The sequence below is a fragment of the Mytilus galloprovincialis genome, chromosome 3 (genome assembly GCF_965363235.1).
Source record: "Mytilus galloprovincialis chromosome 3, xbMytGall1.hap1.1, whole genome shotgun sequence".
NCBI lineage: Eukaryota > Metazoa > Mollusca > Bivalvia > Mytilida > Mytilidae > Mytilus > Mytilus galloprovincialis.
This window is the reverse complement of record NC_134840.1, coordinates 30,909,492-30,969,285: the sequence shown is the minus strand read 5'-3', so window position 1 is coordinate 30,969,285 and position 59,794 is coordinate 30,909,492. Positions and strand designations below refer to the sequence as shown.

The following is a 59,794-nucleotide window of genomic DNA, read 5'->3' as shown; positions in this document are numbered from 1 at the left end:
TCTCTTTTGTCGTATATAAAAAAAAATGTTGTTCTCAACCGACTCCGACTCCCATTGTCAAGTTATAGATGAAAGTCAATATTGAACACTCCATTATAGGATTTTGTAATAATAAGATTACCGGTTTTTGCACAAATGGCGATTTTCTTAAAAATCTATGAATTGTATCATGCTCTAAGACAACCAATCGTGAAAACTTAAGGACTCTTGATTCGTCTGTGCAGTACTAGCAACAAAGTATGAATGTCATATTAAAATGTCATTGGCTTCAAATCCAGATGAAGGAAAATCTAGCAATGCGCTTCGTACGCACCAAAGAAAAAGTAGTATTTTCATATATAATTCTTCGTTGACTTGAAGCCCAGTCAATAATGGTTTGTTAATGATGTGTTTTACATTTTTCGTTGATTTTATTGAAAGAAATTATTAAGAAACTACATTTCCGACTCATTCAAGCAAATCCAAGTTTAGACAGAAGGACATGAGTTATATTTGATTGTCAAATATTACCAATTAGCTAAGGATAGACTTTCAAATGTTAGTTAAACTGACCGTACGTTAATAACGGAAATGCGTGTCTAATTAAAAGAGGGGACGTATTAACTTTATATAATATTTGAATTCATACAACAGATATAGTCCTGTGGTTCCATTCATTTGCATACCTTTCGTTATTCTTTCTGCAGCACAACATTAATTTCAATCGTCAATGTTATAGATAAACTCATCATAGATACCAGGATTGAAATTTTATATTTGCGCCAGACCCTCGTTTGTCTACAAAAGACTCATCAGGGTTCTCGAATTGAAAAAAAGTCAAAAGACCAAATAAAGTACGAGGTTGAAAAGCATTGCGGATCAAAAAAGATTTTGCTAAAAACGGCTAAGGTTATCTATTCTCTCTAAATATTCCTTATCAACTTCACAAATTATAAACGATGGTCTTGAAGTGTATCTTTTCTTAGTACTGACGTTGTTTATCATCTTAAAGGGAAATCACACTATTTATACTACTAATGATAATTCATTGAAATTTTGCATGTAGATAGATCATGCTTATTACGAAATTTTAGACTAAAAAAATGGGGTCACCAATGTTGTTTTCGAGATATGACGTCATTAAAACTTCAAGAATTGCGTTTAACCAAAATATAGATATAGCCCTCTAAGTTTCTAAATGCAAAGTTATTAAAAAAGATGTTTAACAGTGATACTAAAAACAGTCAAATATAACTAGTACATTAAAAACAGATATGTGTCTCAATTTTCTTTTTTTAAGGCCTTTTAATATTTCCCGCCATTTTTAATTCCTATTTATTCTAGCTTTTTCTCAAAATAAAAAAAAATCTGCTAATGTTTTTCTTTCAAACTTCTGCATAAGTTGCAGCTTCAGGAAAGATTTTAAAAGCATACATAAAAAGGGGGGTCACCGATGTTTTAAAACCGCTAAAAAGGAAATAATCATGTTATCGAATTTTGGCGGGAAATATAACTGTTCTTTTAACGTTATAGAACGACGTTGCTGGTACAGCAGCATTTTGTTCAACACTTTCATTGAGTTGAATCAATTTTTTTCACTACAAACTTTAATATCATGTTTGAACATTTTTTAAAGGGATTTTGATTATTCATTAATATTTTTATTAATCTATCGAATTGTTAAACATAGTTTATTACATGTGTAAAGAAATTGTCAAAGATGAAATCATCTCATTTTTTTAATTTCATTTGTTGTATGAGGAAAATGGATAATTGACTCATGCCATATATAATAGAAATTATTTTCGGCTTGCAGTGTATCCGCTGAAAAGTAGCGCGTTCCTTTTTGTCTGCAGGTAGAACAATTTCACTGCCTTGTTCATTCGGACCGGGAAGATAAAACATGAAATGCCATGTAGAAATGTTGCATGTGTGATGACGATCGAACTCAGTTAACTTTGGTTGCTATAGTTCGAATAAGTTATGCAGCGTTGTGTTAGTACGGAAATTTTAACTAATTGTAAGATCCTTTCGAAAAATGCGGTTTGACATTAAGTTTTTTTCAACATGCTGAGTTTGTGGCATTTTTTTTTACATTTTAGGTAAAACGTATTTTTGATTTCATTTTGTTTATACGTTACATTCGATTATATTTAGAATGTGAAAATTAACATGCATAAATAGTTTGTGAATTAGGCAATTAACAATTATAAAAAGAGACATCTAGATATTTGCTATGATCCTCTATGATGAAATGTTATGACATGTCTGATTTTATCATGGGTAATGCAGCGGATGTCACTGAAGGAATTGAAAACACTGTTACATGCACATGATATGTGTTTATCCCCGGATTTTGATGGGTTCGTGTTCTTGACATTTCTTTCATTGTTAACGGATAATTGTTCTCTTTCTCACTGTACCCGTACTGCCAATTCTTCAACAACTTATGAAATTACACCCTCTGAAGGATTTTCTTACTTTTCGAGATAACCTGTGTTCTCATGATCACCTATTCAATTATTGTCAAAACGCGTATCTTGTGCAGAACAATTAGTATCTTGAATGTTTTTCTAATGTTTGTGACAAATTCAAAAGTTGGATGATTGATTAACACGAAACAAAAAAGGTTAGACAAAAAATATAAATCACCAGGCTGATGCAATTAGTTCATGATATCGTGATGTACATAGACGTTACGCCCAGTGTTCGGTTTAGTAATGGTAACGTTAATCGACGTAATTTTCATTTATTTCAACCGACTTCTGTACAAAACTTTAAAGTTTTGCACTATTTTTAATACAGATGGCTTTTTGATGTTTGACTTCTAATTTAAAAATATTATAGACATGACTGATTATATATTTTTGACAAATAATCTTTCCATTCTCGATTTTATTTATTTCCTCATAATCTTAACTTATTGAAATAATTTTAGGGTCTTTCTATCCGTACTTCCAACATCCCAAATATGTGTCTTTCGAGAAGATTATAATGAAAAATAATTCTCGTTCGGATCAATGACAGCAACAGCTACTATATGTATCATCTTTTTGCTTGATCTATAATTTCAATTTCATCCTCAGCTTTTGGAAAGAAAAAAGTCAGTTTGAAATTGCTCATTTCATTAAGATTAAAAAGTGATCTACAGTCCTTGAAATAGGATGAGTATTTTTCACATGCGTCAGTTTGTCGGATGCGTGGACATAACTATTAGTGTATATATGCAACAAACATTCCTAGCAGAAACATATCTTTTACTATAGGTCCCAAAGTCGAAAGGCTCAGTATTATAGAAAACTTATCATTTATCAAAAATTCGACGCCTTTGACGGAAGTAAAATGTCTTGTTGATTTATTAAATTTTTAGAAAAAAATTTTGAAAACTCTCTCCAAAATATATATCATTAAACAGAACGTGTCAAATGCTTAAGACACAAAAATGCGAAACTTTTAGTCTATGAAAAATTAAGAAAAAAATATATATATATAATACGTTGCATTGACGTTCCTTGCAAAAAACGTTCAATTTGGACGTGGTAACATTTTGGGGAGACATAGACAACTTGATGGAAATTGATGAAAAATTTAGCGTTTCCTTAACATTGAAGGCTTAAACAAATCTTTTAAAAAATTACATTTCAGTAGTAACATTTGTTTTTATAGTTCATTTGTTTGTCACAAATTTAAAATACCCTAAATTAGCATGGTAATGCAAAATCTTAAAAAATGGCTCTATGGTAACATTTAAGGAAAATACTGGAAAAAAAATAAAATGAGAAAAGCTATGTTAGAAATAAATATGTGTTCGTAAAATTCAATAAATTACATTTGCATGTAGAGGTGGCGAACCTTTTCTATGACTTATGTGAAAATATTGTAATATCGAAGTGCTTGCTTTCATTTTTGTATACTCGAATTTTCAAATCTTACAGCTTTATGGAATTTCGAAAATAGCCACTAGAATGCGAACTGACATGATATTTATCGTAACCGTTTCACACCATGAATATGATCATATTATATCCCACCTGTTTGAATTTCATCGTAATTCATTCAGTAGTTTTTGATTTTTTTTCGTTCATATTTGTATGTTTAGTTATTGTTGTTACGTCTTACACGGCAAAAACGGCATTATGAACACGGGACTTATCGCTTAATTATGTAATAATACATAAAATTAAATTTATTAAAATCAGGTTTTATTTAAAATCGATTAAAATGATGAACCAAGACAAGTAATTATTTGATAATACGTAGAAATGATTTGTTTTTGTCCTACTCATGCATCAAGAAATGGTCAAATGAAAGATAGACCGAATACCGTGCGTAACGTCATAGTTACCGTCTCAAAAGACTGTTTTAAAAATTTCTATAGAGAAATGTTAACCTTTTGACGTATTTGTGACATACTTTGAACTTAATGTATGGTTATATAGCTTTTTCAAAGTATTTGCAAATAATTGCCTTTTAAAAATTTGCTTAGAGTCTTCCTGGGTAAAAATAAATGCAAATGTCCGTTTTTTGACATACCCCTGGTTCATCGACGTTCTACTCAGACAATGGTGACGTTTTACAAAGTTGTACCAATTGTTGATGTGTACTTCAATTAAAAACTACCTCACAATGTTACATGGAACAACGACTACAATAAAGACTTAGGCTTAAACTCCACAGGCAATGTTGACTCAGCTCCCTTTTTTGGTAATATAGCTCTTCATCTGTTTTTGGTTCTTGAATGTTCATGCTGGAGGTAAATAAAAAAAGGGCTTCGGACACATACAATTTATAACGTGTTTTCATTTTTCAGCATTTGGTCGATACCTCTACTGGTGGACTATCAGTTCCTTAGGGTATGATCAGCCCAGGAGTCAGTACCTCGTTACTGATATGATATATTACTAATCTTTCTAAAATATTTTTTTGTAATATTTTCCGTAAATAAATTTTTAAATTTTTAGAAACTAAGATTTCAACTTTCTTAGGCAAAGTTGATCTTAGATGGATATTGTTCTTTTTAAAGGTCTTTTTGGGGTAATAGAGCTCTTCATCTGTTTCGGTTCTTAAATCCATGGCCCCTATTTGATCACCCAAAAAAAAATCGTCTAAAAATGTGTTAGTCTTGCCCTGTTTGTCGATATAAGAAGAATCTTTTAGTATTTTTTCCAAACTTAGTGGAACTTGTTAAAAAAAATCTATTTAATTTGAAAAAGGTTTTGAATGATTTGGTACAAATGATTTGTCATATTTATCGCTTTTTGCTATAAAATGAAAACAAATAAATGTTCATGACCTTTTACTTTGTTTAGTTTCCTAAATATTTCAGTGCCAGATATCCTTCAGAAAGGGGTGTGGAGCTTCATCAATGGAATGACACGAACATGCATAATATGTTGTACCATAGATATAACCTTCCCCTTCTCTCTTTACAGTCTAGTTGAGCTTCATATTTAGGTATCAAAGTATGGTACAACATCAAAATTGCAGATACTATACCATGGTTTTCCCTCGACACACTTTTTAAGAAAATTATTTCATTAAATTAAACAAATGAAATTTATATTTCAGTTATAGCTAACATATCAAATTGTCATTACACAATTTATCAATATATCATTCCAAATATATTTTTCCCAATTATTAAAAGATAGAAAAAATTTATTTATGTATATTTTATGGAATCGGTAAAATTTTAAACAGGAATGGAAAAAAGTGTGCGTGTTGTATGACATCAGTTCTTTGTGCTTCCTACGAACATTTCCAGCTTAGTTTTTGGTGTTGTTCAATGTCCACTTTTCCAATATCATTTACCAACCCGGTATCTTTAACCATAAACTGTCGGAACTCCGTTTAACTTGTCGATTTTGTGATGAAGTTAGGGAAAGCTTTTATTATAATATAACACCTATCTAAAACAATACAAATTAGGAGATAACTGTTTTGTATTTAAAGCTCGGACGGCATCAATTGGGGATTTGATGGTCGCAAATTAAGTTTACTGGCGATGCGTTAGCGGAGACAGTAAACGGGTATTTGCGACCATCAAATCCCAAATTGATGCCGTCGGAGCTTAAAATACAATATTGTTATCTCCATTATAATGAAACTGACAGAAAACAACGTCAAAACATGTATTTAAAATCTGTCATATGCCGTCTGCGCTTGCGCGTCCGTGCCATGTAAGAAAGTGACGTTATCCAATCAAAATGAACGTTACAAACGTTGTTGCATTAGAATTATTGTTAGATAACTGTAAACGTAGTGAACTTAATTTAACAAATCAACGAAACATAAACCAGAAAGCAGATAAAAGTACGAATATGGTCAACAATAGACAACTGTGTTTCTCTGATCAGATAATAAAATTATGAAAACCTTGAATTGTCCCTTAAATTTTTTTTTTTTTTTTTACATTTTCTTGTAAATACAATTTCTGCACTACACTTATTGGAGTGTATTTTTTTTATTTTGTGGAGGACACATTTTTGATTGGAATCGTTCAAATTAACAAATATCCACCATTTATCACGACAGAGTTGACGGTATTTAAAAACAATGTGTAAGTTTTAATTGTTGTGTATTGCATACTTTGTTAAAGCACTACTAGAAAGGTATTTATATCTAAATATTGAACCGTTTCACATTTTAATCACTTCTATGCCTTAATTGTTTTAAATCTTTTAATTAAATGCGAACGATACCTGTCGAGTACAGTATACATATTAACTCTTGTTTTCATCCTGTATTGGTAAGATAAAGGTAACTTCAAAGAGAATACCAATAAGGTTCTGGACACACGATCAGATTGGATGAAACACAGGTACCAATCAATACACCTTTCCTGGAAACTAATCATTTGATTACTACTTACTACACAAATCTGGTTTAGTTCTTTGTTGGATGCTAACTCACCTGATTTGAACTATGCAGTATCTAATTTTGCTGTGGATTTTACAACTTTATATTGGTAAGAAACTTTCAAGTTGTTTTTTTTTTATTATATATTTCAGATATCATGAAGAGTAACATAATTATTTTTTGTCTTTGTACAATGTTTACTAATCAGTAATTTTTATTCACTTATAAAGTTTAAGCGATTTGAAATTTTTTCGTCTGAAATCATAAACAATAATAAAAATATCCCTGTTTAACCACAATACAGCACCCTCCACAGATTTTAAAACTAGTTATTTCTTTTTAAAGTCATTCAGATATCTCATAAATTGAAATTTACTAAAAAATGGAAAATAAAATATTTAAAAAAAAGTTTCCCGTTTGAAATAAGAAAATTGATAATATCTAATGGTATGATATTACTTTATTTCATTATTATTTGAAGGTACATAGTTATTGTGAAGTATTTGTGTAGATTTTTTTTTAGATTTAATTAAAAGTCATCAGATACTAAATAGTTAAAGAGCAATATAAATAATATGACCACTTCCATAAGCGGGTGGACACATATCAAACGTCGGTGTTACAATTACTGAATTCTTCCAGTAGGTGATTTTGATAGCCCAGATCTGTTTATTGTCTCGGATATAGAAAGTTTACCGGTAGATGACATGAATAGGCCATGAGGTACTTATACATTTCAAGAGAATAGTTAGAAATATGGTTGTTCCAGTTTTTCTTTTTGCTTTTATTTAATATGTGGTTTACTTATTTTATCATGAATCTTGAACGGTTGCTTTTGAACAGTGTTTAAAACAGGGGCGTAGCTAGAAAGAATTTTTCGGTTTTCGGTCATAGGACGGTTAAAAGAGGAGCTATATGTAGATAAAAATTTATGAATGTAAAACTATTAGTAAATCTTCTGAATATAGTAATACTTAAACAACACATATTTGTGATACAGAATTTACTCAAAATTGTCTAAAATCTGCTCTTCGGGTCTGGGCAGAAACAAACTTCTCTATTACTTTGTCAACATTCACACTGAAATCCCGATGAATATGCAGTAATGCTATGTAACTTTCGTTGTTAATTGTTGATTGTACATTTGTTTTCAATTACATACGTAGTACCGTGACTGATAGATCTCAGGGTCATCATGGCATGGTAGCACTCGCGAGATGTTATAAACCAGCGTACGTGTTCGGCATCGAGCGACCTCCCAATTGAATTCGTCAAAATTACATGCTAGGTCAGTTTCGTATGTTTCAGACAATATTGAGATTTGTTTGTTTGTGATATTTCCTAGAACACGATGAGCTAAGCAGATACGGCACAAAGAAGCGATTTTCTGATAACTTGACGCGACTCCACTCTCCAGTTGCCTTATCATATGGTCTATGAACGCAAAAAATAATGAGACTTTCCAATACTGTTTTGGCGTGGTTGCAGGGTGATTGGCTCCGGTAGTCTGTCAACCACATCGCCTCGGCATATTTTCAACGATATCGAAGGGATCTGATAATTCTAATGCCGATTGGTACATCTCATTCCAAACTGATGAACTGTACACTGTAAAATGTGCTACAAAACTACATATCTTAGACTGAGTATTACAAATTCAAAAGTAAATATCTTGTAAAAGATACAAGAAACCTTCCGATTTTGTCATAATCTCCCAAAATTTTTTTTATTTTGAAACCAAATGTCGTTATTTAATGATATTTCATCAATTAAAAAAGTGACAACATAGGTGTTTCCTTTAACATTCAATTTATAAATTTTTATTTTGACATTTCTTTTTTTGCATGCCGAATCAATGTGCACGCAACTTCGGAGCTACGATCTGTTTCTGAATGAACAGCTTCATCAACACTTGTAACTAGGTTGTCAAACTAATATCCGGGATAGACGGAAAAGACACCAACAGTCTCCGATTCCGATTGACCAACTCATCTCTCTCTCTTTTTTTTTTTTTTTTTTTTTTTTTTTTGTGAAAACGACGTGGATGCACGTGCTGTCGTGCCTCCGGGTAGCTACGCCCCTGTTTAAAAATATGCACCGAATGTAATGACTACAGTATGTACTAGTTTTGTTGTTTCGTCTGATTAAAACGCTTTCTAATTTTACAAAATTTGGCCAGAACCTCTTTCATGATCAGTTGACAGTTTTCAACAATATATCTCTACCGATATTTACTTATTGGCGAAATAGAATCAGATTACACTCTGACGGCTATGTTGAACAGCCAATCCACGACAGTAAGACACAATAGCAATGCTGCTTGCTACAACTTTTGTTATTAGTGATCATCAGACGAAGGTAGACATATTTTTTTTTCATTTTTTTTCATCAAGAGCTTCCAAAACAATATTTTAGAACAACATGACATTAGCAAATTAGAGTTATATTTGTTTATGATTAGAACTATTTTGAAATGTTGTTCTTTCTTGTTTGCCATTAAGACCCCACAAAAGTATAGGCAAATTCATCTAAGATCAACTTTGCATGTGGAAATTTTGACCTTTGTTTGTTAAGGATTTCTAAATGTATCAACGGGAAGTCCATTATCGTTACCTACTAACGAAGATCATACGGGCTTACCAATACAATGTTTGTGTTGTTGCTGCAGTAACATGACGGAATAAGGTAACACTACCCATTTTAAAAAGAGTTTTTCTTTCAGAATAACGTTGAGTGTATTTTATCATTTAAAAGAATAATATACCAATAATATACAATACAGTGCGAATTACGTATGATCATTTCTTAAACATTATGCTGTTGAGCAATGATCTTGCTAAGAAGTCATTGTGATACGACGACAAAACAATATTAAGGTAACTCGGGTGTCTTCCTCCATCTTGAATATTTTGATGTAGCAGTTAACAATTGGTGTAGACCTTTAATGCAATTTAAAATAAATATAAACCTCACCTATAATTTCCAGCATTATTTAAGAAAAAAATAAGTAGAGAGAAAGCTATTGTTTTTCTTTCTCTCCCAATGTAATGACTTTAAAAAGTATACGTTTACTTTGAACAGTATATTGGGAAGGGCATATTAAATCTTAAACGAGAAAAATATTATGCAAATGAACGAGGTGTGTCATATGTTTTTTCATTACGCTATCAATGATAAAAAATAATTTGAATTGCAGATATACTCTTATTAAGTTTGTCAAACATCATGCATCAGTATGATCAAACCTTTTCTCATACAAGTTTTCGTACATAAAGATAAATAGTAGTTTTTCATATTATTTTTCGTTTTTAAAACACAAAATGCAGTAAACAGAATCCAAACATTTTCACAAATAGTGAAACGACTCTCCCCCGATCAATACGTTTGTTCGACAAGAAGTGTCTGGAGAATTTTAATTTCATACATTGAAAACAAAAGTATTTGATGGATGTATTGTCTCTGTTTACTTATATTGACGCCACATTGCTCAATATTTGTTTGGTTTACAAACAATGATTAATGTTGGTTAACATTGACTTTGATTTATTGCAGTTTTAAGTAGCAATTATTATTTGTTTGACCTTTATGAAATATACGCATTTGATGGTATTTCCCCCCTCATGAGCCATATAATTCCAATAAATAGAGTTTTCACAGAAAAAAAAACCAGGATAAACTTTGGATAAAAACAAAACCATTCAAATAAAAGAATTTAAAACAAACATTTTTTTTCTATTTTAAAAGAATGAAATAAGCAATGTTAATCCTGGTATCCATAATGAGTTTATTCTATTATAACCAAATTTCCCTTTGGTATCTTTCGTCCCTCTTTTACATACAGTGATGAGACAAACAATAACAAACCCCAAGGGTGAAATTCTTGAGATAAATATTTTTGTTCTTCGCCCTTAGTTTTCAATTTGTCATCTTTGTCATGAAAGATTAAATATGCCCTGAATGCACATGGTATATTTACATTAGATGTCATCAAGGGATTAACACTATGGTCGCCACAATGTACTGTTTTCTTAGTTATTCTTGAAACAACACTGTACTGTAATATGTTTAGATACATTTATAAGAAAACTCACACGAAACCCTGATTTGTATTTGAATTGCAACTTTATCAGACAAAGTAAACCTGAGGATTTTTCTGTTCCAAATAAGTTAACTTCCTAGTCTGATGTTACAAAACTCATCCCATGATAAAAGGTGATGGAAACATAAGCGGTAATTAAATATCAAAACTTGACGAGCTAATCCTCGAAATACCATGCAAATATATGCTACGTTGCAAATGATTTACTTATAAACAAAATGATTATCAGTGACCCTGTATGAAAGGGAAACCATAACGTAAACTGATTAAACTAAATAATAGCTTACCTTAGCTTAAATAGAACATTTCGCACATTCTTTATTTTTCAAATTTTGGTAGAGGCACTAGGTAGTAAGAGCCTAGAAAAGACACTAAATTACTTTTCTCTTTTTTTTTGGGGGGGGGGGGTTCGTGTAACTCAATCTTTATTCCTCTGTGTACTGTATTGTTACTGGTTTTTTTTCTTCTGATAGTTTTTCGTTTGGCCATGAGGTAATCTGTTTTGTATTGGACTTACGAACACATTTTAATTTTGTATTTTAATGTATTCAATCTGGACACATCAATTAATGTATTTTTTGCATATTTTTCCTTAAATGATTTTTTTGTTTCTGTTACAACATGTTCATCAGCGTATTTAACTTTATTAGTTATTACCATCTTTGATGAATTAGAATACTCAAAATTTTCAATGAACACTTGTCATATTGAATCACATTGGATCTTACTTTGGAATTTTTAAATGCATATTACATACAACGACGGTTTATAGAAGTTGAAATCTCATAAATTCCTTTGGAATGTATAAATCAAAAAGTTAAGATAAAAAACAATTGAAATCGCACGAGGTCCAAACCGTCCTTACCTCAATAAAAAGTAAAATCACAAAAATACTGAACTCAGAGGAAAATCAATTCGGAAAGTCCATAATCACATGGCAAAATCAAATAACGAAACGCATCAAAAACGAATGTGTAGCTGTCAAAATCTAAAAGAATGCCTTGTAAAAAAATGTAGTATATACCTAATATACTAACAATACTAAGAAGACAGTTATGATTGGGAATGAGGTCATACAGTGCCCATTAGTTGTTTTTATTTTAGTTTATTGGTCTCAGGTTTATATCTGACTCATTGACAATTACAATAGATCCATTTTTTCATAAGCAGATGTAATATGGTCACTTAGCACAACAATAAAAATCTTTCATCAGGACAGAGTAATGACTTTGTCTATCTTATTGCCTTTGTTCGCCTTTTCCTTTTTACACATGGACCATTGTTACACTGACTCTTAGGAAAATGTCTATTACAATGTCTAGAACAATTATGTAGATATCATATCATATCAAATACGTATAAATAGGAAATGACGATTAATAGTATGAATAATGCAAAATAAGCAACGAAGAATATTTCTTGAAATCATGTTTCTTTGAAAAGAACTTCTTTGTATAGTTGATTGCTAACGGAAAGGATATTAGAAACTAACTACATAATTCAAATTAATCGCATTTAAAACAGAACATACAATTTTACCTTTTAAACTTTTTCAAAACACTTAGGATCATTTACCCCATCACATAGACGGTATAGGGCGTATTTGGCACACCTTTTCAGAAATATTTGATTTCAATGTTATCTGACTTCGTGTTTTATTTTGACAATACACACGTCTTGTATGTTTGGTGAGGTTTTTTTTTATCAAACAAAACTACAATTCAAAACATGACTTGCTTTTCCGCATATCTACAAAATGTTTAAATAATATTTTGTTAATTGAAACTGCAAGCAACATTTTTTCTTTGTTTTGAAGCTACTAGGAATGAAAAAAGTCATGAGGATAAGAGTGGATAAAATAATCACTTGCACGCCCGGTTTAGATTTGGTGCTGTAAAACAAATATACTAGATTTAGGGAGATCAGAGCACCGACATATTTTTAAACCCACCACATTCTCTATGTGCCAGTCCCAATCCGGGAGCATTTCATTCAGTGGTTGTCGTTTGTAAATCAGGCAGTGTTTAATGTTGTCGTTTGAATTGTTTGACAACTGTCATTTCGGGGCATTTTACAGCTTGATATGCTGTTTGTGTTATGCTCATTGTTAAATGGCAGGCGGTGACATATAAGTGATAGATTCTATGTCATTTTGTCGCTGGAGGGGAGTTGTCTCATATGCAATCATACCACGTCTAATTTTATATAGGAATGTCATTTCACACGACGGGTGATACATGTAGAGCAAGATCTGATTACCCTTCTGAAGCACATGAGATCACCCATCAACCCCCAACTTCTTCTTTGGTGGGGTTCGTCTTGCTTAGCCTTTAGTTGTGTATGTTGTGTCTTCTGTACTATTATTTGTCTGTTTGTTTTTTATTTTTATCCATGGCGTTGTCAGTTTATTTTCAATCTATGAGTTTGACTGTCCTTCTGGTATATTTCGTCCCTCTTTCATCTGATATTGAAAACATCTTATCTCAACGTAATAAATGTATCATCAATATAAAAATCAAGTAGATATGATGATCACTACAAATAAACGTAGTTTTTATTGATAATAACGACTTGAATGAGATATATTATTGGATATCAACAATCATAAGCTGTTTATATTCATACTTCTAAATTATGAATTTCTGGATACCTTTTGGTTATTTGAGTTGTTGATGGTCGACTCATTTACCAATATCTGCTTATCTTTTTTTATACATGAAAATTAAAATCAAATGATGACAATTTTTTACCTCATTTTTTCTTTTCATTGCTGGCTAAATTCTGGCACACAAAAATTAACGACGTTTCACTAATAGTAGTATCAGATGGTATCTGTATTTGTAATTTTATAAACAACCAATATTGTATATAGCAGTAATTATTCGTCAGTCACACGACTTTGAAATATATGTTACTGCTCCCCATTCATTGGATATCAGATTAATGCAATAATAATTTCTTTAAAATATGTTTGAGTAAGAAATCATATTTCTCTAGAGCTTATAATTGCATAAGTAATTTTCAAAGAACATGCAATTTGTTTGATTAATGAATTATTTCAAAGTATTCCATTGTTGATGTAAAATATCTACTGATATGGTGGGATTATTGATTGCCAAAGAAAACAAAATATCAAAGAAAGAACAAATTATGAGACCGTTAAAACACAGCACAGGCGTGGAGAAATATACCAAAGGGAAATTCAAACCCATAAGTAGAAAATAAACTGACAATATCATGGCTAAATAAAAGCAACAGTACTGTAGTTTATCACTGTTTAATAGTCATGAATCGATAAAGCGTAACCAAATCCGGTCACAATCCAAAACCGAGAGAAACTACTAGTATAATAAAAACACACCAACTACTAGTATAATAGAAACACACCAACTACTAGTATAATAGAAACACACCAACTACTAGTATAATAAAAACACACCAACTACTAGTATAATAAAAACACACCACCTACTAGTATAACAGAAAAACAACGGAATAATAGAAACCCTGAGCTGCAACAAAAACAAACGCCAACATACATAGAAAGTAGAAAAGTAACAGACAAAGATACATACAACAATACACAAAACAGAACATAGAAAACTGAAAACACGAACCCCATTCAGTATGAAAGAAAAATGTACTCACCTCTACATATTAAGAATAAAATGCATTTCCTTATAACTGTTTTATGGTTTATGCAAATATATATCATTAATACAAAACGTACTTTCCTTGTTAAAATTTGGAGTTAATATTCAAATTTCGAATTCAGAATTTATTTGTACATAACGATTTATCTTGTAGTTTTCACACATGAATTTCTTCGCTAGATAACTAAATCTTGGGACATTTATTTTATAGAACAACATCGGATATGTTTTAGTGATTAACGGTGTTGTAGATATAGTTCATTATAGATTTATGTTCAAATAAAGTTAACATTCAGTAATCATTCGAAGGACAAATGTATTGGATATCGAAGTAAAATAAGTGTTATAACATACAGCTTTATATTGCATGGGTTGTCAAATTCGCCACAAGACGGATACCTCTAACTTAATAAACTCATCATAGATACCAGGATTGAAATTTGTATTTGCGACTGACGCGCGTTTCGACTTCAAAATACAGAATCATCTGTGACGCACGAACAAAAAAAGTTGAAAACGGCCAAATGAAGTACGAAGTAGAAGAAGGTTGACAAAACAATAAATTCCAAAGTCCTAAAAAAAAATGTCAAATAAAACTAAAGTAATCACTATACTAAAAAATCGCAAAAATTTAATGTTAAAAGTAAAATCACAAAAATACTGAATTTCGAGGAAAATTCTAAACGGAAAGTCCCTAATTAAATGGCAAAATAAAATGCTCAAACAGATCCAATGAATGTAAAACAACTGTCATATTCCTGACTTAGTACAGGCATTTTCTTAAGGTATAAATGCTTACTTATGAAGTAATTAGAAATTAACTGTTGACCAAATGCAAAATTAAAAAATGATTAAAGTCAAAAACAATAAATTGTATAGAGATTTTAAACGAAAATCATGAATATCACTTTTTCAAAAAAAAACTTTTGTAAATTTATATCAGTTATTTATTGAATAGATCTGTGCACATGATATGAAATTAAAATGACATGCTTATCAAATATGAATATTTGATAGTTGTCGACCAACTCTTTATGCTTTTAAATGACATCTCGATCGGGATTTCGTGTTTTTAAGCCCAGGATTTCGGGATCGGAACCCCTCCTATCCCCCTCATTGAATACCTTTTTCAAATTATTGATGGCTACGTTTTCTTCTTTGTCCTTTTTTAAAATTTGTATTTCGTCAATTTCAATATACACGTTTTTCCTCTTTGTATCAATTGATAAAGTATTATATAAAAAAAAAACTAAGTATAAATAAAACGACGGTTTTTTTTCATGATTGAAAAAACTGATGACGACATCGTGACCTTGGTATATGTGAATATTAAACAAAGGACAAAGATGGATTCATGACAAATTTGTGTTATGGTGATGGTGATGTGTTTGTAGATCTTACTTTACTAAACATTCTTGCTGCTTACAATTATCACTATCTATAATGAACTTAACCCAGTAGTATCAGTGGAAAATGTTAGTGAAAATCTAAAATTTTATGAAAATTGTTAAATATTGACTATGAAGGATAATAACTCCTTAGGGGGTCAATTGACCATTTTGGTCATGTTGAATTTTTTTGGGTCACTTTGCTATACATTATTGCTGTTTACAGTTTATCTTTATCTATAATAATATTCAAGATAATAACCAAAAACAGCAAAATTTCCTTAAAATTACCAATTCAGGGACAGCAACCTAACAACCGGTTATCCGACTCATCTGAAAATTCCAGGGCAGATAGATCTTGACCTGATCAACAATTTTACTCCCTGTCAGATTTGCTTTAAATGCTTTGGTTTTTGAGTTATAAGCCAAAAACTGCATTTTACCCCTATGTTCTATTTTAGCCATGGTGACCATCTTGGTTGGTTGGTTGAGTTATTGGACACTTTTTTAAAACTAGATACCCCAATAATGATTGTGGCTAAGTTTGGTTAAAGTTGGCCAAATAGTTTCAGAGGAGAAGATTTTTCTAAAAGATTACTATGATTTACGAAAAATGGTTAAAAATTGACACTAAAGGGCAATAACTCCTAAAGAGGTCAACTGACCATTTTGGTCATGCTGACCTATTTGTAAATCTTACTTTGCTGAGCATTATTGCTGTTTATAGTTTATCTCTATCTATAATAATATTGAAGATAATACCAAAAACAGCAAAATTTTCTTAAAATTACCAGTTCAGGGGCAGCAACCAAACAACCAGTTATCCAATTCATCTGAAAATTCCAGGGCAGATAGATCTTGACCTGATCAACAATTTACCCCACATCAGATTTGCTCTAAATGTTTTGGTTTTTGAGTTATAAGCCAAAAACTGCATCTTACCCCTATGTTCTATTTTAGCCATGGTGGCCATCTTGGTTGGTTGGTTGAGTTACCGGACACTTTTTTAAAACTAGATAACCCCAATAATGATTGTGGCTAAGTTTGGTAAAAGTTGGCCAAATAGTTTCAGAGGAGAAGAATTTCTAAAAGATTACTATGATTTACGAAAAATGGTTAAAATTGACACTAAAGGGCAATAACTCCTAAAGGGGTCAACTGACCATTTTGGTCATGTTAACTTATTTGCAAATCTTACTTTGCTGAACATTATTGCTGTTTACAGTTTATCTCTATCTATAATAATATTGAAGATAATAGCCAAAAACAGCAAAATTTTCTTAAAATTACCAATTCAGGCAGCAACCTAACAACAGGTTGTCCGATTCATCTGAAAATTGCAGGGCAGATAGATCTTGACCTGATAAACAATTTTACCCCACATCAGATTGCTCTAAATGTTTTGGTTTTTGAGTTATAAGCCGAAAACTGCATTTTACTCCTATATTCTATTTTTAGCCATGGCGGCCATCTTGGTTGGTTGGCCGAGTCACCGGACACATTCTTTAAACTCGATACCCCAATGATGATTGTGGCCAAGTTTGGTTAAATTTGGCCCAGAAGTTTCAAAGGAGATTTTTGAGTGATGAGAAAAGCTCAATGATCAATTTTTTTCAATATTTCCTTACATGATTGTTTATTCTTATGATCAATAAAACAATATCGGGATTTTATTAAGAAGACTATATTTACATCATAAAAATACAGCTCATAGCATGAGAGCTAGTATTCATATCCTTTCATTGTACATTTAGTTTTTAAAGATTGCTGGGAGAATGCACATAAGCATTTCCCCTCATTAAAAAATCAATAACGGGATTTTAACTGATACGGACACAGATAAAGGTTACTAGTATTGAATATGATATTCATAAACAAATTCATAATACTGTTTAGAAAACTATGATTTAAAATATAAACACTAACAAAGATATGCTCTTGCTATTTCTTAAACAATACAGTGTTCCCTTTTTACACTAAATAACACTCACCACTGATTAGGTAGATACCGAGGGCAACACGAAGGATGCAACTAGTAGAGAGGGATATGATTACCCTTCCGTGGCACATGACATCAAACCAGTTAGTGCTAAGGGTTCATGTTGCTCAGAGTTTAAGTTTTCGATGTTTAGTTGTCAGCAGACATTTCTGTCTTTTCGCTGTCCTCCGTTATTTTGCTATTGCGTTGTCATTTTATCTTGACGAATGAGATTTTTCTCTTTTTATCCAATGCATAAATTTTATTTAATTAGAAAGGTAGATCATCACTTCAAAATAACATTGTCATTTTAACTCATCTTTACGATTTTATTCATTATCTCAAGATATCTGTATCTTTCCAAAATTGGAGTGGTCAATCTATTATGTTTGAATGTTTGAGAGAAAGGAATGGTAGAAATTTCTATGAATTAAATTTTACTGACATCATCACGAGATTGATGACCATTACGGAATATCCGTTTCAAAGAAAAAATCGGATATGTTCCCTATGTCGTAACTACAATCCCCTTCCTTTTCCACGAATGTGACCTACAAATTAGATTATTTACTGGGTTTGTAATAACATGATCAACATGACGGGTTCCACATGTGAAGCAGGGTCTGCTTACACTTCCGAAGCACCTGAGATCAAATCCAGTTTTTGGTGGGATTCGTTGTTTCTTGTGTACTATTGTTTGGCAGTCTTTTTATTTTTTAGCCATGGCGTTGTCTTTTTTTTTTTTCGATCTTTGAGTTTGAATGTCCCTTAAGTGAATTTGCACCTTTTCTATGCTCTTCTCATCTCATATTTGTTTCCCATAAACTTAGCATACAGCTAGCAGATTTAAAGTGTAACTTCAAAATAAGTAGTTTGAAATCGATGAAATGTCTTTAAAGAAAGTAGAAGAAAATACGTATCACGTGTATACAACATATTGACAATTACATTTATTGATACTATTAATTGTCTAATATATATATGTCAAATCGTCATTGCAACCGATTTCATTGACTTACTGATCTGTTTGAACAAAACTTTACGACAAAAGAGATGATTTCAGCTTCCAAATTGTGTGAATTTTCATTTTTAAACCTAGAGTTCCAAATGATGAAGTTGAAATCATCACTTAGTAAATTTTACGGACGCCATCACGAGTTGGTTGACCGTTATGGAATATCCGTTTCACAGATGATATCGGATATGTTCCTAATGTCGTAACAACAATCCCGTTCCCTTTTCACGAATGTGACCTACCGAATCAGACTATTTACCCTTATTTGTGACATTTTTACCTCTTGTTTTTGTTGTTTTGTTCACACATCGTTGTCAGTATAATGGAATTTGATGCGACTGTCATAGAAGTGAGCTAGCTTTAAAACCAGGTTCAATCCACCATTTTCTACATAAGAAAATGCCTGTACCAAGTCAGGAATATGACATTTGTTATCCATTCGTTTGATTTGTTTGAACTTTTGATTTTTCCATTTGATTGGGGACTTTCCTTTTTGAATTTTCCTTGGAGTTCAATATTTTTGTGATTTTACTTTTTACTAACATTATTATCATTATCTTCGTTTTTCTGTTTTTTTCTGTCAGAAAAAAATAGTAACAAGTTAAAAGCCAATTGTTAAGGTCTTTCCACTAGTTAATATCTATTTTGATATTGAAATATTAAAAATCAGTCTAAAATGTCAGTTCATATGGCTTTATGATGTATAGATATGAATTTGAAGCAAAGGTCAAAATCTAGAACGTCATATTGACCTATGACCTTGACCTCAATTTCAAGGTCACAAACTGAGGAGCTCAAATCAAAAGACCCTAGGTCTTTAATATGTATGGTTAATAAGTTATATCACTTTACACATAATTCTAGATATGATAGGGGCAAAAACTCCCATTCATTGTCTACACACCCTTTCAACTAAAATTATTAAGTTACGACATGTCGCAACTAACAATTTAGTCAAAATAATTTGTCGATATCTTATACGGTTTCTGGAAATGAGTGGAAATAAGCCTAATTCAAAAATTAGAATATGACCTTGACCTTTGACCTTGACCTAATTTTCATTTTTTTGGACCAAGGACCTCAAATCAAAAGATCCTAGGTCTCTATCACTTATGGTGTTCCAGATTAAAATACATTTCAAAATTTCAAATACAAAAGGGGAAATAACTCTCATATGGAGCGCTTATATTGCTTCGGTCGAAATTGGACAAATCATGCAAAGGATATAACGAGCAATTTTATAAAATAAATTTGTTCTAATCTTTTACGGTTGCGAATGAGTCGTGGACACAAGGAAAACAGTGTTTGAGGAGATAACTCCTACAAAGAAAAGTATTCGGTTACACAGGGTAAATTTCAAAAGCGCATAAACTGTTCGATATCATATACCAAATATCTAAGCGACATATTGCGAAACAAATATTTATCGCAAGAACAAAATTAGGCGGAAGAAAAAAAAATAATCAGAAGAAAAACCTAAATATAAATTTTTCTGATGTCTAAACACTACGAAATTCGCTGTTTTTATTCGAAAATAATGTTTTTCAAATATCCAATTTGCTTTAATAAGAACAAAATGTTTAAAAAAAAAAGCTACCTAATTGGTGTTTCTTTATGAACACGATGTAAACTTAAACATTAAATTGATTTTTATCACTAAAAGCCACTGAAATAAGGATAAAACTTTGTTGATGAAGCATGCAGGTATCGATATTTAACATACTCTAAACAATTTACTAACTTGCTATAGCATCCCCTTTAGATAGAATCAGACATTTGTTATTATTTTCTGAATTTCAATGGTATGGGTAGTATTCTGACCTAACAAATCTATAGAATTGTTACGGTTTAATTACATAATAATAGCATCCTAATAGATTATTAATTATTTAATATTCTCTGAAATTTCAGTTTTATTTAAAGGTTATGTACAATAACTATTATGTTAGTATATTTGAATTGTTAGATATAGCTTATGTGTTTCATTTATTGATCATATTTTGGTTAAGTAATTCAACTTGTTCCTAATTTATTTATATTTAGTTTTCCTAGCATATAAAACTAAATTGTCAGTAGTAATTTACATTGAAACATTATTAAAATTACCTAAAATTTTGCAAGCGTTATTTTTTACAATGTAGTAGATAAATGAAAGTGTTATAAACGGGTCAGAAGCTGTCTAATTCATGTTCACCGATTTGACTCAATTTCTTATATTTGATGTATAACATACAAAACATATCCAAATTAGAATAAGTCTAAAAATAAACAGTTGAGAAAGCAAGTACTCGATAATATATATCAGAATTTTATGTTTTGTGTTTTTTTTTTTATTCTAGACACCATCTTATAAACTATCAAGATGATCTCGTAATACTGCCGATTTTCACATAACCCGATATAAACATAGACATAAATATAAATAGATTGTGACCTCGTGAAACTGTATTTTTATAGGTCTGTTTGATTTCATGTTGTAGATTAAGCCTCAGTCACACCTTACCGGATAGCGCGACCAGACGCCTAACGGATGGAAATAGATGACAAAATTGTTATCCTTTGGGAGTCCGTTGATGTACTGACCAAATAAAACGGACGCGTAACGAATGCAAAACGGACACACACCGGATATGCAACGTACGAGAAACGGAAACGTAACGGACAGAACGGATGTCGAACGTACATCCAACGGGCGAGTACCACATAAAACGGACACCTAACGGAATCGTACCGGATAAAACGGATGAACAAGATATATATATACGGAAAAATTAAAGGCGACAATGATAGCCATGATAATACATGTAAATCGCATAAATATTCAAATGTTTCTGTGTAACTGAATTTGGTTTGTTCTTCAAAATGCCGCCAAAGGGAAGTATATAAAAAAGAAGATGTCTGGCCTTGATAAGATCTGCGTGATTGTGAAGACGTGCCCTTACTCTAAGATCGATTATGAATAATAAGAATTCATAAACCTTTAAGAAATCTGACATACCAATAATTGGGATTTCTGACACGAAACTTTCAATAGGCAGTTATCCGTTTCAGATCCGTTCATCATCCGTTTTATCCGTTAAACGTCCGGTAGAAGTCCGTTTCACATTCGTTCAACATCCGTTTTATCCGTTAAACGTCCGGTAGAAGTCTGTTGGTGGATTTATCTGCCAGACCTCCAACGGATGTATAACGGACACGTAACGGATACAAAACGGAAACGAAAAGGACGAGTACCGTACAAAACGGACGCCTACCGGACGTTCAACGGACATTTTATCCGTTGGACGTCCGTTCAAAGTTTGAATATGCTCAAAATTTTCAAACGGACAGAACGCACGTCGACGGATAAAACGTACGCTAAACGTACATGAAACGGATATGGACGGACGTCTAACGGATAAAAACGGACGTCTAACAGACATGAACGGATTGAACAAAGTTATCCATTAGTCGTCCCTTCGAGCTATCCGGTAAGGTGTGACCGAGGCTTAAAAAAAAAAGAGCAAACGTTTTTACCTGTATTAGAATGATTTTTTGTGGATCGAATCAGTCAATGAAATGGTTAACCATTTTTCACTTTCAATATTGACATTATTTTCCTATAATGACTGAACACAATTTATGCATGCGTAACCAATCTCTATCTAATAGGTTAAATTGAAAAACACTTTGAATACGGTTTAATTGAGGTCGCTTATTCGCTTGCAAGTGAAAAACTCATCTGCAATTTTTCTTTGCTAGTTTTGACAACATTGTGTCAAATTGGCTTCTAAAACGAAATATTATTTTACTATTTCAATTTTTTTAATGATTTAACCAAACGAAATCATATTCTAATTATTATTCATATATCGTTCTAGTACCCCTTTAAAAATCTGTAAATATTTGTAATTGATGAAATATTTATTTTGGGGGGTTCAATATATCTAAACCAGTATTAGGTTTAAGGACAAGAATATGTCCAACATTAAGCATTTATTTTATATCGCATTGAGAAAATAATGAATAAGGAGATGTGGTATGATTGAGATATACTAATAAAAAGATGTGGACAGCTATCTATATTACACCAAACATTTACATCAGGTACAAACATCTACAGTTCTCGCTCATCAATTCAGACCAAGGTATATTTAAAACATTGAAAGAGCAACTTACTGATCTCGTTTACTGTTCAAATAAAATTACATCTGAAACGTTTTATTGGGCTACTGTTAATTACTCAATAATTTAAATGTCAAATTTCCGTTAGATTTCCGTTGGCATCATTGTTTTGAGATAGATACCACTGTACCACTTACACAAATTATTAATTAACTAATAATCAATACTTGAAAATAGGTTCTGAAATGTGTAGCATTGAATGGAGAAGAAGAACTCAATGCAAGCTCAATTATATTTGCCTGTTGATAGAACAAATTGAAAATGTCTTCTTTTTATTTGTAAAGTTAATGAATTTAATGAAAGTAACATTTGAATATTGAATTCCCCTTTTGCATTGTACAAGATGTATTCCAAGTTGCTTTATATGTTTACTTTTATACTTCTACTTTGTCTGCAGTTATGACGTACTCATCATTGAAATACCATCTCGAATGTCAAAAATGTCATTTGTTCATTTTCGATTGGTTTATTGAACTTGTAAATAACTTGATCATCTGTTTCAGAAAACTTTTAGGTTAATTTAAAAGTCAAACTGTCATATGGACAAATAGTCAAAGAGCTAAAAGAGTCTTTTGAGCTTCAAAATGTGATAAAATCTACCAAAATGATTAACAGAATATGCATTTAAAATTTAAAATTTAAAATTTGCTGGTTTTTTTTGTCACAAATTTTGAAAGCAAAACTTTTTTGATGATTTATAATATTCATTAACCTATTCAGGAGACCACCACAATGTTTTGACAAATAATCTGTTACTTTCGAACAATCACCCATTTATTTTTAAATAGTGATTTACAGTCTACTTACTTGGAATTATAAAACCATTTTAAATTAAGTTTGGAAAGCTTCATCCTGTCCCGCTCGTTGAAATTGCACATGCACAACTGACTTTTCTAAACTTCTATTTATAAAAGTTCTTTAAACGTTTTACTTAAAAATCTGTACGACTCTATGATGGGTTCCAGATATATGACAAATTAAAAACCTTTATCGAATATAATGTCAAAAACGCCACAAATCATAAATCTATGACAGATTTTTGTTTTCTCTAAATCTCAGGCAGATTTTTGTTTTCTCTAAATCTCAGGCAGATTTTTGTTTTCTCCAAATCTATGGCACATTTTTTGTTTTCTCCAAATCTATGGCACATTGTTTGTTTTCTCCAAATCTATGGCAGATTCGAAATCAAATAATGTTACGTAAAGAAAGTGTAAACTATACAGTAACAATTAAATAACGCCATATAAGTTTTCATCTGTTTTACTGATGGGGCTTAATTGTACATTGAGTAAATAGATTGTAATATGACTTGAGCATGTTTTGTTTTTCTTTCATAAAGAAAGGCAATAGATGTATATCGATGTTCAAAGACATAAATAGATTGAGATAAAACACATTCTGGTTATGAATTAAGACATAGGGAAACGCGTCAACTATCAGAGAAAAACAAAACACAACAGAAAAACTGAAGTGCAACAAAATCAAACGACAATGCAACATTTTTATAAACGAACTATTAAATAACAACTGCCATATTCCTGACTTGCTAACATAATATACAGTATATTTTAACAGCGAGTAACTTTACTACCGTAGCAAATGATATTTCTTGAGATTTGGTTGGAAACTAAAAAACACTCTGTCATAGATTTCTAATTACAATCTTCAACATTACCTGTACTGGTAGATAACATATGATTTCTTAAAAAAACCATTAATATTGTTTAAGGGATGTTTTTGGTTAGATATGTACTAACTGGTCCTCCATTTGCAGATAATCTGCCATAGATTTGGAGACTAAATAATCCGCAATAGATTAGGATCTAACATATTTGCCATATATTTAGATTCTAAACAATCCTCAATACATTTAGGATGGCATGACCTCATGTTTCTGAAGTAAAAAAACCCGAAGTTTGTGTGAAAATTAGAATTTTATATTTCAATTTTTGGCATCTGAAAAAGCATTTTTTTAACCAAAAAACAAAGTAAATTTTTCACATCCAAAAAAGATTTTTTTATAACCAAATAACACAAAACTTATTGAATTTTTTAACTGAAGGCACAATGTACTAAGATGAGATGATTGTGATTTGTGTTGTTTAGTATACATATATCACACTGGATTTAAATAACCCTTCTTTTCCTGAATTTTGATTTGTTACCATGAGGGGTTGGATAGGCCCATATTCCCCTTGTGAACAAGAACGATCATAAGAACGGTATCTGCCCGCCTCGGGTGATATGGCAATGATATCCATCCATTCGTCCCTTCATACGAAACACATCAATAAACACAACCAATTTACCTGCATACTATGAAGAATGATTTCTTGTCAGAGTCTCTTGAAATTACGTTTAGTATTTTAAAGATGACACCTTGATTCCGTTTTACAGAAGGCGCCCTTATTTACCCTTCTGGAGCACCTAAGATCACCCCCAGTTTTTGGTGGGGTTTTTGTTGCTCAGTCGTTAGTTTTCTAGGTTGTTTTTTGTGTACTATTATTTTTCTGTTTGCCTTTTTCATTTTAAGCCATGACGTTGTCAGGTTTATTTCGATTTATGTGTTTGACTGTTCCTCTGGTATCTTTCGCCTCTCTTTTATGTGGATTGTTGTCATTTTGTGAAGGTGACCTTATTTAACCATCATGTATTTGTCTTTTTTCGAAATTGTAAATATAATAGCTAAAAAAAAATCCTTTAATATGAGCCGTTTGGGAAAAAGTTCTCACACATAATACTACTGTTTGTGATCGTGTGTAGTTATAATACTGTCATTGTTACGACAGTAACTTTGACAATTTACTGAAAGATACAGGAAGATGTGGTATGAGTTCTAATGAGACAACTCTCTATCTAAGTAACAAATTATAAAAGTAAACCATTATAGGTCAAGGTACGGCCTTCAATACGGAGCCTTGACTCACACCAAACAGTAAGCTAAAACGGGATCCAAAAATTATAAGTGTAAAACCATTCAAACGGGAAAACCAACTTAGGTTTTCCCGTTAGAATGGTTTTGCACTAGTAATTTTTGGGGGCCGTACCTTGACTTATAATGGTTTACTTTTATAAATTGTTGCTTGGATGGAGAGTTGTCTCAGTGGCACTCATACCACATCTTCCTATATCTATTTAGAATGATTTGTCCGTTTTTGTCATATAATTTAAAATTTTTAGGTTCTTTTAAATCCTTGGCTTTCAGATATTCGCCTTTGAACGTTCCTGGTGAAGGAAAATCCAGAAAAGCGTTTTGAACGCTTGAAATCTATAAAGTCTTGTCCATTTTTGTATTTGGTCTAACCGAATAAATACGTGCAGTGATATACTGTTGTTGTGATCTCTTTAAAATACCAGCGTTTAAGGTAGATGGGGTGTCTAAATTTTAATCCATAGAATTTTTCAATAATTTGCCAAAATGTAGTTTATATCATGCTTTTTAAAAAATAATAATAAAAAAGAATGGGTCACCGGGCTTATTTTCACGCTACACGGTGTCAAAAATTGACAAAATTTGGATAGATTATGCATGGTAAACCCAATTTTCTGCAATAAAGCGTAATCTACACCATAGAATTTTGAGATAACATATGAGAAGATGGCTTTAATAGTATGCTTTCAGTTAAGAAAAAGAAACAATTGGGTCACTGGACCCGTTTTCTTGCTACATTATAAAATAGGTAAATTCCAAACACATTCTTTTGTAAAAGTACCTTAATCTGAATTTTCTGTCCTTGCATTTGAGTTGCCTTTCCTTATGTGGCAAAGTTGGAAAAAAAATGATCAAACAAAAGTTTTCTGTTTTTTGTACAATACAACCATAAATATGATAAAGCATGTCATTTTCTATATCGAAGTGGAAGTTCTTACACATGAATTACATACTTCTCTAAAAATTTGCACATTCTATTAAAGAAATAGACCTTGTTTTCCGGTATTTCCAAATCCAAGATCGAGGAAGACACCATATCTACCTTAAAAGTGAATTTGAAGTAAACAATCTGCATCTTGAATCATGTACGTGATGTCAAAAAAAGGCAACGATAGTATTCGCTGTTCAAAAGTCATAAATCATTTGAGTGAAAAAAAATCCGTGTAACAAACAAAAAAAATCCGTAAAAAAGACGAATTGGTATGCTTGTCACTTAAACTGGTTTTGATCTGATTAACTATAGGTCGCAGTACCGTTTCAAACAATATGACAAACACATACCGTCAACTTATCTTTAAAATGCCCTTTATGGCACTGTGTAATACAATTCAAACGGGGAAAACCAAAAGGCCTGATTTATGTACCAAAATGATACAAATATATGATATGCAGCTACTAATAACGAATACCGAATAACAGGCTACCAAATCCAATGAAATACAGGATATTTGTTAAATAAATTCCCATTGTTGTTATCTTCAGAAACATAACAAACGATCAATAATGTATGTATGAAAAGCTGCAATTAGTAACACTAATGATTTTAATTACCAATTATAGTTAAGTATGAAAATTGGTCCTCTAAGAGCTGTAAAAAACGGATTAAAGACAACAACTCATTATAACAAATAATTATTGCCACAGCGAAAGAAGTTTGAAAAAAACTATGATATAAATAACGTGAGCCCAATCCGTGTTTCCAGAATAACCTTAATACGTTATCACTGTGATTGTTGTCTTATATCAACAATATCAATAATATTTAACCAAAAATATCATCATTCAGGATATGCTTTCTGTAGTTTATCAAGAACAATTGGGAAATTTTACGAGATCCTCCAAATTGTTTATGTTGTCATTTCCTAATTTTTAAAGCGGCAGGAATTTCATTAATTCTATATTACATGTATATCAATATTTTATTTAAATGCTAGTATTTTTTATGAATTGGATATCCCTAGGATTTATAGTTAGGAAATATTGTGTTATCATACAAATAAGGAAATTGGTTAAGTAAAACGAGATTTTGTGCATGTTTACAAAAGTTTTATATTTTATTGGGTTGTTACGTTCGTTCCTTCTTATGGAGTGTCCAGTACAAAGATTGTTCGATATCAACGTGTGATTTCAATTAACGTAATATTTTAGTTACTAGAGATAATAAATATGTAAAGCTTTTTAACAATTATCAGTTTAAATTGTGTTGTGATTTCAATACTTTGAATTTAACAAGCCTATGCTAATACGTATAATAAGGTTTATCCATACATTAACATCCTAATGGCCTAAATGTGGTTGATCATGAACATTTAACCAGCAATCATTAACATCCTAATGGCCTAAATGTGGTTGATCATGAACATTTAACCAGCAATCATTAACATCCTAATGGCCTATATGTGGTTGATCATGAACATTTAACTAGCAATCATTAACATCCTAATGGCCTAAATGTGGATGATCATGAACATTTAACCACCAATCATTAACATCCTAATGGCCTAAATGTGGTTGATCATGAACATTTAACCACCAATCATTAACATTTTTACATATGGGATACTTCGTTGTTAACGCTTTGTAAGAAAGACTCGAATAGTTGAATTAATGGGTATGATACAAAACATTTCCCTTATCTCGCCTACTCATTTGACTTCGCAAATCATAGAACACATTTATCTCTTCTACTTAAATATTGGCATATCCCAGGGTCAGAAAATTTTATCAGACAAAGTATGTTTGATTTAATTGGCAAATGACAATATTGTTGTTAAATTCCATTTCAAAGATGTCCCTTTGTTGAAAATACTGAAGCTATCGTAGTATTGCTTTAATTTAACCTTATAACCATAGTTCATTGACATGAAAAAGCCTTAGAAAAAAAATTGGAAGTAGCAAAGCATGACCAATTCCGTTTCTAATAAAATCTACATATATTTGCATTGACAAGTGTTAGAGGTTAAAATCATGCAGGGTTAATGTTGGTTCTAATATTTAAAATAGTTGGTATGAAATAGATATTTTGCATTCATCAGACAAATTTATGACCAACGATAGATATATGTTTGTTTTGACCTTGATTTCTTTTTCATATACGTTGATCCGCGAATCAATCTGGTAAGGTTTCAAACATGGAAGGAAACTTAAATGAACTCACATTGTACCCTGCTTCCTTTAATATGTTGTACACAGTTTGGAATATCTATCCTCTCGTCTTAGCCATTTGTGTATACTTGTTTGTTGCGATAACAACTAAGCATTATCCGCTGTAGTAACATATTCGAAAGACATTTGTTATCAGTCTTATTCAAACTTAAATATACAACACTCTTACAAATTCATTATATGTGAGTAGCAATACATTTAGTATTTCATTTAACAGTTATTTGATAACAGGCATGCTATTCGAAATTGCATGAAGTTTGACTAGCAACTTAGAAATACATAGTAGCCAAGGCTAAAGATTCGCTATGTTTTATATATAACGTCTTTATTGGTTATTTCATTTAGTGTGTTTATAACTATAACACACAGAGTGTCGACCGAGTTCCATGATGTACATTACCCCCAATTAAAGTACATATTTCAATTGAAGATGGCAGGGACTATTAAAAAGTACCATTACTATTTAATTCTCTCAATGATTTTTTTTTATAGCAGTCACGTTTTAGTGTTTTATAGAATCACTTAAAATGGAATGTCACCTGCAGATCTAAACGAAGCATAGAATCATTTGATAGTATTTATTCACTCTTTTTAATATTCTTGCAATGCAATATTTTCAAATTAAGTAAATACTATATTCTGCTTTAAAAAATAAAAATTGAGAAATTAGTCTATCATGTACCATTTGATTGCCTCGAATGCTTTTCTGGATTACATCAGAAACGATGAATCCCAATTTTATTAATAGTCGTGTATTTATCATGTACTATAAAAGTTAGCACACAGTATTGCGATAGTCGTTCCCAACAATGCATTTATATTTGAAATTATTTGCAGTTATTGATTATTTTGTTCTGTTTATATCAACATCATGATGGCTTTTGTCTCGATATTACGGAATATGCAGGGCATGCAGAGGATAGTACAATTACAAACTAATTTCAAATGAATGATGCAACGTTAATGTCATAAGAATAAAAAGAAATATTAGGTACACGTTAATTAGACGGACAGCAAGCATAACACGTTCACAAATAATTAAGGTAAACCTCCGTAACCAAACAATTTGGGGTTCTATCACTTCAATGTAACCAGATAAGGGGAGGATTGAACGTCCAAGAACATGTTAAATCCCGCCATATTCTGTAAGTGTTTTCCATTATCATAGTTTTATTCATGACTTTTATAAAATGTCACAACCAAATGTACGGCAACTTCAGTAAAATTTAAGCGGGCAAATAAGCTGATAATACACACCTTAAGTCAACATGTAATGTTAATCGTAAGTTAGAATAAATCAGAGGTTATATTCAGTACCGTTCAAATTACGTTACGTATGCTTTTATATGTTTTGGATCGTTTCAAAATGTCTTATTCATAACTAAATTTGATAATTTAAATTCCCACAAATCAGCTATGCAAGGATATGTGATGCAATACATTATTTTACTCTACGTTCGATTTTAATCATATCATGTCAAGTATAAAAAGATGAAGGAAATTAAAGAAATTAAATAAATGAATTAATAATATAATCCTTTCATGCAAAAAACTTGTGTTGAGATAAATCAGATCAATATACTTTAAGCATTTACATAATTTATTGTTTTATGAAGCTAAAAGTACGTGACAACTATTTCATTTACTTTCTTGTTGTTATATCAATTTAAACTCAAATTGTTGTAATTTATACCAAGGGATGAATTGATGATCCTGCCGAAGGTCTATTGTTCTTTCCAGGTACTCCAACTTCCTCCACCAATTTTAACTTGCCATCACGATATAGGCTTTAGAGCTGAAAGAGAAGTTACATATTAACAATAAACAATCAATCATTAATGTGAGGGTCACGTAGTATATTAGTGTTTTAAAAGTAACTACTATGGTTTCTCATTGACTTTACAAGTTTTAGACATTAGACAGGTTTTTATATCAAGCTCATTGTAAAATATTGCTTCCCTATAATATGATTCTAAATATGTATAAAATTTTGAATGAGTTTCGCAGGTCTTTAGAAGATTCTAAAATTCTAGCCAAAACAATTAACTTTCACACTGGTCAGAATAGTCAAAGTGATTCTGACTTTTTTTTATTATACAGATATTAAAAGATAAAATGTATCTCTCTTGTTAATATAACCGTATAAAGTCTCAATATTTCACATTCAGTAAGTTGCCATAATTATTTTATCTGTATTTTGCTTTTGATCTGAGGTCATTTTTATTCTTATTCTAAAATGATGTAATTTTAGTTGGCACAATCTTAACTATGATGCTGTTATTTGGTCTACCAATCATATATTCGTTTATTTTAACTTACTGAATATGACTTATCATCGAATTTTTATCAGTCAAAAGCAACACGAAGAGCGCCATAAGTAAAATAAGAACTACTACCTATCTAAAAGTTCATCCCCTGATTTCGGTTAGGTTTCTGTGTAGTGTTTTGAACATTGTTTATCTTTTCCTCTGATTTGAACTGAGAAGTACTTCAAATTTCTTTCCTGCTTTTATACGTTAATGATTGTGATTGTGAAGGGAAGTTTAATGTGTGTAATCAAAGTAACAATCCGAATTTGATTCGTATCAGTATTTCATTAAAATCAGGAGAAAATTGTCATAATGGATTTTTTTATTTAAGTCGAAAGTTATATCCACATCGATGTTTTCTTGGTAGTTTTTTTTTTTATTATTACAAAAGTCGTCAGTATAACTAGGAAATAAATTAAATATATTTGTATTACCATTCAAACATATAATAATAATATAAGGTTGTTCGTAAACATGGTTTATTGGTGAAGACAGAACCCATCAAAAAGTCCAATTTCAATTAATTCATCTAAGTTATCGCTTTCTTATTGACTTCTAAAAATGCAATTGATGTCGCCATACAGTTAGATAAATATAACTTTAACTTTAACTTTTTATATAAATTTAACTTTAACAGTCTTTTTCCTCCTCTAGTCAAAATATATTTTCAGAGATGCTGATACTCTCTAGTAGTTGCTATAAGATTAATCCTTTACACCGCAGAGATAACCATATAATAACTTTAATCGACAAATAATCTTCAAAATTAGTCTCCAACTAGGAATTTAATGGTAGATTCTTTTGTAATTTATTTTTTGATACACTTAACAGTGTAATTGGTGAAATAATGTAAAACTACCCGTATCCCTCAAGTAAAGATCATTGAAAATGTTATTACTTAAAAGATTAAATGGGAATAAACATTGTTATTCTTATTAATTACAAAATAAATTTTAATTTCCATATTGATTGTCAGCATGTTGCAGTAATTTATTTTAGATATATAAAAAGTAAAATCACAAAAATACTGAACTCAGAGGAAAATCAATTCGGAAAGTCCATAATCACATGGCAAAATCAAATAACAAAACGCATCAAAAATGAATGGACAAGAACTGTCATATTCCTGACTTGGTACAGGCATTTTCAAATGTAGAAAATGGTGGATTGAACCTGGTTTTATAGCTAGCTAAACCTCTCACTTGTATGACAGTCGCATCAAATTCCATTATATTGTAACCGAAGCGTGAACAAAACAAACAGACACAATAGGTAATCAAAGAGCTGATAGCTCTGAGGTGGAAGAAGGTGAATAAAAGGTAACTTGAATTACCATAAAAGCAGCCCTACTTACCCAGGCTGCTTTGTTCCATTATCGTTAAAATGTATTTTTTTTGTACATGGATTTCCCATCCGTACAATCATTTTCTATGTTCAGTTGACTATGAAAATTAGGTAAAATCTTTAATTTGGCAGTAAAATTAAGAAGATCATATCAAGAGGAACACATGTGTACTAAGTTTCAAGTTGATTGGATTTCAACTTCATCAAAAACTACCTCGACCATAAACTTTATAACCAGAAGCAGGACGGACGGACAGACTAGAAAACATATTGCCCATAAATGGAGCATAAAAATAGTAAGACTTGTTACATACCCGCCAACTTTTGAAAGTTCCCATATGGGTTTTTACTGCACAACAACAATTTTTAAGGTTACAATTTTTAGCGACGTATTTTGCAAGATCTGGATTGTCTAGAAAAAGTGTCATATTTGTATGATGAACTTACATGCCTTTTCCTTAAGTCTGTTTGCATGATTCTAGTTATATATTAAATCGGTAGAAAAAATATACATGAAGCTAGCAGACCAGGGTTTATTTTCCAGATTAAGAATATTAGATGCTTGTTGAAATTTCCAATTTTGAATGGAAAGATGGACCTTTAACAGGTTGGGAACAACACTCCAAATGAGGGTAACCTAATTGGAAGATCATCACAACCCACTGTAAAAAAAGAGCACAAAAAAAGTCATTTATATTCATATTATTTGATGAAACTTTTCCCCAAGAACTATGCATCTATTAAGTACTGAATGGTCAAAACATCATGTTTTTTTATCGACATAAATTTTGTCGTAAATGTAACCAAATGATGTAGAAATTGTGTTTTTTCTTCAAATTTCCATCAAATTTTAATGTTTATTAAGTTCCCTTATTGCCTCTCTATTTGAATAAAATAAAATAATAAGAAGAATCTGTTTCTTGTTTTGTTTTGTTTTTGACAAATGATTGTTCACTGCTTGCAAATGAATCATTATATTTATATATCTTATCTGTATATATTTTTGTTCATGTAGGTAGGCCTTTTGTGGAAGGTCTAGAGTGACTTTTTCTATTATTATCTCCCCCTTTTTGTGTTTGCGGCGTTCCTTTCTTACTCTACCAGTTGTCGATGTACCCTCGGCATTAATAGAGGAAGCGGGACCTTTAGGCGATGATGTGGCTGTTGGTAGTGGAGGAGCTTCATCTTTCTTCGAGATTGGCTCAGCCGGTGTGTCCATTGCCGAATCTGTCTCTATTGGTTGAGCGGTATTGCCTAGCTCATCAGATTTTGAGGAGTCATTTTCTAACATTTGAGCTGGAGTTCCAATCTCTGCAGTTGACTCAGACTTTTTTGCCAAAAATGCCCTCAGCCTGCGGTTATTCCTTTCAGAACGGGACTTTGATGACTTCTTTTTAGGTGGTAATCTGGACCTCTCTCTTTCCGCCATCTTTCCTGGTGTCCATTTTACTATAAGTTTGTAACGTCCATTCCGAGCTGATAAAACCCAGTCGGCGGCTTGGTGTTCTAACAAATGCAAAATGGTAAAGATATCACCAGATAATACGGGCTGTTGTTGGTGTGTTTCACTGCCATCATCAGACATTATGAGAGTTTCCAGGACATAATGTAAACACGTCTGTCCAGGTGAAAAACTACTCACTCACTTTTGATAGATGTATACTCTCTGAAATGTAATCAGTGAATCATTGACATGTTTAACTAAATGTGGTGATTAGTCAAATAGTCCTTTTATTAGTCTAGTTGCACATATTGTATGTTGCCTTCTAATCAATAAACAAATTTATGATATAAACTTCAATTTAATCCTTGAAAGGAGGTCTAGATTGCTAAAATAATTTATAAATTTTAATTTTTTTATTTGTCCAAAATCATTTAAATTCATTTAATCAACATCCTTTTATGATTATTTGATTAAAATATTAATCATTTATAGTCTTTTTACAATTTACATTTTTAAAAGCAAAATAACTGAAAACAGGATAAAACAAAGGGAAGTAACAAAAAAGTATTTCAATATTCCCAATACACATCGTTTTGATAACACAACGGCAGTTAGTCGGAGGTAAACATCGTTGATTTCCAGTATGTTTGACACCCAAGCTGTCAAGTGAAGCCATATAATTATACATCTTCTTTGATGTTCAGGTCAAATTTAACACAGGTGTCAATTACACCCGTACAGTAGTAAGAAATGATCAAATATGGCGTCTGAAAATTTTCATTCATGAAATATTTCATACACTGGAGTTTTTTCTTCTAAACGGGAGGACGGGAGGAGAACCCTGAAAACGGGAGTTTTGTACTCCCGTCGGGAGGTTCACATGTATGTTACGAAGGGCATCTAATTCACATGACAAAGGAAAACCATGAATAAAGACAACACTTTATATATCCTTTTTATTTATATAAAAACAAAATCTTCTTGTCTGCAGGATTACAAATTCGTAACTTCAAGGGCGAACTTGTAAACAGGGCGAGTTGTCCCGATACCAAATTCACGCATGCGTAATACAAATATCTACAGTTAAAACATCCTGTTAAAAGTAAACAAATAACGTTCATGTGGATGAGATGAAATCTAATAATTTACATAAATAAAAGGGTCGTATTTACGATAGTGATTGTTTTACAATCATAATTTACAAATTAAATGATTCAGATACCTAATCATGTGTAAAAATCGGTGTCAGGAATCTTAAGTTGTTTTGAAATTGTAATACACGAAATGAATGCGGCATACGGAGACTCAATGCCAAGGGTCAGCCCCTTAAGTCTTCAGAAGACTTGACGTCTTCTTCCACTAAAAATGTCAAAAATAGGGGTACAGCAGTCAACATTGTGTTATCATCTTAATCACTATAAAAACAACAAATGTAACGAAGAAGCACAAAAAGGCATACATCAAATTAACATCCTCATTTTGATTATATTATACGATTTTATTTGTCTATGTAAAATGCACCCATCAAGGAAGGAGGGTTTTGAGTACTGGTGAAAATTGCGCGTTTGAAATTCGCACAGGTAGACATGAAATAATTTTGTCGTTCAAAGTATGACGGGATGCATAAATACAGTCACGCAAAATAGATATAACAAAAACTGGCTTAACAGTTAAAGTAATAATAATTAATAAAATAATAGTGCGGTTCAAAGTATGACGGGATACATAAGTACAGAGGCACGTCAAATGTATATCACAAAAACAGTGGGTTAACAGTAAAAGTAATATTAATAAATAAAATAATTTTGTCATTCAAGGTATGACAAGATACATAGGTACAGAGTCACATCATGAAATAATTTTGTCGTTCAAAGTATGATGGGATACATCAGCACAGAGTTACGTCAAAAGGATATCTAAAAAAACAGACTTTATATTACAGATAAAAATGCTTTGTCATCTATCTCATCATCTCATTGATTTTATGATAGAACTGCTCTCGACGTATTATTTGCCATAAATGTCTTCCTCATTCATTTTTCAAACATAAAGATGAAAAGAAAATATTAGAACCATTAATGTTCTTGCTTGATAAGAAAAACGATCTATTTTGTGATAACTTATATCTTATATAAAAGGGTTATATAAACTCGATGGGACAAAAGAGACCTCTCCACGACAAACGTATTTCGTTTCACTAATTAATCTCAATAAATTGATTAATGTTGTAAGAATCGAACACATGCCAAAATCAATTAAGAACATTTTTTTTTAAACAAAGACCACATTATATTAATATATATATATATATCCTTAAACTAGGATATTACCAAACGCAACTGATCACTTTCACTTGCCTTTAACAACCAAGCGAGTGGCAGCTAAACACCTTTCATAGCGTTTGAGTTCATCTTTGTAATGAGTGGAGCAAGTAGTTCTGCTCAATACATTGTAGCATGCATGCATTATTGTTACTCTTGATTTTTTTTCCATTTTAAACATAGTGTTATCGAAATCTCTTTAATTCTAAGTATTTTTATTGCAATGAATTTTCACTCTATTTCGTTCATTCGTTTTCTGCAAATTAATCAAAATAGTTGGAATGCATAATCAAAAATGAATAACAAGGGGATTAAAACTGCAAGTTGTGAAAAGTTGTGCCAAATTCGACTTAACCAATCTATGTCTGGTCTGTTTTGAATAATTGAACATTTTAGGAATAGAAAATTTATCGTTATAGCGATGACATTTCATGACGAAACAAAACGTGCTGAGTACTGCTCTTGTTATTCCATCGTGAACGAAACGTCTTCAGGCAATGGCAACGACGCATTGATTGTAAAACTTATCATAGATACGAGGTTTTTGATTTGGTACGCCAGTTGTTTTTGGTTTACATGCGACTCAGCATTTGTGCATGAATCAAACGGATAGGAGACTAAATCAAATAAGAAATTAATGTGCATTTAAAAATAAAACCAAAAGGTGTGCCAAATCCGGCTATGACAAAATGTATGCCTAGAGGTAATAATTTTAAAAGTAAAGGGTTTCACCATCTCCTATTTCATAAACAGATAATACACAGACAAGTAGCATAGAAATAATAATACATGTCGAATAAAATTTTCTGACAATTGGGCCATAAAAGCTGATATTATACAGAAACACATGATTCTACCATCAATAATTTTGTTATATACGAAAATAAGTTGGAGGTTTTATGTTACAGCTGATATATTTTTTTTATTATTAATCGGAAATACTGATAAATTCTAATCAAGGAATTTTAGAGTTCTTTTTATGATGCAATAATTACCTCTCCAACGCTCAATTATGATATGTTCTTCATATCTATTGCATTTAATTTACATTTTTTACTTGATTAGCTGAAAATCTGAGAAATTTGATCATCATTCTCATTTAATAATTTATTAGTTTAGAATTATTTTAAATATTCTTTTTTTTTGTCTCCATGGGAATAGACAAGTAGTAGCACAGTTCACAAATTTCTAAATATACTAGTCAACGAAAGAAACGATACACAAGTTCGAACTCTAATGTATCATAAAATATAAAAACTAGGAAATACTTAAATTATCCAATGAAAATCAAACATTTACAAAGCAAAAACATATGAATAAAAGAGTCTGACCGAATTAGAATGCTATTGAACACAGGTGTAACATTTATTTTGCAGAACATGATTACAAAAGTCGGCACTTAATTTCACTTAAGATGAGAATTAAGTACTCAAATATCTGCAAAGGCATTCGAAATTGTAAATAGACCATGTGTAAACCTTAAAGCTTACGTATATCGATGTTTTAATGTTTAGGTAAAAATACGATTTTTGAAAAAAACGAAAAAATCCCCAAAATTTTCCCTGCGTTTAAGCTTAAATCAATCATTTGATAAAGAAATTACACTTTTTAAAAATAAGACCAATAGGACAATTGTTTACCTCGGGACAGTTAATTCAATTTCATTATGTATGGGAAATACATTGCCTTGTATCGTTTCTTTTGTTGAATAGTATATAAAAGATAATATGGAATATACGTGAATCATACAGACACAAAACATGTCTTTTATCCTATTGACTATTACAGGAAAAATGTCACCCAATATTCAATAGCATATACAAAAACACATTCACCGGAAATAGGCAGAGTTTATATTCCACTTTTTTCCAGGTTCACAAGCTTAAGCAGATAGGTCACCTTAAGTTCCAAAATTGTTTCATAGAAACATCATACACACAAAAATGGAGTTTTGAAACATCCAAGTTAAATGTTTATGACTCGGATACATTTTGCTGCCATGAAATGGAAGGATAATTTCATACAAAAGTAAAATTCAATCAAAATTTTTTTTCCTCATATTTAAAATGACACAGGATGGGACGTTTAATAGTTTATAGTACTACACATAGATCTGGAGCCTATTCCACAGCGATGATATGTTGTGCTTTTGATGTTTCGAAAAGTGGGGCTAGAGTTAACCTAATAAGAGTTTAGTGTGAAATAATGTTTAACCATCTGTTTTCGAGTAATGCCTGTTTGTACCAAGAATTGATGAAGCTACTCGATATTTGAAATCGTTTAACTTTCTGTTTCAATAACTCTGGGTTTTTTTTCAGTCAGTTTTACTTATCTCTAAAGGAGTAAATGAATTGTCGTATCCATAATTTTTGATCAGCATAGCGCAAAAGCTTCAGTATATTGTTTTAGAATCCCTAGTCAATATGATATTACTAATTCATAGATTATTTCTTACATTTCAACCTAATCAAATTATTTAATTATTCAGCTGTAATAAATGAATCATGAAATTGACGTGAAAACTTATTATATATTTCTCCCTGTCTATAAATATTTTAACTTTTGTGGACTTCCTTTTCTTTACTCGACCTAGGATTTCAGTATTTTAGTTAAAACATTATTTATCCTAATTTTTCCCGCAAAATTGAATATTTATTAAACTTTTCTTTTTTCATTATCGTTTTTGTCCCCGAGGGTATCACCAGCCCAGTAGTCAGCACTTCGGTGATGACATGCATATCAATAGACAACTTTCGAGTTCGATGCATTTTCGTGGAAAACTCTGGTTTTAGAGAACATCATTCGTGCGTTTAGGGGCATCGTCACTTCCGTTCCAATGTTGAGCGAGTGGTTAGACAACTATAAATGCTTTATTGCACGAATTATTCGGCCAATTAAATTCTCATTATTGACAATCAGCCACTTTGCAATCAGCACTGCCGTCATTAGGGGATTTCTAGTTTATCCTGCACAATGACGATCACTAAGACGCTTGATGAACGGTAATAGTGCAGGGATACAGGCGATCCCCTCTATCTGGTAAATGACGTCACAAAGGCGTGCATAATTGACGAGTTTTTTCCGGTGACGGATGAACTCGAAAGTGGTCTATTATATGGTCATTTTTATAAATTTCCTGTTACAAAACTTTGAATTTTCTGAAAAAACTAAGGATTTTCTTATCCCAGAAATGGATTACCTTAGCCGTATTTGGCACATCTTTTTGGAATTTTTGATCCTCAATGCTCTTCAATTTTGTACTTGTTTGTGTTATAACTATTTTGATTTGAGCGTCACTGATGATTCTTATGTAGACGAAAGCGCGTCTGGCGTATTTAATTATAATCCTGGTACCTTTGATATATATTGTCAAGTTTCACAAGCACTATCTTATAAATTATAGGAAATAGTAGTTTACTAGTTTTCAAATTACAGGGATTTAAATAGGATATACAAATAGTTGAGAAAATCGCATGAGTCTATACGGAATGACACATTTTTTTCCCAACAGGATAGGGGTCTCATGCTATACATGTTTTACTCGACATATGAATCCACAATAGGCACACATGTCGCAGTAGTATAGAGTATACAATCAGTAAATATACAGATCAGACGACCTTCTTTCCGATAATTCTGGCGGAGCAGTATTTGTGTCCGGTGCGAATTTTGTAAATCAAGTATGTGTAATGTGAAAAAAACATGCACGTAACAGATCAATTGAGATATAAGTGTGCAAATACCATAATATGGTGCAGGGGTATGCTATTCCTGTGTAATTGGAAATTGGCTATTATTAAGATGAAATCATTATGTTGGTTGGTTTTAAGTTCATCTATGTCATCATAAAGAAAAAAAGATCCAGATAAGAATATATTCACGGTTATATCATGAATTTCACCTTTACGTGATATATGAAATGTTGGCTCTAACTTTATATGAGTTATCCTCCAGTATAACTTAACGTATTTATACAGGTTGTGTTTAACTCTACTGTTATGTATTTGTGTATGAGTCAATAACATAAAAATATTTAACTTTTTTTTTCAAAATGAAAAATTTGTGACAAAAAAGAGACACGCTAAGGTGTTTTTTTCACTAATAAGTGACAACACATGAAAAGGAACAGCTTCTCGGATTAAATAATAAGCTATGATTTAAGGGAACAGTAATACCACTGTCAGATGATTGATCATTATATAACATTTACTAAAAACGACTATCTAATAGCTATGTATTGAGCTTAATCTTAATCCCACGTTAGTTAATTGATTGATTTATTTGTTAACAGTTCGATTTATTTATTTTCATTTATATTCATTAATTGATTGATATTCACACAGCAATTTTTTTGTTGTATTTCTGAATGTGATAAAATCTAAAAATGGGTAACGATCGATGTCCATATTGCAGAGATGTATTGTATATCATCTGACAAAAAATAATGTTTAAAAGAATGGATTTAACTTAAAACGGTATCACGCAAAGTCGTGTATGATTTCCATAATCTCTTTCGGAAGAATATGTTTTGTGTAAAGATATGTAAATGAAGGCCTAATATATCCTTCCTGAAGTCAATCAAAAGAATCGAATATGCCATGACATCCATATATAAACAACACAACAAATCTTTATAGTTTCAAAATTGTTTATAACAATATCATCCAAAAGTTTTTGAATAAGTTCACATAGAACACATCACTAAAAGAAGATTTGATATTTCATTTGAATTTCAATAGCAATTTGAATAACTATATTTTTTTTTTACAAAAAATGAAAAATGATTTGATCTTATTTTTACCATGCGTATTGAATTATGGCATTTATTATTTTTTTCTCACATCAGAGGGGTAAAAGCTGCACTCAATACTAGCTTAGGACTGCCAATGTGGAGTATTACAAATACATTGCCACCACTTTGTTTTTCTTAATTTTATTCATTGCTCGATACAGATAACAGAATATGGAATTATTGTATATTTACAAAACAAAAGAAAGGTGAGCAATACCAAAGGTATATTCAAACTCCTAAGTCGATAATAAACGTACAATGTCATTACAAAAAAACGAGGATAGACATATAACAGTTCACAAAACTAAAGACTGAGCATTACCAAAACTGGGGATGATCTCAGGAGCTCTGGAATGATACCTACAAATACATGGTTTACATACAACATTTTGGCAAAACGCATATTCTGATTTAACGGATTTTTTTGTGATATAAATCATGAGATCTCATAAACATCTTTAACCCCGTCGCATTTTTGCGCTTATCCCAAGTCAGGACCCTCTGGCCTTTGATAGTCTTGTATTTTTTTAAATTTTAGTGTGTGTGTACAATTTGGAGTTTAGTATGGCGTTCATTATCACTGAACTAGTATACATATTTGTTTATGGGCCAGCTGAAGGACGCCACCGGGTGCGAGAATTTCTCGCTGCATTAAAGACATGTTGGTGACCTTCTGCTATTGTCTTCTCTATGGTCGGGTTGTTGTCTCTTTGACACATTCCCCATTTCCATTCTCAATTTGATCATTAAAGTGAGGGGTTGAATACCGTATTTTAACTTCAATCAATAATGTTCTTTTTGTTTGTTGTGTTACTAGTTGAATATATATTACCATGCAATCAAAGACTTCTTCCAATTGTATATTACACTTGTAATGGTTTGCCCTTTTAAAGTTATAGATACTGTATATTAACCAGAACAAATATAAAGATCATTGAAACGATTTTATCTCTGAATGGTCTTGAAAAGTTGTATTTAAATCGATAGGTTAAATCGGTTAAGTTTAACCATGGAAGTATTATATTGAATATAATACTTCCATGGTTTGACATAGAAAATTGCAGAATTGTTGACATCTTTTCAATAACCATTGATTTGTATTCATCACTTAAACGATTCTCCGAAGAAGCCTTTTGTGGCTAGCACATCCTTCTATACATATAGGATTTTTGCAGATAGCCATAAAGTAATTTTCGTGGGTATGAGTTTCATGTTTATTTTTAAAAGACTTAATCCCAACTGTAAATAGAATAACAAAAGAAAAAACTTCGAGGAAAATTCAAAACGGGAAATCCCTAATTGAATCCAAAATCGATAGCTCAATTACATCAAACAAATGGACAACGACTGTCAAGTCCTGACTCGGTACTTTCATCCCAGCTGTAGATAAAATGTATGTCATCCGAACAATAGTAAGACCATGTTGACAGTGTTTATCAAGAGATAACATTAAGATTTGATCAAATAAAAACAAGAAGATGTAGTATGATTGCCAATGAGACAACTCTCCACAAGAGACCAAAATGACACAGATAAAACAGTCAAATAATTCTTATCAAAAACTATAATGAACATCCCGACAAGTTGAAGTCAGTAAAACAAGACAGACATATAACAAACATTGTCCGAGAAAAACAGTTATGACGTAGTGAATTTATTTTAAACAGAGAACAGCAAAAATATTTTAACAAAAAAATAACACCTGCTCTATCCAAAAAATATTTTTACAGTGTAGTGTATTAATTATTGGTCACATTATATCAAAATTATAGAAAAGTGAAAAAAAAAACAACTGTCATTTGGTTGATGCATAAATATGTTATGATCATCACTCTTGTTACAACTTTGTTTTACAGCTAGTCAATGAGTTATACCTATTTACCAATTCAAAAGCTAAAATTTTAATGTATTTATTTCATTGTGATCATTTAAATAAAGGATACAAGTCTTGTTAAGAATGGATAAAAAGATTTTTTTTAGTTTCGATGAGTTTTAAGTTTAGTGCAGAGAAACCATATACCAGCTGAATGGTTGTTAATTTCCAGTATTCATGAGTTTTTAGAATCCCAACCACTAGCAATCAAAACAAAAAATCGATGTTTGATGATTTGGACGTACTTTTGTTGAACTTTGATTTTGTAAACATGTTCGTAATGTCATGTTGACAAGCAATGTATGTTTATTCCATCAAACTCGACTTAATGAAAACAAATATAACTAAATAAGCCTATCAGTAACAGATAAAATATTTCAATAGATGACAGGCTGCAGGAACAATTACTCAATCAATATCTCAATTAAAAACCTACTAAAATCTTAGACAATTTTCATCTTCAATGACTACATCAATACATCTGATGTTAATAATTGATGACAATTGCTACTAGTGTTAATCAAAACTTGTTAGACTGTATATCCATTCCGTTCGTTTTGACACATGAAGGAGTTGCAAGCGTTTAGTCCTACTTTAGTTATCTCTTATTTTCTATGTCTTTGTTACATTGGTATGCTGTTCAACTTTATACTTGTTTTGGCTTTCAAACTTTTGTTTCTGACGTCACTGGTGACTCTTGTGTGGACAAAATGCACTTCTGGCGTATTAAAATTTTTTTTAAACTTGTTGCCTTTTGTTAGCTATTATTTGTGTGTTTCTTTGTCAATTGTGTTCTCCTATTTAATCAATTGTAGTCCTGTAATGTTGTGTTGTCATTTTAATGTTATATTTCACATGGCCATAAAAGAGGGAGGTTTGGCATGCCACAACAGAAGTATACCGCTGTTCAAAACTCATAAATCTATGGACAAAAAACAAAATCGGGGTAACAAACTAAAACTGAGGGAAACGCATTAAATATTAGAGGAGAACAACGACACAACATTAAAAACCAGGTTCAACCTACCATTTTTTCCTTTAAAAATGCCCTGTACCAAGTCAGGAATATGGCCATTGTTATATTATAGTTCGTTTCTGTGTGTGTTACATTTTAACGTTGTGTTTCCGTGGGGTCGTTTGTTTTCTCTTATTTTTGAGTGTGAATTCACATTACTATAAGACGTGTCACGGTACTTATCTATTCCAAATTCATGTATTTGGTTTTGATGTTATATTTGTTATATTTGTTATTCTCAAAGGATTTTTTCTAATGCTTAGTCTGGTTCTGTGTTTGTGTGTGTGTGTGTGTGTGTGTGTGTGTGTTACATTTCAATGTTGTGTCGTTGTTCTCTTATATTTAATGCGTTTAGTTCGTTACCCCGATTTTGTTTTTTGTCCATGGATTTTTGAGTTTTGAACAGCGGTATACTACAGTTGCCTTTATTTATTGCTTTCTTAACAAAAGTGTCTGTTGAAACGGTCCTGCAGAAATATTAAATTTATACACCTCTATTAAGCTGGAACAATTAGACCAACCCATTATAAAACCAAGATGACTTTAAATTTAGCTCGTCTGTCTTAAATATGTTGAAATATATCTGATAATTTGTTCATAGATAAAACATGTAACTTCCATTTGAGGCATCATACGATTCTGGCAGTTTCCCCAATAACCTTAATTTGTATATGTGTAAATGTGTTTTAGGGGACATAAGCTGTCCAATACATCGATTTAAATCAATTCTAATATTTGAACTATTATAAACTGAAACGGATATACAAGTTACAAAAAGTCTGAAATAAACATTCTGATATGACTTTATTCTTTGCCATGTTCTAATTCTAATAAAACATCGGCTGCACGTGATTGACGTCACAATTGAAATTGTAACTTTAGGTGAATTTAGAACAACGCTGATGATGAAAATGAACATTTGCGCTGGTGTTGCTCGTTATGAAATTTAAATAAATTATTCTAAAAGTAAATTTAAATATATTAATTCATTTCTTATCGTGAAACTGCTGATTTTCTTCAAAGTTTTTTTTCTCCGTCAAAGCAAAATGGCTGCCTTTCGAGCGTGTATTATAGGTCCGCTTCAAGTTACAAAAGTTCACTTTTCCTATTAGAATCGAAATTATTCTGTAATGCCGTACTATTTTCTCATTTTATGGGTAGGCATTATATCTGTCAATAGTTAACACCTCGCTAACTTTCAGTTTTAAGATATTGACAAATATAATGCCAAATAAAGGCAACAGTAGTATACCGCTGTTCAAAACTCATAAATCCATGGACAAAAAACAAAATCAGGGTAACAAACTAAAACCGAGGGAAACGCATTAAATATAACAGGAGAACAACGACATAACACCGAAACGTAACACACACAGAAACGGACCAAGCATCAGACAAAACACCACGAGAATAACAAATATAACATGAAAACCAAATACATGAATTTGGGATAGACAAGTACCGTGCCACGTCTTATCTCAATTTCTCAAAAATAAGAGAAAACACAAACGACTCAACGTTAAAATGCAACACACACAGAAACGAACAATAATATAACAATGGCCATCTTCATGACTTGGTACAGGACACTTTTAAAGGGGAATAAAAGTGGTGGGTTGAACCTGGTTTTGTGGCATGCCAAACCTCGCACTTTAATGGCAAAGTTAAATATAACATTGAAATGACAACATAATATTACAGGACTACAATACAAATTAATAGAACATATTAGACAAAGAAAAACATGATTAATAGATAACAAAAAGCATCAGGTTTAAAATTCAATACGCCAAAAACGCGCTTGTTCACACAAGACTTACAAGTGACGCCCAGATATAAAAGATCGAAAGTGAAAAAAGTACAAAGTTGTACAACACTGAAAATCAAAAGTTGAAAAGGTTTCGCCAAATACGGCATTGTTTTTATGCCCGGGATAAGAACATTCTTATTATATAGAACAATTCATGCTATTGCAAACAGTAAATTTTATCAAATGAATATGAAAGAGATATACATAAAGAAACTGAAGTATTAACTAATTACAGAAAACTAAACCCGAATACATAACGCCCAGATAGAAAAGATCGAAAGTGAAAAAGGTACAAAGTTGTACAGCACTGAAGATAAAAAGTTGAAAAGGTTTTGCCAAATACGGCATTGTTTTTATGCCCGGGATAAGAACATCCTTATTATATAGAACAATTCATGCTATTGCAAACAGTAAATTTTAACAAATGAATATGAAAGAGATATACATAATGAAACTGAAGTATTAACTAATTACAGAAAACTAAACCCGAATACATAATGCTATTAAAGTTTAACATAGAATAGACACACCCGAATCAGTCCAGGCGTCAACGTAATTAAAAAAAATGTGACGTCACATACGATGGCGAAAAGGCACAAACGTTATGCCACATTTGAATTTATGAAATTTAGAAACAGCATGACGTCACATATGAAAAACTATCAAAGTGAGATAGAATTATGATTGATTTAAGATTATATTAGAACTAAATACTGATAATTCATTTAAACAAATGTCAAATGTCAACCTATGTCAAAATGAGCATGGAGCATGGCATGAAAGAATCATTTCTTAAGTTGACAAAGAATGGACTTGATAATACGTATCTGCATTTTGTGTGTATTTTACACAACACCTAATTACCCACCAAGAAGACCTCTAAAAACTGCCGAGTACCATATAACCCGATATAAACATAAATATATGTATAGATAGTGAGCACTTGCAATTGGCTTATACAGAACTGTTTGATTTTACGTAACAGGTTAAATAAATTTGTTAATCATCGGTTCTTCTTGTATAAGAAATATTTTTTTGGTTGGGTCGTTGTAGTCTACAAAATGTTTCAACCTTGTTTCACATATTAACAAACTATTGAACACGTATTTCCTAGGTGTAATCAATTTCCATCTTAGGGGTTAAATTGAAGTGGATGAATATGGATTCTCATAATGTTAAAGTTTTGACTTGCAATTCAATAATGCATCAGCGATATTTTGGGCTCTTTTTTTTATAAACAAATTCATCTTAAGTGACTGCTTATAAATAAACTCATCATAAAACAGAATGATTTCTTTTCCTAATTACTTGAAACAAATCAGATAATATTTTTAAGAAGAAAACGTGGCTATATTGAAGCTTATGCCCCTTTTAACGAAATTTGAACATCGTTTAACTGTTGCCTAAATGTTTTAATTGTTCATTGCTTTACCTCACAATGATTATCATCTTATTTCCAGTTGAATAATAGTTTTGTATAAAATGTGCCACTTTTCATGACAGTGGTTCCTCTTTCCAAATAGATCAAATTGTAGAAATGTTATCATTGTAGTTTTTCTTAGCCGCATACAAATTTGTATATGAACAATGAATGGGAAAACGATTTAGTTATCTGTGAGTAATTGTCATGTGAAAAATTCAAAAATGTTAGTAGTAAAATTATTGTTTTACATTTTTATTTTATAGGCAATGGGTCTATTTTCGTTTGTCTAAGTGTTTAAATATTTCTGCTTTCTTTCCAGATATTTACAGTAGCAATCCTGTGGTAATCGATTCCTTTAACATGCAACAAGTTTTAACAAACAGTTCTTCAGATTTTCTCCAGATTAAAGACTCAACATTGAAGAAGATTGAAAACAACAATAATCTACGACTTGTAATTAATAAGTACAAGCATATCGAATTCACCCGGAAACGTTTCAACAATGATAAAATTTCACACCCGAAAGAATCAAATGGTCCACCATTTGACCAAGTAGCTAAACAACATATCGGTATGACTGAGAAATACTTCCAAACTAAGAGATCAGGAAGGCATAAACGTTCCACAGAAAACCAGGGATTTCTAGACGACCCAAACAATATTGCCATGTTTATTGTATTTCCTTGTATGGTTTTTATATACGGTGGATGTGCGGTCATATATTGCTGTTATAAGTGTAAACATTATGTACGTGAAAATCAACCCTTCCGAAAACTAAAAGAACGAATCCAGAACAGGAGTAATAAACGGAACGCAACAGATAATGCGATGGATACAATGGAAAGTCAAACGCCAAACGCGTCGGATGCTCAAACAACTACTGCTGCAAACACGCCCAAGCAGGAACACAGTATAAGAGTGTTTCAAAAAAATGAAAGTAGATCAGTAAATCAAGACAGTAGTTTGATAGCACAGAGTAGTATAGATTCAAAAGTAACCTTTGTTGACGTTGAATATGACGATGAAATTCAATCTGCGATGTCAACACCACTACCTCTTCGTGATGAAACTGTTGAAAATGTCGAGACAACTCCTACGTCAGAATCACGTGTAGCTACAGATAATAGCACACATTCATATCCATCGCTTTGTACTGTGTCGACAAGAGTAAGCACCGTTAATGAAAGAGAAACACCTTCACAAATATCTGTATCGTCGAGAAACGAGTCAACTGACAATAAACAAATTGTGTATACGTCATCAGAATCTGGTCATTCGGTTTATACGTCTTTTCCCAAAGTTTGCCTGGTAGATATGGGCTGTCAAACAGATGATACAACTCCAACAGAAAATAAATCGAGAAATATCTTAGTTAAATCCAAATTTGGAAAACACTTAAACAAAAAGAAACAAAATATTAGGATTAAATCGTCGAGACCCGGACAGATCCATTATGTTGAACGATATGCATCGTTGAATCCTTACAGAGATCAGGTTGAAGCAGATGCTGTTTTTCTCTCCAGAAATCACAACAAAAAGAAAAATTTATTTGACGCAGTTGAAGACGCTGTAAGACAAGAACATAAGGGAGAAAATCGGAAATACAGCATAACCTCAATTGACTAGCACTAAACATTTATGTTTTATCCTTCAGTTGTTATTATTGACGTTATGACTTGACATCCACGTTTTCATGGAGTGTCTTTACAAACTATAATCATGATTTCAAAAGAACGCGGAAGTTAAGTGGTTTCTGTTAAAAATATGAAAATAGTTCTTAAATTAATTTGGAGAACGTGTCTGATTACGTACAAAAATTTGCTGATAATTTGTACTTTTCCCAACGAGTTTGATTAATGCACAACGAACAAGTTAAGATTACTTTATCATAGACATGACATTGTGTCATGCATTTGTTTATTTTTGATAAATCCATGTCATCCTTAAATGTAATTAACTCCAATACAGTTTAGATTTTGCTAGCTGGGAAACTGTTTTCTTGCCAAAATTGAGACAAATGTGATATAAAACAACCTAGTACAGTGTTCTAGCAATGAAACTGAAATTCAATAATTCTTTTCTTTCTATTTTCTGTGTTTATTTTGATCGGACGGGGGTTTGTTTGTACGTCTAGCTGGTTTTTTTCTGTTTTGGGAATTAGTTTACTGTCTTATGGACATGCAAACTACATCTAATGCACTTTTTTCATATACAGTTTGTTTTTATTTGTCCAATTTGATATACATAGCGATTATATCATCAATTTTATAGCCAGAAAAATCAATCCATTCAAGTCAATAATTTTGACGTTTCATGGTATCTAATCTTTCAAATATTTACTTTAATTGCTTAACACCAATATAGAAAAATATGTTAACACTTAATAATCTGTTTCATATAATAGGATGCTTTAGATGTATTATTGGACTTCAATAATTGATGTTTGAGAATTTCATGGATTTATCAATTTAAAATTATCATCTTGTTATCAATAAGCTTGATATTAATATGAAACATGACCTAGGTTTTAAGTTATTTACCATTGCCGTCTAACAAATGTTTGACTCCTTATTTATATATTTAACTGATAAAATTTGTTAATCATCAATTTCTAATTTTGCAAATATATCTTTACTTTAAAATAGTTGTATTGTCTTTTCCGTTGCTTCTAATATCCTTTAGATTATCACATCTTTTGCCGACATTTATTGCTGTTTTAGTGATAAGCACCTTATTAAGAAACAGTACATGGGGATAAAATATCCTGTCGTCATTTTGAGAGAAACATTGAACACTAATAAATACTATGACCACAGTTATACCAATATTCAAATACTTTGAATTATAACAAAGATTTCAGTGCTTTTTAATTGCTATGTTTGGCTGGTTTTAACAGACGACCTCGTTACCAAAACCAGGAAAGTCGAACAAAGAAACACAATAACAGCCTCATACTGCCCCAAACAACAAAATTTAAATTTGTAAAGAATTTAACTCTATATACAGGCGACACCAGGTGCTTTGATGTCAAAAACTAGACGGTCGCACTTGAATGTTCTGGAAGGTTAAAGTAGGTGGCAATTATTTAGTAACACAAACTTGTTATCAATGTTTGTAATTAGTTGAAAAAGAGAAAGGCGTGGTAATCAGAAATAATGATATTCTTCAAAGATAATAAAAAAAAAATGGCTTTCGGTTATTCGATCTTTTCTAGTCTGCTTATTGCATATGTTTGTAGTATCTTTAATTCCACGCTCAATCAGATATATGTATTTATTAACACCCCATATGAAGAAAATCCATAAAAATGAATATACTATAGATTGGTATATTTCCGTCGGTGCTTATTTTCGTCGATCGACGGAGTTCAGCTTACACCCTATAACCAAATTCCATCATTGATGAACAATTCATTTTGATGATTTATCTTCACGCATGAACTCCACTTAAACCGGCACCCCACGAATAATTATGTATTTACAGTAAATAGAAATGTGAATCTATAAGAAACATGATTTTTGTAACGCAATATATTTTGTTTCGAGGTAAGCTATACACGAGAGAACAAAATCATTGTTGCTTTCTTACATCAGGAGGTTAAACGGTCAGGGTGATTAATTATAAATCTAGAGGCTCTAAAGAGCCTGTGTCGCTCACCTTGGTCAATGGGAATATCTAACGAAGCACTTTCCAACATTGTAGACGAGAATAGACCATGACAAAAATCTCTGTTTTGTTGATCTTGTATTACTGATCTTTTAGTCTGCTGAGTTTCTTTGACTTATTAATATATCTTGCCTTGCTGATCATTTATGTGATATAGAATGTTTTTTAAGTATATTTTATATAAAATACGTTTCTCTCTAAATATCATAGTTTTAATGATACACGGCAATAATGAAAAACGAATATCGTAAAATTTGTCATTTATTGGGGCAATATTTCCTCTAAGAATTTGTCTTACAATTTTGACGTATATATGGACAATTGGCAGAGCTCATCATTCTGAACATATTTTTTTCCTTTCAGATTTTCTTTATTTCCGGACACTGCATCTCTGTGTTATGTCAATTTTATTATTTGTTTGGTCAAACAATTGTATGATACGTCGTACCTAAACTTTGTTGTGTGCAATAGGCATTACATTATGCATTAACTACTATAAATTATGTGAATACCTCCAATCGTTATGATCAACCTTTGCATTCTTTCATATTTTTTCTATGTTGTGTCTTTTCTTCCTTTACGTAAGTCAGTTAATATTGCGTCCTGTCTCAAATATGATTGTTATGCTAAATGTTCTAAACGTTTTGTTTTGATACGTCTTTGTTCTATGAAAACATCATGATATTATAGTCTAACGGCTTTATGTTGTCTTTATACATATGTATCTCCAGTGAAAAACATAATACATCATGGTATAGTTCATATACTTTTACCGAACAATTAATACTCTCTGTTAGCATTCATAACGTCATGTGCACATGCCTTTTACAATATGTTCAAACACCTAATACATTACGTGCAAACAATTTTAATGTTATGTTCAAACAGTTTATACGTCTTATACGTCTCGTTTACGTAATATATAATACCTGTTTCATTATGTGCAAACACCTATTACGTTATGTGCATATACATATGCATATGACATATGTATAATGTATAAAGACAACATAAAGCCGTTAGACTATAATATCATGATGTTTTCATAGAACAAAGACGTATCAAAAGAAAAAGTTAAGAACATTCAGCATAACAATCATATTTGAGACAGGACGCATTTATTAACTGACTTACGTAAAGGAAGAATAGACACAACATAGAAAAAAACATGAAAGAATACAAAGGTGGTTGATCATAAAGTTTTGAGGTATTCACATAATATATAGTAGTTACAGCAGAATGTAATGCCTATTGCACACAACAAAGTTTAGCAATGACATATCATACAATTGCTTGATCAAACAAATAATAAATGTGACATAACGCAGAGATGCAGTGTCCGGAAATAAAGGCACCTGCACATAACATAAAGAAGAAATGACAGGACGTAAAGGCAAAGAGACAAAACACATTAAATATTTCCACTGTAAGATAGTTCCGGCGTTCCATATAGATACCTTAATGATGAGTATGTCCATGTTTGGTTAAATTTGACTCATTATTTTCAGAGGAAAAGATTTTCTATAAAAGATTACAAAAAAATTATAAAAATTGTCCAAAAAAAGACTACGATGGACAATAACTCTTTTTGGGGTCAATTGACCATTTTGGTCATGTTTGACTGATTTGTAGATCTTACTTTGTTGGAACAATTTTTCTGTTTACCGTTTATTTCTATCTATTATATTATTCAAGTCAATAAACAAAAACTGCAAAAATTCCTTAAAATGACAAATTAAGGGGCAGCAACCCAACAACGAATTGTCTGATGCGTCTGAAAATTTCAGGGCAGATAGATCTTGTTCTGATGAACATGTTTACCCCGTCAGATTTGCTCTATATACTCCAAGTAAAATTCAAAACGGAAAGTCTGTAATCAAATGAAAAATCAAAATCTTACAACATCACATCAAACAAATGGATTACAAAAGAGGGACGAAAGATACCAAAGGGACAGTCAAACTCATAAATCTAAAACAAACTGACAACGCCATGGCTAAAAATGAAAAGACAAACAAACAACAGCACACACGACACAACATAGAAAACTAAATAATAAACAACACAAACCCAACCAAAAAACTAGGGGTGATCTCAGGTGCTCCGGAAGGGTTAGTAGATCCTGCTCCACATGTGGCACCCGTCGTGTTGCTTATGTGATATCAAATCCGGTAAATAGTCTAATTCGGTAGGTCACATTCATGAAAGGGAAGGGGATTGTAGTTACGACGTAAGGAACATATCCGATATCATTTGTGAAACGGTTATTCCATAACGGTCAACCAACTCGTGATGGCGTCCGTAAAATTTACGAAGGGATGATTTCAACTTCACCATTTGGAACTCTTGGTTTAATAGCTTCCTTGTGAGAAGCAACCCTCTATCAAGAAAATCATGATAGGAAATGCAAGCACGGGAATATCGTATCAATTGGGAGATATATATCCCGTATGCAGGTGCTGCTGGAATGTTGCTACTTAGAAATGGAAAGTTCACAATTGGAAAGCTGAAATCATCTCTTTTGTCGTAAAGTTTTGTTTTCAACCGACCCTCATTGTCAATTTCTAGATGTAAGTCAAGATATGAGGCCGACTTAACTGTATTTGTAGTATCCTTTATCTCTAGCTCGATTGGATATATGCGTTCCACATAGTCACCAAATTTTGTATTATTTAGTGAAAGAACATCATCTATATAGCGAAAAGTAGAGTTAAAGGATATTGCTAACTTCTTATCTTTCTTCCTAAGAAGTTCCTGCATGAAGTCAGCCTCATAATAATAAAGAAACAAGTCGGCAAGTAGAGGAGCACAGTTTGTTCCCATTGGAATGCCGACAGTCTGTTGAAAAACACGTCCTCCGAACGTAACAAATATGTTGTCAATCAAGAAATCAAGCATCTTGATAATATCAGTTTCAGAGAATTTTTTGTTCGAATCAGAGTGATCCTTTACAAAGTAGGATTTATCCCTCCCTAAGACAAGATACTTGTATCTACGTTGGCCATTCTTTTTTACGAAGCAAAGCAATACCAACTCTTTCAATTTGTCTTTTAGTTCGGAATGTGGAATACTGGTGTAAAGAGTAGAAAAGTCAAATGTTTTAATACTGTTACAAGATAAAAGAGAGTTAGATGGTATGTACTCTAAAAGATCTTTGGAATTTTTAAGTATCCACATCTGATTCACGCCCCCTCTAGAATAGGCAGTTTCACAATAACTTTGAAGCCCGTCTTTGATTGCTGATAAAATAGATGTCATATTCCTGACTTGTTTGGTTTTATAAATATTTTGATCTGAGCGTCACTGATAAGTCTTATATAGACGAAACGCGCGTTTGGCTTATTAAATTATAATCATGTTACCTTTGAAACTATTGGTACAAGCATTTTCATATGTAGAAAAATTGTGGATTGAACCCGGTTAAATAGTTAACTAAACTTCTCATTTGTATGGCAGTCGCATTTAATTTCATTATATTGACAACGATATAACAAACAGACATACTAGGTATAAAATGTTAAAAATGTGGGTACAACAGTCATCATTGTGTTATAATCTTAAATACCATAAGAAAAAAACAAATATGTAACAATAAAACACAAAAAGGCATATAGACAAAGCACATAAGCAAAGTAAAATTTAAAAAGTTAAATTACTTCTCCTGAGTAAATACTATTACTATGCATCTTTTATTATACAGTTATACTTTAACTTTAAAGTTGAATAAAATGGTAATGATTATTTTTCTAATTTCCGATTGTCTTATAAATTATTCCTATTTAATTGATACGTTTATGCCTCCGGGATGATTATTTAATTAATGTATCGCATCCGATTTATTAACTCCACCTAAAAAATTCCAGAAAAAATCTCTTTCAATTAATTCATCAATACTAGTATTTGAATAAGTACAGTTATATCATTAAGGTTTATCAATTTGGTCTTATCTGATCTCGAGACGCACATAAGTAATGCCATTAAACGGTGCCCGTCATCAGTGTGTCGTCGTCCGTTACCAATGGTGATTAAAATATTTTTGTTTTTTCTGGTATTATACATTAAATGATGATATCAAAATCAATTTACTCAAGATTTTTCTACGATTGCCTTTAGATATGATTTCGATGGTTATTGTATTACAGGAGACACAAAATGATCTTGCTGATTATGGAAGTTCAGGAGATTAAAACAAAATATCGCCAATATTCAGAAGACTTTGGACTTATATGACGACAAGGTGCCCAAACTTCTTGGATAAAATTCAAATAACAATTTAAAAATTCTAAAATGTATCTTATTGCATACCGTTTACAGAAAGTCATGTTACATTTTAATATGCAATATTCTTTCTACAAGAACGCTGGATCGTTATGAGAAAAGATGCTGAACACAATAAAGGAATCATATGTACGTTTATTTTATTTGGAGCCAACGTTTTTAATTCCCTTATTCAAAATATTTCTAAAGTGATTCTCTTCTCCCTAGACCAAGAGGTGTTGCGGTCTATAGTTGTCAGAGTTAGTGGCTTGAGATCTGTCAAATGTTGATTAAGATGAAGGCCTCATGCATTTATAGTCTGTTTACCAAATTTACACTGTAGAAGATACACAGCATTTGTAGTCTTTAAAGGTCTAGATATTCAGTAGGTGCTTGCAAGTCGTCAGACATCGTTTTTTTCCACAACCATTGCAAGAGCCTACTGAAAGAAACAAGATTTAGAGGACAGATAATTTCTTCACAGCAAGTCTGTAAGGCTTTAATTAGTTTAAACATATTTTATTGTTCCAAAAAAAAAAAGACAAATGGATTGGACACAAGTTTTCCAACTTAGTAACGTCTTCTCCATTTTCCAATATATACATAAATATACACATAAATGAACATTACATAAATCTAACTTTAACCAATTATTATTTTAGCATGAAGATATAAAAATAAATTAATTACATATAAATTTTAAGAATCGAATCAATGGATATTTACCACTTAATATAACCAATCGAATGCGCCTATTTTCAGAAGAAATAAATACAAACACACCGAATTGTGTAAATTAAATATGTTAGTGTACATGACAAGTGACTTTAGTCATGTGTGTGAATTTGTTTAAATGTAAATTACACACTCATAGTTTATAGTTACGGATTAACAGTAAAACGGAATAAATCTACACGTAATTGTAAGTATCAATTTTGTTTTTTACTTAAATCCATGGAAACGTTTCAGAATACAAAAGACAGTCATAGAGATCATTCGAATATCGTACCCATAAGAGCATACATACATTGATCATGTTCTAGTAAGATCTGTCACAGAATAAGGTCGTCAAAGTTGAGAAAAACGCTTGGTACTTTTTATATACTTATGTACAGATAGAAAAACACTATCATTTTCTTCAGAACTCAAAGACTCATCACCAGAGAGCAATAAGTCAATTGTAATATTGACAGCAAAAAGATTGATTTCATTTATCATTAAAAGCCTTTGTGATGAAAAATTGTTACAATATGATAAATAATGTTTAGCATCTTCATTGATGCAGCCACATAAACAATTGGCATCTTGTACTAAGTTTACATTAAACAAATCAGATTGAAGAGTGCTACAATGGTTTCGCAACCTTGCATGTAATACAGATAGTAAGCGGTCTCCAGAGCAAAAATGCCTCGGAGGTTTTTTATTCTTATAGTATAACATGTGCAATTTGCTTTTAAATAATGAAAATGTAGGACTCTGTCTAATAATAATAATATCTAAAGTGTTCCACAATGTTATGGATGCTGGGAAATAAGAATGTTGATAAACCGACAAACGATTCACTGGAATAGTGATATTGTGTCTGTTTCGTAAATTGTAATTACTAATATCAGACACAAATTCTGGAACCAAGTCATGTAAATAATCTGGAGCCTGATTGTTAATAATTTTATAAAACATGGCTAACTTTTTTACCTCCCGCCTTACGCTTAATTTTTCCCATCCCGTCTCCCTGTAAATAGCGTTTCGGCTAACTTGGTAATCCAGTAACTATGCGAGCAGGCTCGATTTGAATATTTTCTATCCGATCAGAATTTGTGTTCCCACAATTATCCCAAACTTCTGCAGTCAGCATTCTACTTCGTCAGAATTATCTCCCCATTACGCCAGTTCATTTTCACAATCGTACAAATGGAAGCCATTGTAGGGATGACGCGCTACCAATTTTGCGAATGGAAACCTATAAATTTATCCACATTGCACCATTACGATCCTTATATGTCAGTTGTATTTTAAAACACAAATGTATCAACTAGCTAATGAGCATCAGTTAATGATCTTGTCTGCATTGATTCAACTTAAAACTATTGTCTGATCGGTTGTCAGGTGGAATTTTCGAAAATTCATAAACATTTAAAAAAATTCTAATTTAAAATTTCGTGGAAGGGCAGAATAGATTTTTTTAGTGTATAAAGACTATAAACCCTAGTTTTCACACACAAAAAATTATATTTTTTCAAAGATATGCATTTTCATCATCCAACTTGAAAGACTGTCGTCAAGTACTTTCAGTAAAAAAATAGCTATTCGAACACATCTTCTCTGTTTTTGTGACTCATTAGATAGGTATTTAACTTGACCCATATATTTCATCTTTTAGTACTGTTATTTTTTTGTGTTATAAAGTCAATCTGTAGCTTTGATATATAAAAATAATAGAATCTGAAGCGAGACGATGTATGAAATAATCTTACTTTGTACAATATCAAGACAAAATATTCAACTCAAACACGCCCTAACATAAAAAAAGTGCACTCGATTTTCTCTTTTCGATACAATCGTTACCCATTTTTGGGAATTATTTCTTGAGTCACATAATGGAAGGGCAGACACAAAAATTTTTGAACTAATAGATTGATATGTTTTCCGTCCCTGGTAATTTTTTTCAAAAAATCGGAGGTTATGCATTTTCTTCATCCAACTTGAAAGATACCCATGTTGTCGACTTGAAATCTAATTGTTCTGCTTAACTATGTACTAGATAAATTGAAAACTTATGCAATTGGTGTTTTTAAAATGAAACACCTCGTAATTGAGAAAAAAATTGTAATTTTGTTTGTTTCTTTTAACTTTTAAAATTTTTGTCACTATAGTAAACAATACAGTACATATTTATCGCTTCTCTAACAAAGAGCTTAGATTCTTTTGTTCTATTTCAATCGGGTTTCCGACTTTTCTGATGAATTCTCAAGTATCGGACGAATAAAAATCATATAAATTTTTTCCAAATATTCCCTTTTTAATCGATATTTTAGTTTGCGTAAAACATTAAGCTGCTTCGTAGTTTTCTCAATCAATTTATCAACATGCTTATTCCATTTACAATCATTACTAAATATGAAACCTAGATGTTTGTGCGCACTAACTGGTTTCAATGTAGTACCACCAAAATCAAAAGTAATATCACTGTATATATTTTTCAAACTGAATATCATTATACCCCCGCTTTAAAAAAGGGGGGTATACTGTTTTACCTCTGTCTGTCAGTCCGTCCGTCCGTCCGTCCATCAGTCCGTCAGTCCGTCAGTCCGTCAGTCCGTCAGTCAGTCCGTCCCATGAAACTTTCGTCACATTTTTCTCAGGAACTACACATCCACCCTTTCTGTAATTTGGTATCAACATTTATATATGTCAGCCATACCGTGTGATGCGTTTTCATATTCATCACTTGACAACTTCCTGTTTACCGAACACTTGTCTGATTTTACACATGATAACCAAGTTGAAAATTTTCGTCACATTTTTCTCAGGAACTACAATACAAGGATTTCTGAAATTTGGTTTCAGGATTTATATAAGTCAGCTATACCGTGTGATGCGTTTTCAGATTCATCACTCGACAACTTCCTGTTTACCGAACACTTGTATGATTTTACACATGATAGCCAAGTTGAAAATTTTCGTCACATTTTTCTCAGGAACTACAATACAATGATTTCTGAAATTTGGTTTCAGGATTTATATAAGTCAGCTATACCGTGTGATGCGTTTTCAGATTCATCACTCAACAACTTCCTGTTTACCGAACACTTGTATGATTTTACACATGATAGCCAAGTTGAAAATTTTCGTCACATTTTTCTCAGGAACTACAATACAATGATTTCTGAAATTTGGTTTCAGGATTTATATAAGTCAGGTATACCGTGTGATGTGTTTTCAGATTCATCACTCGACAACTTCCTGTTTACCGAACACTTCCATATTTTTACACTATTAATATTATCCACTTGCGGCGGGGGTATCATCAGTGAGCAGTAGCTCGCAGTTTCACTTGTTATATCAGTTTTATTGGGATTAAACTTCACTAGCCATTTTTCTGACCACTTACTTAGATAATCAAGATCTCTACTAATGGAATTTTTCAAAGTGGATTCATCAGGTGCAGTATGACCTATTGAAATATCATCTGCAAAATGCCTTCCGAATCCAGACATTCCATCAGCTATATCATTTATGTATATTAAAAACAACAAGGGTCCTAATACCGACCCCTGAGGCCCACCAGCGTTAAGTTTTCCAATGTTTG

General features: G+C 31.7%; 1 protein-coding gene across 1 annotated transcript; it reads left to right on the top strand.

The window, feature by feature from the left end:
* The first annotated feature begins 6,867 nt into the window (after positions 1-6,867).
* On the top strand, positions 6,868-49,283 carry LOC143067691 (uncharacterized). The gene is made up of 2 exons (XM_076241147.1): positions 6,868-6,946; positions 47,882-49,283. The coding sequence occupies exons 1-2, from the start codon at positions 6,904-6,906 to the stop codon at positions 49,186-49,188; spliced, it is 1,350 nt and encodes a 449-aa protein (XP_076097262.1). The 5' UTR covers positions 6,868-6,903; the 3' UTR covers positions 49,189-49,283.
* The last annotated feature ends 10,511 nt before the right edge of the window (positions 49,284-59,794 follow it).

Coding starts and splice junctions, on each gene's coding strand:
- LOC143067691 (XM_076241147.1), top strand. CDS start 6,904: ATGCAGTATCTAATTTTGCTGTGGATTTTACAACTTTATATTG. Junction 6,947..47,881: donor GATTTTACAACTTTATATTG/GTAAGAAACTTT, acceptor CTTTCTTTCCAG/ATATTTACAGTAGCAATCCT.